The sequence below is a fragment of the Lontra canadensis genome, unplaced genomic scaffold (genome assembly GCF_010015895.1).
Source record: "Lontra canadensis isolate GAN:19392208 unplaced genomic scaffold, GSC_riverotter_1.0 scaffold46, whole genome shotgun sequence".
NCBI classification, from domain to species: domain Eukaryota; kingdom Metazoa; phylum Chordata; class Mammalia; order Carnivora; family Mustelidae; genus Lontra; species Lontra canadensis.
Genome location: NW_022631040.1, coordinates 14534357 through 14600162, shown reverse-complemented (window position 1 = coordinate 14600162; position 65806 = coordinate 14534357). Strand labels below are relative to the sequence as shown.

The 65806-nt window shown below is 40.6% G+C and overlaps 1 protein-coding gene across 1 annotated transcript; it reads right to left on the bottom strand.

Moving 5' to 3' along the window:
- Positions 1-5949: 5949 nt before the first annotated feature.
- Positions 5950-51477, bottom strand: TMCO1 (transmembrane and coiled-coil domains 1). Its single transcript, XM_032872984.1, has 7 exons — positions 51253-51477; positions 50789-50866; positions 44948-45007; positions 35218-35264; positions 33232-33299; positions 23967-24111; positions 5950-6532 (listed from the first exon to the last, which is right to left on the bottom strand). Exons 1-7 carry the CDS (start codon positions 51320-51322, stop codon positions 6434-6436), a joined length of 567 nt encoding a protein of 188 aa, XP_032728875.1. The 5' UTR covers positions 51323-51477; the 3' UTR covers positions 5950-6433.
- Positions 51478-65806: the final 14329 nt, after the last annotated feature.

Sequence of the window (65806 nt, the reverse complement as noted above, 5' to 3'; positions counted from 1 at the left end):
CTTTAATATTAAAAAAAAATGGACTCATTATGTACCAGAGCGTGTCCCTCCTCCTCTATTCCCTTCAGTGTACCTGAGAAGTTCAAATGTGGCTTCAGCTTTAGGCAGTTAGATCTAGAGGCTCAAATAATGTTGTCAAAGTGCCCCCCCGCCCCGACCACACACACCCCTCTGCTCTACTACTTCATGTTTATGGGATTCATTCTCTGGTTCTCTACCTTCATCAGAAAGAATGCTGAATGGTTCAAACCTATGTACTTACAGCTTGTGATCCAAAAGGATGAGAGGACTTCTCTTTCCTTTGATCCACACATTTATTATTATTATTATTTATTATTATTATTATTTTAGGATTTTATTTATGTGTCACAGAGAGAGAGCACAAGTAGGGGAGGCAGCAGCCAAAGGGAGAAGTAGGGTCCCCAGTGAGCAGGAAGCCTGACACAGGACTCGATCCCAGGACCCTAGGATCATGACCTGAGCTGAAGGCAGACACTTAACCGACTGAGCCACCCCGGCGTCCTCTCTTTGATCTACATATCAAACATTAGAGTAGTTCCCAATTACTTTCGTTTGGCCCATACGTCCAGTCTGGAACCCAGTCACTGGGGCCAGGAGGGTAGAGTGCTCTAACTGGTTAGCCTTGGTTCTGTGCCCATCTTCAAGGGACAGTAGGGACAGTGTGACTGACACGACGTACCACATGGAGTAGGGAGGCACAGCTCCCTAGAGGAAACCATGATCAGAAGAAGGAACACTAGACAGTTCCTCATATACTCCAGTCACACTGTTACACTCAGTGATTCACGGGGATTTCTTAAAACAGTTTTTGTGACTGTATGTCCACTTGTCTGACAATTTGACATCCACTTCCCTCACCAGACCGGAACTCGTTGTAACTCTATTTTTGGTGACCACAGTATCCCGGGCACACAGTAGTGCTTAGTAAGTATGTGACGAATGGTTGGCTTCCTAGCCGGTCTGAAGGCTTGCCTTCTCTAATCTGTGTCAACCCTGCCACCAGAGTGATCTTAAAATGTGCATCTGATTACGCCGGTTCTCTGCTTGTGAAGACTGGCTTCTTGGGCATGTCAAACTGTATCCCTTACCTGATCATGGAGAGGCCACACGGCTTGTCATTTCTCCCTAATGATCCAGTCATCCTCAACGACCTCCTGTTTCCTGCCTGCTTCCTTTTTTGAACATTATTCCACGTTATTCTGTCTCCGATGCTTTTCTTGCAGCTTCTTCTCTGCCAACTTCAGAATTCCACACTTGGACCCCCAGGAAGCCATTCTTGGATCTGTTAGACATCCTCCTCTCTGCTCCTAGAGCACAGGGTTCCTCTCTACTTAGCAAACTCTGTTGATTTACTCAAATACTGCCCCATCTACACTTTATGCTCCTTGAAGGCAAGGGTTTTTGCTGACTTTTGCTGACCAGTACCCAAAATCCTGGCCAGAGACAATCAATGGTTCCTTTCTCTCTGTGCAGCTACTTCCTTCCATCGCGATATGCATTACAATCATGAGTGCTGCTCATCCTTCTAGAGGATTCTCCGTGTTGTTAATCCCTGCACATGACAGGGTGCTGCTGAGCTGCTCTGACCTAAAAGGTCAATTACAGAGTAGAATCACATACACAAAAATATTTTATATACTTTAGACACGTAACTTAAAACATACAAATATATACCCTATCACTTTTTATGTAGGGCCAGGCCTTCTCCTTGAGTATGGGCCTATCGTTTGGAGTCCCACTAGTTTAGTTTGGGGTTTTTTGTGGGGTTTTGGTTTTGTTTTGATCATGCATGACTGGCTCATTTACTCCAAAGAATTATCTTTATTTTGTTTTCCATGCATACTTTTTAGCAGTAATACAAAAGAACCAAACATTTGCAACTCAGGGTTTTTAAAAATTTTAAGAATTCAAACAGAACTTGAAATGACAAAAATCCAACGTTTTATGGTGGATGCTTTCCAAAGATAAAATGTTTTAAAATCAAACGTATCGCCTCTGATGTCCAGTTTTGGTTTCCTTGATGTGGGATATGAACTGAAACCCTGAGAAAGGGTAGAAGGGCTGAATCTTCCTAAATTATTACTTTTTCAGTCTTTGTTATTTCACCCACAAATAAGTCAGAGCAATTATGTTTAGCAACTTGCTTTTATTGAGTCATTCCAAACCATTTTCATAGATGCAATTCTTTTTGCATTCCTGTTTTATGAATTTGCAGATCTCGTCAATTTGCGTGACTAAAATTAACAAAACAAATAACGTTCCACAGTTCCCAGGTGGGGGCTCAAGTGCATAAGCATGGCTAAGAGCATCTGACATGCTGTGTGCACCAGTCAGCATTCGCAGAACAGAGAGGATGCGGGGAAGACTTGCATAAGAGGAGGTTGGATAAGGGAGCTTTGACTAGAGTATAGTAACCCCATTTTCCAGATGAGGCAGTTGAGACTTAGAGTTAAGACACTTGCCCATTTTTAATAAGTGATTCATATATGAAAAACACAAACAGAGACACAGAGAGGGGAAAGAACCGGCCGTCTAACAGTCAAAGCAAACTTAGGAGAGGATGCTTGAGCAGCGTCTAGAAGGGAATAGGAGAACATTCTAGGCAGAGAAAACAAGGGTAATGATGTCCAAAAAGACTGTGAAAATATATTCTCAAGATAAATTCTGCTTGACTGGAGCCTAGGTTTATCGGGGTGAGAGCGGGGACCAGAGATCCAGACTGGAATGGACTAGAGATCCAGACTGGTGCCAAAACCCTTACTCAGACACTCCTGGGAGCCACTGGACCACTTTCCTTGGCGAAGCAACACAGCTGGACTTACAGTTGAGAAAGAATTCTCATGACAGGATGGGCGACGGGCCAGAGTAAGGAAGCCAGCCTGGGAGGCTGCTGCAGGGGAACTCAGGGGACAGTGACAAGGACCTGAGCCCAATGACATCCACACACAGTGTTCTCTCCCCATCGACAAGTGCAGGCAAGAATAAACAGGATACGATCAGCAAAACCCAAACTGAGGGAAACTCTACAGGGTAAACAGCTCAGTTTCTTCAATAAATAAATTGCAAGGGGAAAATGAGAGAGTGGGGAGCTAAAATGTGAGTGGGCTCCAAACCCGACAGCATGAGCATCACCTTGCATTCATCAGAAGTGCAAATTACTAAGCTCGACCCCAGACTTAGAATCAGAAACTCTGTTTTAATAAGGCTTGTAGGGATTCCGACATGCTCTAGTTTGAAAACTGCTACAGCGGACTGAAGACATTTACGATGCTTATCAGCCTATCGTAATAGTTATCTTATTTGGGTCTTCATTCAAAAAAGATTGCAACAAATTTTGACATCTTTAGACAATTATCCATTTTTTAGGTATATAAGTAAGGTTAGATTATACACACACGTATTTAAAAGCACTAATATTTATGCATAAAAGATGGGATGCCTAGGATTTGCTTCAAAATACTATAGGAAGCAGGCAGGGGCAGACATGAGATTGGTCATGAGTTAAAAATCGTTGAATAATGGGTATCTTAGTGTTCTTTGTACTTTTTAAGACTTTTTGAGATTTTTTTCCATTCTAAAAAGTTTAAAACCTCAAGGGTAAAAGTAAATTAGAAGATTGTAACTTAAGCAGAATTAATGCAAAAAAAGAAAGTATACTGGAAATAAAACCTACTATATAATAGTATGTGGCAAAATGATTTTGATTTGGATGTAGGGGAATTCTGTATGCTCGCCAACCCACTGGTGTCGCTTAAGTTCCTGACCCCCCAGAGGATGACTTAACGTGGGAGACGAGGGACCCCAGTCTGCTCAGGCATATGGGTACTTACAGCCATTTGCTTTCCAATTTCCAAACTGACTTGGATTTTGGAATGCTGTCTGTGAATAAATCCAGGCTTACCCGCATTTTTTGGGAAAGTTTTCTGCTTTAGCGTATTATGAGTGCAACCTGAGTAGGCTAATACATGGCATTGAAAATGCTTGATTTTGTTTCCCTTAAACTAGAAAAGGGACAATTATCCTCTGCATTGGCCCAGTAGCCATTTCATACATTTTGAGAGACGTTCAGAGGCTCTTCTGGCCTGAAAGGTCATCTCCAATGATTCCGTGATGGTCTGGATCTAGTCATCCAAATGACTAGTCTTGAAAATTTTTCAGGGCAAGTAATTAAAAAAAAAATAATTGTGAGGTTGCATAGCCCTTAATATATCCTTTGATTTACATTCTTAGGATCTGGTAGCTTTATTCTTTTGTAATACATCTATTTATGTTCTTTTAGAAATAGGGTGAGGAGATGTTACTCTCCTTCCTTTTTACTCTCCGTCTATGGAAATACACTTTATGAAAACCTGGTCCATAAGAAATTTAATTAGAAAGCCCTATAATCAAAACCTAAGGGTGTAAGTGGTAGGATGGACCAGTCTCACTTTACAAAGGCATTGGCAGAATTTTCAGTGTGGTTCCTTCTCTTTTTATGCTTTAGAGAGATTCCATCATTTTTGTCATCATTGTTATCATGACCATCATTTTGCCTGGAATGGTCAATGACATGGGGAAAACACCATTAGAAATCATCGCCGTCCGTTATCACACAACCTTTCTGACCAAACTGACCTAGAGACGAAGATTCCTGCTCCGTTTCGTCTGCTTTTGTTGAGCTTTTGCTGTGTCCACTGGTGTAATGGCTTGAAGGACACAAGAACAACTAACCCCCGCCCCCCACCTTCAGGGCTCCTGCACTCTCTAGCCGAAGGGATAAGAGCCTAGGGAAGGGAAATCACCGCCTGCCTATGGCAAGGCACTGGAGCCCAGGACACTAACTCTAGATGGCTTCGCTCCAAATCTTGACTCTGCCCCTCACTAGCTAAGTGATGGTGAACAAGTTACTTAACCTCTCTTACCTCAGTTTCTTCATCTGTCAGATGGGGTAAGAACCTTATGGGGTTTTCTTGAAATAACTCTTAGCTAGATAATCCATAAAACACTTAAATGTACCCATATATTTTATTAATTTCTATGTTGGCCATGTTTCTTATGTCCCACACCTTCCTCCTGGTAGTCTTTTCTGTCCTCCTGGAAGAAATACATACATACATATGTCTTTCTTTTTTCAGTATGAGCTCTATGCCCAACATGGGGCTTGAACTCATGGCCTCAAGATCGAGAGCTGCATGCTCTACTGACTGAACAAGTCAGGTGCCCCGGGAATACATCCTTTAATAATTCAATTATCTTTCATTTTGTAGCTCTGAAAATACTGCCTCCCAGTTTTACCCCCCATGTTATGGCTTAGCTGTACATAAAATTCTAGGCTGATAATTATCTTCCTCAGCTTTGAAGGTATTATCCCACGGTCTTCTGGATTTTATGCCATCAACAAGTTTGCTAGCAGCCTAACAGTTGTTACTTCACAAATAGCATGTCTTCTCTCACGGGGGAATACATGCATCTAAGCAGACTATGATAAATGAATGTGTTTGTGCTAGAGTCATCACTCCACATGAGATTTCCAATTTCAGGGATTAGGCAGGGAAGATGATAGAAGCATCCTCTCATCATTTACAAAGGAGCATGGCAGGAGCATGGCCACTGGGACCAAAAGGAAGCCCTGCGAGACGGTCTACCTCCAGCTACACCCTTGCCTCCGGGGGGACGAAGAATGCCTTGCCCAGAAACCCGTAGGTCACACGAGGGTAAAAAGGGACGCCAAGGACCCTCATTTTTATACTCCTATGAGTTACTTTTCTTTCCTCTTGTGCTTCCCACTTCCTATAATAGGACAACTCTATACTTTGAGCTTATAAGACAAGTTTGATAAAATAGTACATTTAAAACTTTTAGTTTAGCCCTTCCTGGCCAATGTTTATGTTCAGATTACTAAAAACATGTATCTAGGAATATGGTACAGAACAGATCTCACCTTGCAGATGAAATAGCTAAAATTTTGGCCTCTTTATTGATCTTGAGTACTATATTTGGCTTGGAAACGATGTACAACAAATAGTTCCAATTAAGATACCACAAACTAAGTTTTTCTTCCAGATCTCTAAATGCTCATGGAGGGCCAACTTCCATGGTACATAGCACACAGCACAGACTTGAGAGTAGGTTCCACAGAAAATATTCATGTAAGCCAAACAGAGAAAGATGCTATTTGTTTCTCATTACATAAATATTGCCTGAACTTATCTAACCAACAAACTTATTTTTCTAAAAGTTAATCTGTGACAGAAAGTACTATCGTGCTTGCTGGGTGCCATTCTCATTTGAATCATATCCAAAAAGTCTAGAAATAACTCAGAACTAGAAAGTGGCCCAAGTGCTAAGGCTGTCTATGGTTCTTGCTACAAAATAGTTGCCAGTCTAATCTGAATGTTTAAAAAGAATGACAGGAATTACAGGGTTCTTGATTTCAAGAGAACTTCCCAGAAGGAGGGGGTGGACCAAGAAATCCACCTGCCTGCTTGGTGGCAGCTCGTGAAGGGGCAAGGCCAAGAATCTTCTGGATGTTCTGTGAAGAAAACAGAATTAAAACTGGGTTTTAATATGAGATAGAGAGAAGAGTGTTTCACATAGATCCCATAGGAACAGAAGGCATATAAGTTAAAAGTACCACTATGACCTAAAAAAGGACAATTACTACTACCATGTTATTTTTTAATAGTTTTTTAAAAAAGACTTTTATTTATTTGTCGGATGGAGAGAGAAAGCGCACAAGCGTAGGGAGCAGCAGGCAGAGGGCGATGCGGGCTCCCTGCTGAGCAAAGAGCCTGATGTGGGACTCGATCCCAAGACCCTGCGATCATGACCTGAGCGGAAGGCAAACGCTTAACCAAATGAGCCACCCAGGCTTCCCACTATGGTGTCACTTTTTAAAAGACCTACAACATGATGGAGATCACAGGGCAGTAAGAGCCCTCTCACCTAATGGGACTTTGGTCCACAACCAAAGATGCTGATTTTTTCAAGTGGAGAATCATTAAAAGAGGTAATCTTTTATTTCAACACGAAGCATATAAAGTATATTCATTAGCTGTTTCTTACAGCAAGTCCTTTTCTTTCAGTACGGATCATCAGCTGGATTTGGTCATTACTGCACCACCTAAAGCTGAAACTGAAATGCTCACTTTCAGTTTTTTCTGAGTGCTAAGGGCTTAGGTTCCTGCACAGCAATCTGAGTCCAGAATCCTCCTAGATTTCTAGCACCTCCCCTCATCTTTTCACTTGTCTCATTATATCCAATTCAGCAGGCTTTTTTTAAAATCCACTTCATTAAAGTAGTTCTCATAAAAATCACTTTATATTTTTATTTTATTACTTACTGTAACATTAAATTAAATGACATAAATACAAAAACATGTAAAACCAGCATAAACAGTTTTAGGATAAACAGAGGCTCTTGAAAAGCAATGACTCACTCACCTGGTAGGAACAGACAGGTGTGGGCGTACCAGAGAGCAAACCACGAGTGGAGAGTGTGATGCGGGCACTGAACCCTATGCCTTTTTAAAGCAGGAAGTAAGAGGGTTTGTGAATGTGGAGAGCTTCAGTTAAGGGTCAGGTGTTAAGATTTTTTTTTTTTGAAGATTTTATTTATTTATTTGACAGAGAGAGAGAGGGTGAGAAAGAGATCACACGTTGGCAGAGAGGCAGGCAGACAGAGAGAGGAGAAGCAGGCTCCCTGCTGAGCAGAGAGCCTGATATGGGGCTCTATCCCAGGACCCCGGGATCATGACCCGAGCCAAAGGCAGAGGCCTAATTCACTGAGCCACCCAGGTGCCCCAGGTGTTAAGATTTTGTACAGCATTCATTAGAGGGAAAAACCTTAAAGATCATCTACTTCCTCTTGCTCGATTCTTTCATTTTGTTTTGAGGAATTCCAATGAGAACCTGGAAGAAGTGTGATGGTTTGTCCAAAATTACAAAGTTTAAATGAAGAGCAAAGTTAGAATTAAAACCCATGTGTCTGGCTTCAGGATCGGATGGATTCTCTTACACAGCAGGAGCTGAAGCTCTGGTCTTCAGAACACACTGCATCCCCACGGAGGGCAGGTGGGCGCGCGCACATTCATGCCGTAGTCACCGAGTACCGAGTACCCGTGGCACGTAGCGCGCCATGACAATACCCACATCCAGCCCTTTCTGAAGTGCATACAATCCCCCAATCCTTCATCCTCAGAAATGAGGAGTGCTACTGACTTGAGTGTTTCCATTTCTGACACAGCACACCGTCATAATACGACAGAATATGGAAATACGCAGACACAACTTTAAGAACTCATTCAAATTATATTTATCACAAAATACTTCATTCATTCGTTTACGCATCAGTCCACACACTCACTATACTGCAGCTTGTGCTTTACTTTTTTTTAATAATTGACATATAATGTATTATTTGTTTCAGGGGCACAAGTCTGTGATTCAACAGTCTTATATAATACCCAGTGCTCATTATAACACATACTCCCCAATGTGTATCACCCAGCTACCCCATCCCCCCAAACCCCTTGTGGTTTACTTTAAAAAGAAATCTGGGAAGAAGCTAAGGAAAAAAAAATCATTAGATCAGGCTGCTTTTCCTTAGCAAAGCTGGAGAATGTACTACTTTTGCAATAAAAAATAGCTCCTTCATCCCTACTTCTAAAAAGGTGCACAAAACAATAAGAACAAATGATATAATGTCACTAATTTCCAATTTCTTTTATTTAATCAGTAAGTGTTTACTGACCACCTACAATATATGCAGCATTAAGCAAGGCATTACAGGAAATTACTTTAAAGATAAAATTGGAAAAAATAAGACATTACAGAATCAGCTGCTGATAAACACATCCGTCTAGTTAACAAACAATAATACAGTCTAGACAAAACATACTAGACATCCTTGATCAGTTATTCTGTAGAGACAGGGGCCAATTAAGTGAGTCCTTACCATTTTAGAGATAAAAACTAGGATGAAGCCTCTGGTGCCCTTTAAATTACATGTTTACTATAATTTAAAGACCACAACTCAAAGGAAAATAGGAAATACATTGGAGGGTAGTCTGCTGACAGTCTCATTTATGAAATAAAAACATCTAAATGACTACTGGACGCAAGTCCACTGCTGCAGATGGGAAGAGCTCGAACAACAAAAATGTTAAACGGACGCACTTCCGTGGCAAGGCTGTGGCTCCCGGCAATCCAGGCAGCTCCATATTTTGTTCTCCTGCAGCTCTTAGCACAGCCTCCCCTTGGGAACACTAAGTCTGTCAATGTTCATTACTCAAGTATCTATATTTTAATGTAAATGCTTTCTATTCACCGCATGCAATCTCATCCTTGTGAAATTCTAAACAATGTTTAAATTCCTATAGTTTCACATATGAACCCAGGTCTTTTGATGGTTTCTCTTAGATAAAATTTTCTCTGCTTCCCTGTCTGTGAAGTCTTTTTGGTGTAGGAGAGAACTGATGCTCTCAAGATACAAAAAAGATGGGTAAAAGAAAAGAGATCACCATTCTCTCCACAGTAATAATACCATCCAACATTCCATGCACCTTAAAGTTTCCAAATAGTTCTAAGGACTGGATGCCAGGCTTCAGTTATCCTTGCTTTGGAGATGAGAAAGTTGAGACAGAGAGGTTACAAGTCAGGATGTGAACGGACATACAACTCAAAGTATAGTTTTTCTCTATTAAACCACTCTTTAAGAGATGGTTATCTTAGTAATAAAAAATAATCTTGTAGCACGCCTGGCCTGTAAAGACTATATATAAGCACAAGAATATGTTATATTGTTAAGTAATTAACGCAGGGGCGCCTGAGTGGCTCAGTCGGTGAAACATCTGCCTTTAGCTCAGGTCATGATCCCAGGGTCCTGGGACTGAGCCCCCACGTTGGGCTCCCTGCTCGGTGGGGAGCCTGCTCCTCCCTCTGCCCCCCACCCCGTCGTGCTCTCTGTCTCTCAAATAAACAAGTCTTTAAAAAAGTAAATGCATATAAATCAAACCCACAGAACGTCCAGCACCCAGAGTGAACCCTAACGTAAACTGGGGACTCTGGATGACAATGAAGCGTCGTGGTAAGCTCGAGGACTAGAACACATGCAGCACCCCGGCGCTGGGGGACATCGTGGGTGAGGGTGAGACTACACACATGCCAGGGCAGTGACAAGATGGGACAGGTCCGTACCTTCGCTCAATTTTGCGGGGAACCTAAAACTGCTTTAAAAAATAGTCTACACAAAATGCATATAAAAACTGTAAAGATATATAAAAAATAGCAGTTCATATACCCTTTTCTCATTCCTTGCCTCCAACTTTTTGAAATATTGCTAAGTGGGATAATTTTTTTTTAATCTTTAAAAAATATTTTATTTCTTTATTTGAGAGAGAGCAAGCAAGTAAGCATGAGCAGGGCGGGTAGCAGGAGAAGAAGGAGACTCCCCACTCAGCACGGAGTCCAACTTGGAGCTCGATCCCACGACTGTGGGATCATAACCTGAGCAGATGCTTAACCAACTGAGCCACCCAAACACCCCTAAACAGGATAATTTAAAATGAAGGTTAGGGCGCCTGGGTGGCTCAGTGGGTTAAGCCGCTGCCTTCGGCTCAGGTCATGATCTCAGGGTCCTGGGATCGAGTCCCACAACCGGCTCTCTGCTCAGCAGGGAGCCTGCTTGCCTTCCTCTCTCTCTGCCTGCCTCTCTGCCTACTTGAGATCTCTCTCTGTCAAATAAATAAATAAAATCTTTTTTAAAAATTTAAAAAAATAAAATAAAATAAAAATAAAATGAAGGCGAGGGGAGCCTGGGTGGCTCATTCCATTAAGCGTCTGCCTTCATTCAGCTCAGGTCATAATCCCAGGGTCCTGGGATGGAGCCCCGCATTAGGATCCCTGTGAGCAGGGAGCCTGCTTCTCCCTCTCCTCCTGCTTGTGTGCGTGCACTCTCTCTCAAATAAATAAATAAAATTTTTAAAAAATAAAATAAAGGTGACTATTTCTATGGGTGCTTTCTCAAAGTGCTAGACATTGTTCTAAGTACTTCACATGCATGTTCTCATTTAATCCTCACAACAACTGAGGCAGGCTTGTTATCCTTACATGCAGATGAGGAAAAAGTAAACTGTCAGACGGCAATTCAATAAATTCTTACTGAGCATGACACTGTAGCAGATACTGTTGTAGATATTATCTCTGTTATGTCTTTCAACAACTTTATCTATTAAACTTGACCTGACTGCGTTCCCATAATCTCTTAATTCTCCTCCAATTTTTCAGGCCTTCTTAGCAAGACTTAGCTTAGAAATATGTATTTTACTAAAAGACAAAAAACTTTAATATATTATAAAGATGATATGGAAGAATACTTAACATACATGCAAAACAGAGTTAGATTTGGTAAGGCTACAGAAAAATATAAAACAATAATTTTGAATTTCTGTCCAGTCCTGTGTAATAGGGTAACAACTGAGGAGTTTATGTCAGAAGGGAAAAACAAAGGAAAAACATTTTCCCATAATCATGACTTCTATTGGCAGGAAACCCAGAAAAATACCACTACAGGATTTGCGTTCCTTCCTCTTTGCAAAGGATGAGAACCGGTGATCAAGAAAAGGAAGTTGTTGGTTGCTAACTGGATATTTTGGGAAGACCCAGGTCACTAGCCATAAACACATTCTGCTAAATGTTATTCCTTAGTCATTTAGCTAAAATAACTCAGCCATGGCAATCCTCAGTTTATTCTTTGTTAGTTTCTCTGACACAAGCAACCAGCCTTCACTTCCAATTGATTACAATTTCTCATCAAGTTCCCATAACATCATCTTTACTACATCCATAAAGCTGTATAGAAATCCGATCACCTTAGATGACCCCACCCAACAACCCCAGGGTTTTCACATTCTATCTAAATTAGCTGTTTTGGAGAATGACGTAGAGATGAAATATTTACTGGAACCAATGGCAGTACCCAGGGGTACCTGAAATACTGCTGGGTCGGCAATCAGAAGACTTGAGTCCCAGCACTGGCAAACCAGGCAAAGCAGCAATAAGGCAGTCTTCTCCCCTTACTGTATCTCCATTGCCCAACCCCCTGGGAAGAAGGGGGATGAATAGATCAATCACTTTCAACCCTTTAGGCCACAGAATCCTTTCTTTAAACAAAAATCTCATGAAAAAACCCACTACAGAAAACAGATAAAATACCATTAGGGACCTGAAGTCTCCTGCTGGACCCTTCAAGCTTCCCACCAAGCACTTTCAAGGGAGCCAAAGTCCCTGTGGCTCTAGCAGTCTAGAATGTGACTATCTTGTAACAAATTATACTGCAGATTTCAACATATATCTTGCAAAGTGGAAATCAAAATTCTGAAAGGAAGAGGAGAACATCAAATTTGCACTAGAGTAATACCACTTCCTTTGTAATGCTGTTGAACATTTTCCGTCCTAGGATGTCTAAAGGCCTTGCTTATAATAAAGGTCTTTTTTTGAGGGGGTAGGGGGATGTCAGGTGACCAAGGAACACCCCAAATCCCCGTCTCTCACCTAACTGTCTGTCCAATGAACATCCCGAGAGCCCGGTTAGCCCTTTACCTGAGGATCCATCAAGGAGAATGTTCTGAGCTTTAGTTCAGTGCAGGAAGACAAGATGTATGTTTGTATGTTATACATGTATGTACGTATGTATGTATAATGAACGGTAGGATGTGGCTGGTACAGAGGAGGTATCTAAGACTCAGAACAAAACTTAAGTCTCCTTGGTTTGAAGAACCAAAGAGCAGGATTTGGGTGACTACAGCAGCTTAAAACTGAGTAAGAAAATCCTAGAAAAACAGTTAACAGAGGAGAAGTTCAAAACTACATTTAAACTCTGCCCAAATCTCTTAAACTATGCAAGTGTAAGCCAGCCTTCAAGCACCCCAACTGAGACTAAAATAACTGAGGTTCGGGTACTGCCTACTGCAAAGGAGACAGAGTCTAAATTTTTGAGTGCCAAGGTAACTGCCTGCTTAACTAAAAAACTCAACACTCTTCCAAAGTATAACAGAATCCAGAGTATCTACCACCTGTCGAAACAAAGTCCAAGATACAATCCACAATAATTAGATACACCAACAAGAAACCTGACCCGTACTTAAGAAAGCCAGCAACAGAGTCCAATCTTCAGATTATCCAAATGTTGGAATCAGTAGATAAGGCTTGTTTGTATTTTAAAGCAGCTAAACAGAGGCATCTGGGTGGCTCAAACATCTGGTTAAGCGTCTGACTCTTGGTTTCGTTCAGGTCATGATCTCAGGGTCACGTGGGCAAGCCCCACATCAGGCTCTGCACTCAGCGAAGAATCTGCTTGAGATTCTCTCTCTCCCTCTGCCCCTCCCCACCCCTGCTTGAGTGCTGTCTCTCTCTAATAAATACATAAAATCTTTTTTTTAAAAAGCAGCTAAATATGCTTTACGCTTAAGGGCATAAAGTATGTTCACAATAAATTAAGAAATAGGAAATCTCAGCAAGGCAAAAAGATAGCAAAAAAAGAGTCAAACGGAAATTCTGAAACTAAAAAATAATATATCACAATTTAAAAATCATTGTGTACGCTTAAGGTTAACTCAGATGAGGGATGACAGAGAAGTCACTAAACTAAACACAGATTAACCAGAAATTATCCTATCTAAAGAGCAGAGAGGAAAAGATTTTTAATAATTGAACAGAGCTGCAGGGTCCTCTTAGACAATACTGAAAAGACAAACATGTAAGAAACTGGAATCAGAAAAGCAGAGAGAAGGAACGGGCGGGCAGGAAAAAAAAACCTCTAGCAGCATAAAAAAAAAAAAAGAAAAATTATTACCCTAGGCACATCCAGCCAAACTGCTGAAAACCAAACTTAAAGGAAAAAAAAAAAATCTAAAAGCAGCCAGAAAAAAGTGACACATCATCTACAGGGATATAGAGATATAAAGGGCTTCTCATCAGAAACAATGGAGGCCAGAAGGTAGTGGAAAGGCATTTTAGAATGCTGAAAGGATTAAAACAAATAAATGAGAAAAACCCAGTTAACCCAGAATTCCTTATCCAGTGAAAATATCCTTTAGGAATAAAGATAAAAATATTTTAGATAAATGAAGATCAAGAGTACTTGGCACCAGCAGACTTACACTACGAGAGAGAGAGAGAGAGAGAGAGAGAGAGAGAGAGTGAGGCATCACCCGTCGCTGCACCGGGAGGGGCTGACACTAAGCAGCGGCACGCTCGGCTCCTGTTACACTCCACCAAGCATTTTGCACTCTGGAGTCTTCTATCCACACCACTCCCAATGCCAAGAATGCTCCAATAAAGAGCGCCTGTGGGGGGCTCAGTCGGTCTGTCTTCAGCTCAGGTCAGGATCTCAGGGTCCTGGGATCCAGCCCTACATCGGGCTCCCTGCTTGGCGGGGAGCCTGCTTCTCCTCTCCCTCTGCCTGTCCCTCTGTCTGCCACTCTGCCTACTTGTGCTCTATCAAATAAATACATAAAATCTTAAAAAAGAAAAAAAAAAGATGCTCTGATAAGATTGGAAAAGCCCTACTCATCCTGTAACTAAAATGGCCCCTTTGTAAAGAACCTTAGCTTCATCCCTTAGCCATTTTGCTTCCAAAACATGCTTTTTTCCCCCCTCTGATGCCATTTTGTACACACACACACACACACACACACACACCCCAAAAGGCATCAATCATACTCTCCTATTACATACGGGTCTGTCTTTCCACACAGATTGTGAGTTTTACAAAGGCAGAAACCATTGCGTTTTACCCCCTATCCTCAGCATCAAAGAAGAACTTGTGGCCCTGTATAAAGACTGAATCAATCTTCAGCAATGACAGGCAATATTCAAAATAAAGCCTTGAACTCATGCACTGAAACAGTTCACAAAGAGATCAGGTTAAGGTAATGCCCAATCATCTGTTCTTCTCACTTACTAGGTAAGCTCTCATTTTTCTGAACCGCCCGCATTCTCTGACTGACGTGAGGCTGAGTACTAAAAATGAAAACACTCTGCTTGTAGACGAGCTGTACTGACATTAATGAACTGAGATCTGAGTCTTGAATGAAGTGGCATATGTAATGATGAGGAACAGGAGACGGCAGGCACTTGGGTCTTCTTACTTTGATGGCTTTAAGATATACTGACGTGACATGATGAGACCTGCTTTTATACAAACACATAGGGCGTATCAAAATTCTTTGCCCTAAGAAACCCAAGAGTGAAAAAAATAAAATCTACTTATTTTTATCACTCTCCTGGGCGCATATACCTGTTGAAAGAGACAATGATGAATTCTCACTGATACTTTCGCAGATATAGTCCTACATACATAAAGTTGCATGTTAAGATACGGGTGACAAAAGAAAGAAAATAAAACTCTTTCTTCCATTCTTCCTCAGAACCACTAATCCTGCTTTCAAAGACAGAGAATTCCATTCATAAGTTTTACAGTTGTATAAATTCATTAGACAAGGCCAGTTTCCCCTTAGCTGTTTACCAGGTAAGTCTGCTTGGGTTTCTCCTGAGATTAGAGTACTTTTTATAGAGGAGACTGCCATTTATACAATCTATTGCTAGCTCATAAGAAGAAGAAAATTTAAAAAGCAGGTACTTTAATTTGGGGAATTAAGGAAATTTCCTTCTATTCTTGAATTCACTAGCCGGGACTGACTTAACACCCCAGCTGGAAGCTGGCAGACCTACCATTTCCGCTGCTGCAAATTCACACAAAAGAAACAGTTGCGGTGTGAAGGTCAAGGCAGCTAATCATTTAATCACTAAGCATTAAGGAATTTTAAAAAAGGAAAAAGATAAAATGAGAAAAGGTAATTAGATTTATTTTCAGTTAGCGGCATATCACCCTGATTCAAGCTATAAAAAGCAACTTTGGGGCTCCTGGGTGGCTCAGTGGGTTAAAGCCTCTGCCTTCAGCTCAGGTCATGATCTCAGAGTCCAATCGAGCCCCGCATCGGGCTCTCTGCTCAGCAGGGAGCCTTCTTCCACCTCTCTCTCTCTCTGCCTGCCTCTCTGCCTACTTGTGAGTTTTGGCTGTCAAATAAATAAATAAAATCTTAAAAAAAAAAAAAAGGCAACTTTATCCTATCTTGGGCTGGGGAATAAATATTAAATTTGTAAAGTACCCCAAAGGAGGGGGCACTAATTGATCCATTAAAAAAATGTGACCCTAAGAACTAACATCCTGTATCATTGTCTTCTGATTATCGTAACATGGTAAGGTAATCCACCAACCTCTTTTTACCTTTATGAAAACTGAGACTCACAGAGACTCCAAGAGGTTGACATTCCCAAGGACACTCGGCCAATAAAGTGGCAACAAGATTCAAACACTGATGTTTTACCTCCAAACACTGTATTTCCTCAACCTTCCAATCCGTTCTTCCTCTCTCCCCATCACTTTGAAGTTTCTGAAGTGTCTTAAAATCTATTTCATCATCAGCTTAGCATTACTTTTGCTTTCCCTTGAAACCTCTTAAGGCAATAGTGAATTATTTAATAAAATCCTAGCATGGGGAAAAATATGTACTAGATGAAAACCAGATTCATATATACCTATGTGAACTAGTAACACGTCATAAAATCGTTAGTTTAGATCCAAAGTTCAATCTTTGTTTCCTCTGCTTCTACTCTGAATGACTAATAGAAGTAATTTTAAATGTATTTGTATAACCTCATATTTGATAACAATTTTGAAGGTGAAGCTATAGGTAGAAAAATTAACCTTTTAATCTCAAAAGAAACAAAAGTTTCATGAGGGTAAGGCCCATAATTATGTCAATTTTGTTTAAAACTGTATACTAAGCACCCAGCACAGAGCCTGACACGATATATCTGTGCTCAATTTTGTTGAGTGAATAAATGAACAAAAATCTATCAAGGAATTATTACTAATGTGATAATGATCTCTTAAGGATAGGGTAAGATGACTGAAGCAGAGAGATGCCCTTAAATCAACCTTATATTATGCCCCCATCATAATAAAGGGAGCATTATTGTCACGAAGGGAATAGAGCTGGTTGGTTTAATTACACTATCACTCACATTTAGTAAAGGAAGTGGATTCTGGTTAACCCTGTAGAGATGTTATTAACTGACATATGTAAATATAGTCATAATCTTTCACAAAAAACTTTAAAAACATAAATTCAGGAAACCCAGTGGTCAAAGTAATCACTTCAGCAATTAAATTGTTAGCACTTTCAAGGCACTTATAACAAATGTTTCTCACTCTCCTAGACACTATACTCTCATTTACTACTATCAGAAGGCTTCCTTGTTAAAACAAGCAAGGCCATCCCCAAAGCTGGAGGTAACCTGCATAAAATACTCATGGTTTTTACATGTTTAGCATAAAAATTAACCTTGAGCGAATGAAATTATGGTTTTACTCACTGAGCGAATGAAATTGTGGTTTTACTGACTGAAAGGAAAACATTAAAAATTACCCTTTAATACACGGTCTCAAGCTGGTGGAGAATTGAAGGCTTAGGATGAACAATGCTGGGTAAAACGATGCAGTAGCTGTGAATGTCAGCTGGCAAAACCTCAAAAAATTGAACATAAAATCATAGCATGACCCAGTAATTCCACTTCTGGGTCCGTACCCAGAAGTGTAAGCAGGAACTCAGACAGACGTTGATACACCGTGTTCACAGCAGCCCCGCTCACGACGGGCAAAAGGTGGAAGCAACCCAGCACCCACCGACAGATACGTGGAAAAACAAGACGGGATATCTACTCAATGAGATATTTGGCCTCAGAAAAGGGAGGAAATTCTGACACGTGCTACAATGTGGATGAACCTTGAAAACGTGCTAGTCACAAAAGGACACATATTATATGATTCTACTCCTGTGAAATCAGATCCACAAGTCTGAGTGGTCCAGTGCGCAGAGACAGAAAGCGGAATGGCGGCTGCCAGCAACTGAGGGGTGGGAGTCATGGAGAGTCGCTATAGGATTTTCAGTGTAGGAAGATGAAAACCTTTAAAGGTGGACAGCGGGGATGGCTGTACAGCAATGTAAATCTACTTCGTGTCATAGAACTGGCCTATTGAAAATGGCTAAATAGTGAATTTTATGTCTATTTTAACACAACAAATGAGAAAGATTAACAGCACTGCAATGACCGAATACAGGAAACGTGAAAGTAGAGTCTGGACATCAGAGAGGACTAGGTGGGGAATTCTGCAGAATTCGGCTGCCACAGGCAGTCACACTGGCAAGTCTAACCCCCAGAGACCCCCCAGGCATGTCATCTAGACATCTGGCCTACTCCTCCACATTCTTTTGCTCTAAGGGTTCAGGGCACACTGCCTAGCCCACCCTAGGACACCAGCACATTTCGAATGATCTCTTACTACGGAAGCTATGAAGAAAGGAGGAGTGCCTCCACTCAAACACTTGTCACCGGGACTAAAAGACCTTCCCACTTCAGAGGTGAATTTAGGTAGGGACTCCAGACACAAACTACCGGGCTGCTGGCAGGGATGTGCCGTATCACGTGCACACCGGATTCGAGGCCAGTCATTCACCTCACTGCATTCTTCTGACCCTCTGGCTTCTGTGTCTTCGAAAAAAAGCAGGCAAACTGTGATCTCAAATGAATCCATGTTTTTATGTTTTCCTTCCTAAAAATCACGTAAAGTTGACAAAGCGGAAGAGGCCACAGAAGGAATACGGCATGGCAGTATGAACTCCAAATGGACTGGCTCACCATTTAAAGGCAAAGAATGAAACTGAAAAGTACGAACAGAAAACATGGATGAATTTCCTTGAAACTTTCGCGTACAGAAGAACTTTCTAACCGTAATTTAAATCCCAGGGGCACGTGGGTGGCTCAATTGTTAAGTGTCTCCCTTCAGCTCAGGTCATGATCCCAGGCTCCTGGGATCGAGCCCCACACTGGGCTCCCTGCTCGGCGGGAAGCCTGCTTCTCCCTCTCCCGCTCGCCCTTGTGTTCCCTCTCTTGCTGTGTTTCTCTCTGTCAAATAAATAAATAAAAATCTTAAATAAATAAATAAATTCCAGAAGCCATAAAAGACAAATCTGACTGAAAAAAAAAATCCAGTAAATAAAATTTTGTGTGGCAAAAACCACCATTAAGTACAAATGAAACACAAATGACAAACTGGAAAATTATATGCAACTTACAGCACCCAGAGAAAGCTAATCTCCCACCTAAGAGCTTGAAATTCAAAAAAGACCAACAACCCAATAGAGAAATAGGCAACAGGCATACACAGTCTCTTGCCACCAAAGAAAGAAAAGAGTTTATGAACAGCTCTGAGACAAACAGGGATGCTCAATCCAAAATGCAAATTAAAGCCACCATGAGGTAGCGATTCTTATCAGATGGGTAAAAACGCAAAAGAAATTTCTGTGGCAAGGTTGGCAGAAACATGCATTTTCATATCTTGCTCTTGGGAATAAAAAACGGTATAGCCCCAGTTTGCCAAGTTTATAAATTTATATTTTGGTGTAGCATCTACTATCCGTTTGACATATACTTGTCAGGTACATACTACGTACTATACATAGGTACATAGGTACTTTAAAGTATACGTAGACAATTAAGAAATCATTACCTTGAAAGAGCTGGAGAGGAAAGGAGAAAATATAGATAAAAATAACAAGTAGACAAAACCAGATAAAAACTCCAATAATATAATGAGGAATATGACCTATCATTACGGAAACTTGAGTCATTCTCTATTGGTTTCCCCATCACTCACTCTACTTTACATCCCCAAACAAGCAAACAAAAACCGCCAATTCATTACGTTCCTTTAAAACTACTTTATGCCAGGGGCTGCCTGGGTGGCTCAGTAGGTTAAAGCCTCTGCCTTCGGCTCAGGTCATGATCCCAGGGTCCTGGGATCAAGCCCCGCATCGGGCTCTCTGCTCAGCAGGGAGCCTGCTTCCTCTCCTCTCTCTCTGCCTGCCTCTCTGCCTACTTGTGATCTCTGTCTGTCAAATAAATAAATAAAATCTTTTAAAAAAAAAAAACTACTTTATGCCAAGTATATATGTGAAACCAAGTGGCCTACTTTTTTGCCTAAGAATGGCTTCATTGGGGAAATCATAGTACGGCTATAATTTGAATTTCTGAAAGCCTCCTATTTTATAGCTGCTCATTTCATAGGCACCTTCACAATTACCACGTAACCTAAGACCCTAAAAAGTAAACAAAACAAAACAAAAAAGCCCATGGAAATAGCCAATTAACAAGCATTTTAATTCAAAGAGAGAAGCATAATTTTCATAGTAACATTTCAGGTGCTAAGGTATGTCAGACTGGATAGAAGTTCACAATCCTCTAGTACGTATGCTAACAATTAGTGACAAACAGGTACAGAAAGAACATGCAACTGGTAAAATAAAAATGATAAAAGTAGGTCACTTTGGTGATTTTTCTAAGACTTTTAATATGTTAAAATACCTTGTTTAAAATTGGGGTAACAGGGGCACCTGGGTGGCTCAGTGGGTTAAAGCCTCTGCCTTTGGCTCAGGTCATGATCCCAGGGTCCTGGGATTTAGCCCCACATCGGGCTCTCTGCTCAGCAGGGAGCCTGCTTCCCTCTCTCTCTGCCTGCCTCTCTGTCTACTTGTGATCTCTGTCAAATAAGTAAATAAAATCTTAAAAAAATAAAATAAAATTGGGGTAACAAAATTAACCGCCCAAGATGAGTACTGACACTCAGGACGCGGCAACAAGTTAGGATCACCACTGATCTTGGGGAAGAGAACTGCACACCAAAAGAAATCTTTAAAATACAACACTTTTATATTAGCTACGCACTCCTATAGCTCTTCCATATTTTTCTCTTATTAGTATCAGTGCATGGAATGGGACAAGGAGAAGTAAAAATTATGAGTATGCATCCTTCCTGACTCAAAACACATTGACTCTGTGTGTGTCGGGGGTGGGGGGTTGCTGCTCCTTTCCTCCCTTTCTCTATACTCAATAAGCAATTATTTTATTAAGCTGTGCCAATCTAGAATCTACTGTTCCTATTTTAACTTTATAGCACAAATTGTACACTATGGTTCTCAGGGGTTAGCATATCATGCTAGTCCACTGCCTGTTTTTATAAATAAAGGTTTACTGGAATACAGTCATACTCATTTACACATTGTCTATGGCTGCTTTCATAGTATAATGACAGAGCTGAGTAGTTACAACAGTCTTTGCCTGAACCTTCAGGGATTAGCAAACTATGGCTGGCCCCTGGCCTAGTTTTGTAAATAAAGTTTTGCCTGGAACACAGCCACGCTCGTTCATTTACATGCCGTCTATGACTGTTCTCATACTACAATGGCAGAGTTGAATGGTTACAACAGAGTGTATGACCTGAAAAGGAAATACACAAATATTTACTATCCAGACCTTAACAAAAAATTTGCTGACCACCATGGTAAATGAGCATAGCATTCCTGATAAAATTAACTACTAAACAAACACTTCACCAGACTCTCTGAAATAAGAGAAAGGAATTTAAAGACCAACTTGAGTTGAACTTCCTCAACGATCATTCTTTTTTTTTTTTTAAAGATTTTATTTATTTATTTGACAGACAGAGATCACAAGTAGGCAGAGAGGCAGGCAGAGAGAGAGAGAGGAGGAAGCAGGCTCCCTGCTGAGCAGAGAGCCCAATGCGGGGCTCGATCCCAGGACCCTGGGATCATGACCTGAGCCGAAGGCAGAGGCTTTAACCCACTGAGCCACCCAGGCGCCCCTTCAACGATCATTCTTAACATTTATTTCATTTTAAAAACTCTACAGTTTCAGACAGGGATTTCTAGGTAGCAATGCAAATGCAAATAGTGCATCTGAATGACGACTGTGAGCCATCACATGGAGTAGTCGTATCTAAATATGACTTAAAGTAGAACTGGTCGTAGTTGCTGAGAGTAGAATGTATACATCATTGGGTTTTAATAGTATAGGACATAAGCTGCAGTTGAAAGTTTCAGATTTAAATAATCAAATTTAAGAACAATATTCTGGAAATCAACAGACTTCTGCTAAACCAACAAAAGAGATTTATGTTGTCATTGTCTTGGTTTTCACGTTGAGTTAGACTAAATGAAATGCTTCACTACAGACGCATTCTGGAACGGTGTAGTACACACCTCAGCTACACAAGAATACGACTTCCAGTGGACAGACCCACTGAGCTGCTCCACGAACATTGCCAACAGCTCTTCGAACCATCCGACTCTCCGTTCCTCTATTCCCTGACTCCTACTACTGAGACCAGCCTCCATCTGGTCACCAAAGCCACACCTGGGACTCTTGTTAGTTCCTCCATTCTCTCTAAGTTCTGGGGCTTTACCTCCATGTATGTCTCAACTTTACCCCCCTCTTTCATCGCTGCAATAGTTCAAAACATAATGGTTTTTTTGCTTGACAATTCAGAGAGTCTTCTGGTATTTCCCCACCCTGTCAGGCTCCTCTCACATCTATCCTTCAAAAAGTAGTTAATTGTCAGAAAATAATGCCAGAAAGTCTTGAGACCTGGATGTATTTAATCTACAAAAGGAGGAGGTGGGAGGCAGGCAGACAGAAGGAAGAGCAATCGCAGAAAGTCAGCCTGGGTGAGTGAGACATGGAAACCGTCAGGCAAGTAAGAATGGCTGGAGTGCTGGATGAGGGATGAGGAGGGGAAAACACTAAGCAGTAAGATCATGAAGATCTTTGCTACTTCCATTTCTTACTTATTCTCACATGCCAGGCCAACCAAAAAAATCTGCCGCCATTGGCAGTACTCAGAAGAAGAAGAAACAGAAGTCTCATATGCCAACTCCCCGGTGGCAATGCCTGCTGAATGGCAGTGTGTTCAAAAACAGAAATACAGAAAGTTCTTAAGCCAGAGACTTTAATTAACCCCTCTCATTTTTTAAAGTCCTATTTCAAAAACTACTTCATTCTCTGAACCTTTCTGCCTGAATCTTCCCCCACTAATCAAATGGAAGGTGTCTTTCCGGGCTCTTCCAACCATCTAGACTTCTGTCTTGGCTCTCACTGTTTTTCGTTATAAATGTCTGATAATCATGGTGGCCAAATGCAAATTCTGTGACATAACCTTGAGTATCTCAACTGTGAATAACCTAAAATCATCAAATTATTACATTTATTTGTGTTCCTGAGGTGACAAAAGGCACTGGAGTCTAATGCAGAAGAAATGATACTGGGGTGCCTGGGGTGGCTCAGTTGGCCACGTGTCTGCCTTTGGCTCAGGTCATGATCTCAGGGTCCTGGGATCGGGCCCCACGTCAGACTCTCTGCTCAGCACAGAGTCTGGTTCTCTCTCTAACTCTCCTCTGTGCTCTCCCTCCCTCCTTCTCTCTCAAATAAAATCTTAAAAAAAAAAAAAAAAAAAAAGATAAGAAGGAAGAGGAAAAAAAGAAATGATACTGAGAAGCCCAAACCCACTCTTCACTTTGTATTTTTAGATGATTGTGACGAAGAAGGAACCTAAGAGCTCTAAAGATGGGATATGAAAACCGTGTTTGGTTTTATGGCTACTCCCCATCCCAAAGGATCGGTAATCTAGACCTACACACACTTGAGACAGCTTTAGAGGGGCACCTGGGTGGCTCAGTGGGTTAAGTGTCTGCCTTCGGCTTAGATTTGTGATCCCAGGGTCCTGGGACTGGCCCCGCGTAGGGCTCTCTGCTCAGCGGCAAGAGTGCTTCTCCTTCTCTCTCAGCCTGCTGTTCTGCCTACTTGGGCTCTCTCTCTGTCAAATAAATGAATACAATCTTTAAAATAAGTAAATAAAATAAATAAAATAAAACAGCTTTAGAGGATCCATTGGGATTCTAAAACATTTCTAGTGTTAAACAAGTAAAGGCTAATATAGATGTGAGAGCAAGGAGGAATGTATGTATTTAGGACTGGATATGATCACTCACCTGTCGAATTGACATGGTACAGAGAATATACAGAAAGATGAAGGAACAGTCTGTGGTGTCATCCCCCAGGAGGTTTCGATGAGACAGTCCTTGGATATAGGAAAGGGGGGTGAAAGGGAGCTTTGCCACCACCCTACCATCAAATCTAAAAAGGAAAAAACAAAGAATTGTTATTTTTGGAAGACTGACAAGCTTCTTAGTTCCAGGGAAGAATCTGAGACAGAAATAGAACTCTAAGTCCCTTGATCTCTAAAAAACAAAGAATGATATTTTAAAAAGAGACCTAAAGAACAAGGATGTAAGGAAGGGCTTAGATTTTTCCATCAATCTTTTTCTAAACTAATGAGTCTTAATTTTTTCAGTATCAGAAGCCCTGAACACAATGAAAAATTGAGATCCCTACATTGTTTAAAGGCTATAGCTATCACTATTTACTGCTTTAGAAATTAAAACTGAGGAATGTTAAAAAAGTTACTAAATCATTTAAAAGGTAGCAATAAATTCATTATATATTAACACAAATATTTTTATGAAAAAATAACTATCTTTTCTAAAACAAAGTAAAAAGGCTTTTTTTTTTTTTCTTTTGGCAAATATCTTTAATGTTTTGTTTAATAGAATACTGCTGGGTTCTCAGAGCTGCTTTAGTATTCAGGCTGTTGCAATGATATACATCATGAAGCCCTGAACCCTGTGGAAAATTCCACTGTACACTAAAAAGAGAGTAAGAATAAAGAAAGAAAATAACATCTTAGAATTATTCTGGCAGTAATGTTCATCTCAAGGACTTCCCAAGAGTCTCAAAGAGCTCTAGGAATCCCCAGACCATACTTTGAGAATCACTGTTATGAACCATGACACCAGTAAGATTTTAAAAACCCTCTTTTCCAAGACTCCCAATACACAACTTAAACAGGCTAAACATTTCTGAATAGAAATTCATGGAGTATATAGTGGAGAACGAAAAAAGTCGATTCTTAAAATTCATACACGATAATCTCAGATAACTTTTAACATACTATTAGTGTTTAAAAGTATTCTTTTTTACTTTTTCTAAAATAGAAAAGAGAACTGTTTCTAAAAGAGAAAAGCTTGGGGTGCCTGGGTGGCTCAGTGGATTAAAGCCTCTGCCTTCAGCTCAGGTCATGATCCCAGGGTCCTGGGATGGAGGCCCACATCGGGCTCTCTGCTCAGCGGGGAGCCTGCTTCCTCCTCTCTCTCTGCCTACCTCTGCCTACTTGTGATCTCTGTCAAATAAATAAATAAAATCTTAAGAAAAAAAATAAAAGAGAAAAGCTTAGAAAAAAGCTATAAGAAAATGCATACCAGCACTTATATTGAGGTGTTGGGGATATTACTTCTTTTATACTTTTCTATTAGTAAGTAGTATAATCAGTCAATAATGAAAATTATAAAAATTAATGTGATTAAGGATAGTGATACTTAATAATATTACAGAAATGTATGACTGCATCAGCTAAATTGTCTAAATAGAATCTTTAATTCCTGTTAAAACAGCTAGAAAATTCCCTCGGAAAAAATACCTGGGCACCTGTCTGGCTCAGTGGAGTGTGCGACTTGATCTCAGGGTTGTGAGTTTGAGGTCCACTTTGGGTATGGAGCCTACTTAAATAAAAATTTAAGAATATATATTTTTAAAAAAGAAGAAAAAAACCCACTTGGGATTTAGAATGTTTCTACAGAGAGAGAGGGGAAAAAAGAAGTAGCAATACCATCTTTGTCTTTGGGGGAAAAAAATCCCTAAATATCCAGATCAACTACTGTGATTCTTTTTTTTTTTTTCTTTTGAAGATTTTATTTATTTATTTGAGAGAGAGAGAGCACAAGAAGGGGAGGATCAGAGGGAGAAGCAGACTCCCTGCTGAGCAGAGAGCCTGCTGTGGGATTCAACCCAAGGACTCCAGGATCATGACCAGAGCAGAAGTCAGTCACTTAACTAAGCCACCCAGGCATCCCAACTACTGTGGTTCTAAAGAACTTCTTAGACAACTGTGCTGCAAAGAATATAGAAGAGATGAATGGGAGTATCTTCTCCTGAAAAAATTATTACTTTTGTTTTGGTCTTGTGAAGTTAGTAGAAGAGAATGACAGTGATTACTTCAAGCAGATCTTTAAATACTTTCGTCATATGTAAGTAAAATCAATTTGTGATTGAGCCTTTTCCTGTGTAAATATATACTAGAAAGGCAGTTGGAAGTAGTAAGTGGACAGTCATACATATAGAAGATGTCAAGAGAAGATTCATACATAGACCCAGTAGAATGTTATTTAGCCATAAAAAGGATGGAAATCCTGCCATTTGCAACAACAGGAATGAACCTTGAGAGTATTATGCTAAGTGAAAGAAGTCAGAGAGACCGACGAATAGTATGATACCACTTCCGTGTAGAATAAAAAAAAACTGAAATCATGGAAACAAGGTTAGATTCACAGTTGGCAGGGGTTGGGGATGAGAGAAATAGGAAGATGCTGGTCAAAGGATACAGACCTCCAGTTACAAGATGCTTAAGTTCTGGGCATCAAATGTACAGCCTGGTGATTATAATCAACAATATTGTATTATAGACTTAAATTTGCTAAGACAGTACATCTTAAATGTTCTCACCACCATACCACAACAAAATAATAACTGTGAGATAAACCGTACTGTAGTAATCATTTCACAATGTATATGTCTATCAAATCATTACATGTACATCATGTGTGTATACAAACATACACAATGTTATATGTTATATGTCAATTATATTGTAATAAAGCTGGAAAACAAGGAAAAGTTATCCGTGAATGTGAAAGTACCTACCGTGTATGAGACCTTAAGCCAGCCATAGACAAAAGGAAAAAAAAACTTCCAAGAACTCTTACTTTTAATGAATTAATTTTTCCAGGATACTTAAAGCTTGTCATAGGAACAGCTAACTGAAATGGTGTCTAGCCTAATAAAGAAGAGTTGGGGAACGAAGGGGAAAGGAGCAAAAAGAGAGACAGCTTATAGATATTATTATACCTAGACAGATTATTTCTTTCAGTGCACTTACTCTCTGGTTCCAGAGGGCAGAACTACTGCTCATGAGTAGAAGTACAAGAAGGCACATGTTAGCCCAGTAAGAGAAATTACTTTCAAACCCTAAAAACTACTCAATAAAAGTATATTATCTCAGAAACCCTCAGGCTCCTCATTGTTGGCAATAATTAAACAGAGGATGGAAAATTATCTGCTAGAGGTATTACTGAAGAGAGATTGTATTGGGACAGAAGTTATGTGTTAAATGACTTCAGATCTCTTCTAATTCTAAGATGGTAATGTTTCATTTCAGCTTTATGGAAATGATCCAGAATAAAAACCCAAAAAGAAATAAACAGCTAAAAGCAGTGCTTCCTACTGCTTCTTTGGAAATCTGGAAATTCAAGATCTTTGCATCTAACCTCAGGCTTTTTTCTTAAAAGCTTCCAGCTGTCAACAAATTAAAAGGTATATTAGAGATAGTGTATTCCATTCTACGGTAAACAGATGATCCAGGTGAAACTCTGAGAGATTACATTAAAAATTGAATAATATAATCAATATATGTACTAGACTTCTCATTGCATATGCCAGCTTATAAAAAACAGAGATGGGGCACCTCGGTGGCTCAGTGGGTTAAAGCCTCTGCCTTCAGCTCAGGTTATGATCTCAGGGTCCTGGGATCGAGCCCCGCATCGGGCTCTCTGCTCAGCGGGGAGCCTGCTTTCCTTCCTCTCTCTCTGTCTGCCTCTCTGCCTACTTGTGATCTCTGTCAAATAAATTAATGAAAATCTTTTAAAAAATTTTTTTGAAAAACAGAGATACAGCCTGTAACTTTTAGGTGCTCACAGTCTTTTGGTGTGCACACAACAATAATACTTTTATAACAATGAAAACTTCTAGTGTGCACACAATAATAATATATATTTTTAAATGCACAGGGCACAAAGACCAGAACAAAAACATGAATTACAGCCGAGCAGTTGTGCTCCTTGGTATCTATCCAAAGAAGTGAAAAACTTACGTGCACACAAGAACCTGCACCCGGGTGTTCACAGCGGCTTCACTAATAATCGCCAGAACTTGGAAGTAAATCAGGTATCAGTGGATAAACTGGTGCATCCAGACAATGAAATATTATTCAGTGCTACAACGAAATGGGCTACTGGCCATGAAGACACGGAGGGACTTTAAGTGAAAGAGGCCAATCTGAAAAGGCTATACGCTTGCATGAGTCAAACTCTATGACCGTCTGAAAAAGGCAAAACTCTGAAGCCAGTAAAAAGATCAGTGGCTGCAGAGCTGGGGCGGGAGAGAACGGGATAGACGGGCGGAGCTGAGGAGTTTTAAGGCACTTCACCTACTCTGTATGATACCATAATGGTGCTACATGTCATTATACATGTGTCCAAACTCACTGAATGTACACCAAGAGGGACCCCTAATGCAAGCAGGGGACTCCGGGTGGTTGGGTGCCAGCCCAGGCTCACCAGCGCGAACGAGTGGGGAAGTTGCTAGCGGGGAAGGTCATGCATGGGGCGGAGGGTAGATAGGAAATGTCTGTCCTTTCCCCTCAATTTTTCTGTAAACCTAAAACTGCTCTAAAAAGATAAAGTCTTATAAAAAAAAATCAAACAGCACTTGAATAAACAGTAAAACACTTACATGAACCTCCACACCAGTATTGCAAAACAAAACAAGTAAAAAGCTACTGTTGCCAGTGTCCTGAATAAGAGCTGACGAAAAGAAAATATACTGAAGAACAAAGAGGAAAGAACAGTCTTCCTTCTTGCCAATGGAAGCCTTCTATAAGAAGCTTGAATATAATGAAGTTTTTTGTAACATTTTCCTCCTGAAGATACTATATTTGACTTTTTTGAGCTTCATGGCTTTGAGAAAAGGCATGTGATATTTTATCTTGTACTGATGAACTCCATAAATAGGCATTTCAGTATTAGTCTACGGCCTAAAAGTGTAATCAACAAATAGTTGCTGAATAATCATTACACAGTATATGCTTTTCAGATATGGGCCTTGACTCAAGAGCTTTAAGCGTGGAAAAATAAAATGGAAATACATAGAACATTGTGGACCACATGAGAGACTGATGTTCACTGCTGGATGGTCCACACGTAACGATGTTATGAAAATTCTGCAGAGAAAGCCCATGGGGCCTCTGCTGACGATGAAGTGCTTTGTCCCCCACATGTTCTTATATATGGCTTTGAAAACCTCAGTCCTCTAGAAATTTCACAATTATCAAAGCAGCAATACAACTATTATATTCATTTGGTCCCCATTTTTATTAGACTATCTTTACTATTTCATTATTAAGTATTTTACTCTCTTCTGGTGGGTTTTTTTTTTTAATTTTATTTATTTATTTGACAGAGAGAATGAGACCACAAGCTGGGAGACAGACAGACAGGGAGAAGCAGGCTCAGTGGGGAGCTAGGTGTGGGACTGGATCCTAGGATCTTGGGATCATCACCTGAGCTGAACGCAGCTGCTCAACTGACCGAGCCACTCAGGTGTCCCTCTTCTGGTTGTTCTAATTCAACTTAGAACTAGAGAGGAGGGGCACCTGGGTGGCTCAGTCAGTTAAACGGCTGCCTTCGGCTTGGGTCATGATCACGGGGTCCGGGGATCGAGTCCCATATTGGGCTCCCTGCTCAGCGGAGAGTCTGCTTCTCCCTCTCCCTCTGTCTGCTGCTCTGCCTACTTGTGCTATCTTTCTGTCAAATAAATAAATAAAAATTAAAAAAAAAAAAAAAAAAAAGAACTAGAGAGGAGAAGAAGGTGGCAGGGAAGAAAGGACGGAGGGGAAATTTTGGAAAGAATGAGACCAAGTTATTTGTCTGATCATGTGATTATCTATCTAGAAAATTACAGAACCAAACTAAAACATACCAGACCCTATTAGAGTTCAGCAAGATGGCCAGTTACAGAATAAAGTAACAAGAATTGGTGATTTACTTTTATACCAGTAATAACGAGTTAGAAGATATAAAATGCATGCACGACTTACTTGGAAAGAAACTACAAAAGCACATAAAACGGACTTTGCAGAAACACGATGTTTCTAGATAGAAATATTTAAAATTATAAAGGTGTCTAATACTTCAAAACTAACATATAAATTAAATAACATCTGAGTCAAAACTCAAATGGGATTATCTTAAAGGGAAGCTGATACACGAGTGACTCTAAAATTCACATGAAAGAATGTGTATCTCAGGAACAGTGAACAGTGCAGTCAGAACACAATAGTCTGTAAACAGTAAAAAGAAATAAAGTTGGCACAGGCTGGGGTCAAAGCATGGTGACGCCAGGTTGAAGTCCAGACTCAGGTCAGGAGTCTGAGTGGTACGATGCTCCGAAAGGACTTTAGAGTCAGAGACACGAGTTATACTCCGGCTCAACGTTTACTAGCTTCGCGACCTTGGGCAAGTTAAATAACTTGGAGTCTCATATTCTCATCAGTAAAACAAAGACTGTAATACTCATCTCGGAAGGCTGTTAAGATTACAAGGGCAACACACATAAAGGCCAACAGTGGCCAACACACAGCTACTAGCTACTATTCCATCAGGAGCAGATGCGGTTATTAGACAATGGGTATGTGTTTTGGGGATGGTCACCTTAATGCTGCAGTGACAGGAGGCCCCTGAGGATGGAGAGCAGCTGGGAAGCTACTGGCATGCCCGAGGTCAAGGGGTAATAGCAGAGAGGAAAGGCAATGGGCTGAACTATGCTAAGAGCTGATGTAGCACGGATGAAGAGGAGAGGGAGGAGGGAAGGAGAGAGGGATGGATGGGCAGACGGATGGATGACTCGAAAGACACGGAGAGGCAGAGTAACAGGAACTGTTCACTGACGGAACCGAGGACTGACAACGTTAGAGATAACTCGGTGCCCAGCACTGAATCTGGGACAGGGTGGAAACGCAAGAAATGTGGGCTGAAAGGAAGAGAAGGAGGGAAGCAATAAAGCTTTCAGTTCCAGCTGACCAGAAATGGGAGCCACTGAAAGACACACAAGTATCACGAAGAGCGATGCTTTGGCAGAGAACATGACAGGTTCCAAGCAAGTCTCAAAAATAACATAGAGAAACAAGCCTCTCTGAGGCCCAGGGACAGGCTGGTCTGAAGCCCAAGGGAGCGGCAAATACAGCTGAGGTGGGGAGTTCTTGTTATAAAACTTCTCTCTCTCTAAAATTTCTCTCTATAATGGATCTTCAACAAGTTATAATGACCCCCACATAAAAAACAACAGTAACTTTTTAACTGGTAAATCAATATTTCTTATAGAGATGTCTATTCTACTTGAAGGGAACAAGCATCGTGAGGGCTCAGGCTGCACAATTTTCTTTTATCTCCCACAGTGTGAGGCACAAAAAAACGGCGTGCAGCTTTTTGACCCGAATAAATATTAAAAATAGTTGAAACCTATAAATATTCACGTAGTACACTCACAGAAACTTGACAACTGGAGGGAGAAAAATCAAAGGCAGGCAAATGAAAATGATTACTGACTCAAAGAAGAAAGAAACATAAGAAATATAATACTTTGTAGTTACGTGATTCTATGATTATAATCAAATATATTAGCTTCATTTAGTAACTGAACCAACTATGGATTCAAATCAAAACTATATACCAAGTTCTAGTTTTAACCACAGAAAAGAATGAAAGAACTGGAAAATTCTTCTGAAAAGGTAATCTAACAAATTCCTCCTACTGTAAATAACGAACATAAGCCAAACTGATTTATTTCCATGTTTCACAACTTAGTTTACAAGTTAAGACTTCTCCCGACTTAAGCCTTACGCCAACACTCTCATCATTAAAGAGATATAGTCTTTGAAAATTAGATTTACAGTACTACCCTGTCAAGAGGATGCACACAATGGTGAATTATTTTTTCCAAACACTGTTGATAGGTTAATACTGAGATAAACACTCTGAGTATTTATTGCTGATGTTAGCCTGTCTTATTACAAGACTCTGAGCTATCCCAGGCTATCAAAATAAACTATGACCTAAGAGTCAGCAGAAGACGTTTTCATCTGGGCCGAAGCCTTTATTTGTTGGTGTAAGACCCTTGATTTTGGTAACTGGATTGAAGTTATCTAAGAAAATGTCCACGTTCTCAGGAAATATACACTTTAGTAGTTATGGGGGCTCCTGACTGGCTGTCGGTTAAGCATTTGCCTTCAGTTCACATCATGATCCCAGAGCCCTGGGATTGAACCCTGTGTTGGGCTCCCTGCTCAGCACAGAGTTTGTTTCCTCTCTCCCTCTGCCACTTTCCTTCTCCCTCTGCCAATCTCTCTGCTTATGCTCTCTGTCAAATTAATGAATAAAGGGGCGCCTGGGTGGCTCAGTGGGTTAAAGCCTCTGCCTTCAGCTCAGGTCATGATCCCAGGGTCCTGGGATCGGAGCCCCACATCGGGCTCTCTGCTCAGCAGGGAGTCTGCTTCCTCCTCTCTCTCTCTCTGCCTGCCTCTCTGTCTACTTGTGATCTCTATCTGTCAAATAAATAAATAAAATCTTTAAAAAAAATTAATGAATAAAATCTTTTTAAAAAAATTTAGTAGGGGGGCGCCTGGGTGGCTCAGTGGGTTAAGCCTCTGCCTTCGGCTCAGGTCATGATCTCAGGGTCCTGGGATCGAGCCCCTGCTTCCCTTCCCCTCTCTCTGCCTATCTCTCTGCCTACTTGCCTACTTGTAATCTCTGTCTGTCAAATAAATAAATAAATAAATAAATAAGTAGTTATGGATAAAGGGGCATGAACCCCATAACATAATCTTGAATAATACATACATAATGTATGTGTGAATGACTACACAGATGATATGGAAGAGACAGAAAAAGAAAGAAAATGAAGCAAAATATTAACAATTGTGACTATGGATAATGAATATATTATTTTTGTAACCTTTCTATAAATTTGAAGTATCAAAATAAAATATTACCAAAAAAGCTGGAGCGGCTGGGTGGTTCGTTCACTTAAGCATCTGCCTTCGGCTTAGGTCAAGATCCCAGGGTCCTGGGATCGAGTCTCCCTGCTGAGCAGGGAACCTGTTTCTCCCTCTCCTTCTCTCCCCTGCTTGTGTTTGCTCTCTCTCTTTAGTGCCCCCCAAATAAAGAAAATCTTTAAAAAAAAAAAGTTAATTGCTCATAAATACACACACATATAGAACAGTTAGGTAAAACCATATTATTAAAGGATACTCACATGGAATTGAACATTCCCATTAGGGCAGTAAAACAAAAGCCAATTGCAAACATGGATTTCATTCGGACCTGTAAAGAGACCAGCACATTGTCATTTCACACTACTAAGGTACACCCCAAAATTCTGGTTTCAAATCACACTGCACTCCATAGCAATAAGCTGCTTATTGGCTAACCCACCCTCCACCTCCAAGCCCTTCTCCTTGTCCCCTTCTGATGAATAGTATTGGGTGGCCATGTGACCCAGTTCTGGTACCAGTACCGAACGAACAGGACTTTAAAGGGACAAAGTTGGCCAGTATCCCTTTAAGCCTTTGGCCCATTCTTCTTGCCTGGAATGAAGAACATAATGCCTGAAGATAAAGGATAAAGTACCATCAAATAACCAAACAACCATAATCTAAGAATGGCCAACCTAAGTCCTTAATAACATTACTGAGCTGCTACACCAACCCAGGACTACCAAACCCTGGCCTTCTTGAACAAGTAAAAAAAAAAAAAATCTTTATCTGTTTAAGTCATTGTTATAGTTATGTATTCTGTTATTTGCAGCTAACTTCTTACTTAATTACAAATGTGGTAAAAGTATAAATAAATAAAAGATCATATCGATGTAAGAGTAACAATCATTATCTCTGGGTGACAGGTATTTTTTTTAAAGATATTTTTTATTATTAATTTTTTTTAAAGATTTTATTTACTTATTTGACACTCAGAGATCACAAGTAGGCAGAGAAGCAGGCAGAGAAAGAGAGAGGAGGAAGCAGGCTCCCCGCCGAGCAGAGAGCGTGATGCGGGCCTCGATCCCAAGACCCTGGGATCATGACCTGAGCCGAAGGCAGAAGCTTTAACCCACTGAGCCACTCAGGCGCCCTATTATTAATTTTTTATACGATTTTATTTTTAAGTAATTTCTACACCCTATGTGGGGCTCGAACTCATGACCCTAAGATCAAGAGTCTCATGCTCTTCTGACTGAGCTAACTTGAGCTCCTGGATGACAGGTTTATCAGCAATTTTTCCTCTCTTCTTTCTATAGTTTCCAAATTTGGTCTTATAAACACTTAATAAGTAGGTCAACAGAAAAGCTATTTTCAAAAAGATGCACTTCTAAATTACAGCCTTACTCAATTAGAATTGCAAGAAACAGAAGCTAATATAGCAAAGGTCTCTTAGAAAGCAAAGACAACTGTTGCACAGTTTAGATGTCCTGTGATAAACGTACAGAAATTAAATAGAAAAGTTAGTCAAGCCATATAATTAGCCTATCCATGCCTTAGAAAAACTCTTGAACAAACTCTACTCTTTATAAATGATGAATAATGGGTAATAAAATCATTTCTCTTTACACTTTACGCTATGCCTGACACGCAGAACAAAAGGCCTCTTGAAGAACAAAGGCAACAATAAAGGCCATCTATTTTTTTTTTTAAAGATTTTATTTATTTATTTGACAGAGCGAGATCACAAGCAGGCAGAGAGGCAGGCAGAGAGAGAGGAGGAAGCAGGCTCCCTGCTAAGCAGAGAGCCCAACTCGGGACTCGATCCCAGGACCCTGAGCTCATGACTCGAGCCGAAGGCAGAGGCTTAACCCACTGAGCCACCCAGGCACCCCAATAAAGGCCATCTATGATGCTCCAGCTCAGAGACTGGCGTGACATAGGTCACCTGAAAACCAAAGATTCGGCAATGACACGAGAGTAAAAGAAAACAGACCACTCCATTCGAAACATAAGGGCTAAGCTAAGCAAAAACTGTGTGAAAGGGACAAATTATGATCCCCGAGACAGCCCAAAACGGCTTCTCTCATTACTGAAATGAAGTTTAAGCCCAAGAGCATATTTTCAATTCCACCTGGCCCAGGAACACCCATGACATTAGTGGGTGAATTTCTGAAAAGGTAAGTACAGTGTATTTAATGCAAATCAGAGTCTTATTCTATAAAACTTGTTGTGGTTCACCACAATATTACACTTCAGACTCTTACCATGGACAGGTCTCTGTTGTTATTTTTCAGTTTCTCTTCCTGCCTCTCTGAAAAGAATTAACAAACTGATTAATATACACAATGCTGAGCGCAAGGCAGATGTTAAACTGTCACTGACTGGTGATTATAAAAGCAGTTCTGTCTCAGGATCACTTAGTAATAACATCAGCTAAATACTTGTGGTATTGTATACTTTATATTAGCAGAAAATTCAAATGCAGCAGAGCACCAAAATATTTTTATTTAAATAAATAAAAATCTTTAAAGAGTAATCAAAAATTACCTCAGGTATTAAGTGTCTTAACTATACATTAAGATACACTTTTATACTATACTGATGGAAAGTGTAAATATAATGACTGTAATTAGGCTTCAAATATGAGTTATTTATCTCTCATGTTTTTCCCCCTCTTTCAGTTACTTCAAGAGAGCAGAGTCTAAAAGTAAAAGCCAATCAAGACAAATTTAAAATTCAGGTTCTTTCATATTACAGACTAATTACTCTAAAAATAAGCATAGTTTTTTAGTTAAGTGAATTAGAAAGCTAGAAAATTTCACATATATTTTAAAGAAAGTTGTTATATACACACAACCCAAAATGCTTAACAAAGTCTCAACTGTACATCAATGCCATTATTTGTGAATTCAATCAACGCAGGGATTTCATTGTTTCCAGAAAGAAACTGAGGTCCCGCAAAGGGGAAGTGACTTGTTAGAGAACCCGTGAGCATTCTGTGGCGAAGCCAGGACTAGACTCCAAGTTTCCCAACTCCCAAGCCAGGAATCTCTATGCACCCTCTGCTACTGCTCTCTTTGGTCTTGTATTACCATCACCAGGATTAATTACTTCAACAAACACTGATTATCTACCACATTCTGAGCACTGGGGATACACAAATGAACAAAAAACACAAAAATCCCCACCCTCACAGGAAGATTACAAAATAAAAATATAATATCCTCTAAAACAAAAATATATACCATTAGAATAAACTGGTGTGAGGGCAGGTAAATTTGGGCAGGTACAGGAAAGGAGGAACAAAGAGGCCTACAGGAGGGCTGGCTTACAGAGTGGACTGCAGTTTCCAAACAGCACAGAGCGGGAGGAAGACATGATCCCTTACCCTGAATGGCTCCCGTCCAGTTTGTTCTCCAGGGAAGGGAAGGATATGGGCAGGAGAGAGTGGGATGCTGGAGATATATGGAACAAAATGAAGAAAAATGAATGCAGCTAATGTCTATCTTGGTCGGGGGGAGCTCCTTTGCTACCTGGCCAGTCCTCTTACAATGTAACAAGATGTTTTTAAATTGGGGGTTGAGGGCTGGGGTATAAGATGATGAGAAGGTAAACAGGCATAAAACAACTAGAGAGGGAAGGGACTACCACTACAAAATAAAAAGGTATAGGAGATCACCTATGCTAGAGGCCTTGGCATATCCCTGACTCCCTCCTGTCTCAACCAAACACCACATCCCATTAATTATACCTCGTAAGTATTTTTTGAAGATGTATTTATTTGAGAAAGAGAGAGAGAGAAAGGAGTGTGCACGCTCCGGGGAGTTGGGCGGCGGGGGGGGAGGCAATTTCAAGCAGACTCCCTGCTGAGCAGGGAGCCTGATACAGGGCCTGATCCTAGATCAAAGATCATGACCTGAGCCAAAACCAAGAGTTGAACACTTAACTAACTGAGCCCCCCAGGCACCCCACATACCTCATAAATACTTATGAAACCCTCCCCCTCCTCATTACCATGTCCTTGGGATTTCTAACCACTTTACCTATATTGCTTCAAGTCTCCAAGCATCTCACTGCCTCCAAACTTGCTCCCTCAAATTCATCTTCCACGAAGCTACCCGTCAGATCTACCTAAGATGTAAAACTGACCAAAATTATGATACTCCCCAGCTTAAAATTCTGGCATGGCCTTTCCCCCTACAAGCTCATGTTCCAGTGTCACCGGCAAGTCTGAGGTCCATCCCTGCAGCCTCATTTCCAATCCCTCACATGAACTGTACTGCAGAGGTTCCTGCAACACCAAACAAACGTAAGCTGCTCTCGATGTGAAACTTTTCTCTAGATCCAGTGCCTTTGTCTATGAAGTCCTTTCTACTTGGGTGACCAACTGTCCCAGTTTTCCCAGGATTGTTCCAGTTTTAGCTCTAAAAACCACACATCCCAAGAAACTCCTCAGTCTCAACTGGGATTTCTACCTAGAATGTTTTATTCTGTCCCTAGCCAAGCCCTTCCTGGTTAGCTAGTACTCAACTTTTAAGTCTCGGCTCTCTGTCACCTCCTTTTTAAAATCTTGACTCCTTAGTCAATAATGTTCTATAGAATTTTCTTTTCCTTTTTTAGATTTTATTGATTTGAGAGAAGCACAAGCAGGGGAAGCAGCAGAGGGAGAGGGAGAAGCAGGCTCCCCACTGAGCAAGAAGCCTGATGTGGGGCTCAATTCCAGGACCCTGGGATCACAACCGGAGCCAAAGGCAGATGCTTAACTGACTGAGCCACCCAGGCGCCCCTATAGAGTTTTCTATAATTATGAAGATATTCTCTATCTGTGCTGGCAATAAAGTAGTCACTAATGACATGTGGCTCCTGAGCAAATAAAATATGGTCATTGTGACTGAGGAACTAAAATTTTTACTTCATTTAACTTTAATTAATTTAAAAAGCCAAATGTAGCTAATGACTGCTTTACTGAACACTAGATTAGCAGTCCCTTCTTTATGCTTCCAGAATATTCCATGCATATCTTTATCATTATACTGAGTTTGTACATTCTCTTGTAATGATCTGTTTATTTACCCATCAGCCCAACCAGATGGCAGGTTCCTAGAGAACAAGGATTCCTGTGCCTTCTTCATCTCTATAACCTCAGTAACTAGCATGTACTTAGTTGCTCAGTATTGTGGTATGTGCTCAATATTATTTCATGAATGATTCAGCAACATAATAAAACCTGATATGAAGATACAGCATACCAAAAATCCTTTTCTAGGGAAAGGAGTCCTTTTTGGGGGGTCGGGGTGAAGGGGTAGCCCTTTATGATGAAGCTGATAGCCCAAACAGATAGAAAAAGCACAAAGAGCCTAAAAGCTGAGAGCAAACTGAGGTGACATAGTTTTTCTGAAGCTAAGTCCACAGAGAAACAATAACCGTTAAGGTTATTGTAACCAGGGTAGACAATGTGTAGACAATGTGTAGACAATGGCTGCTTAATAATACAGCCACACAGGATTACACTGCACAATAACACTATTAAGGTTCTTGAAAAGTCTTCAATTCAAATTGTTACTAAATACCTACCATATACAAAGTAGTTTTAGTCCATTTCAAATAATTAAAAAAGAGGTTTATATTCCCTTGGTTTTGGAGGAGGTGACAGATACAAATATCTTCCATGTTTGCTTTCACACCTACCCATCTCTGATAAATCCGGGGCACGGCACTATCAGCTGCACAGAATTGAGTCAGATGGGGTAGCAGAAGCCGCTAAGACTAGTTCTCAGCACAGGGATTTCACTCATGGACAATTAACAGCTGATTATGTCTGAGGCTACCTGAAAGGTCTATGTTATATACTCTAGTGACTCCACTTTTCACTAGGGACCATTTCCGACAGAAGAGAACAAAAAGATAGTATGTAAAAAGGTAAAGTTGGGACGCCTGGGTGGCTCAGTTGGTTGGACGACTGCCTTCGGCTCAGGTCATGATCCCGGAGTCCCGAGATCGAGTCCCACATCGGGCTCCCAGCTCCATGGGGAGTCCGCTTCTCCCTCTGACCTTCTCCTCGCTCATGCTCTCTCTCACTGCCTCTCTCTCAAATAAATAAATAAAATCTTAAGGAAAAAAAAAAAGTTTGGCAAAATTAAAAAAAAAAAAAAAGGTAAAGTTGATTTTTAAAAAGATGCCTCTGTAGAGAAAAGGGACAAAAAGAAGAAACAGAATAAAGAAACATCAAACTAAACAAATATATATATATGTATATATATATATTTTTTTTTTTAAGATTTTTATTTTTTTATTTTGAGAGAGAGAGAGAGAGACAGAGTGAGAGAGAGCATGAGAGGGGAGGTCAGAGGGAGAAGCAGACTCTCCATGGAGCTGGGAGCCCAATGTGGGACTTGATCCCAGGATTCTGGGACCATGACCTGAGCTGAAGGCAGCTGCTTAACCAACTGAGCCACCCAGGTGCCCCCAAAACAAATATATTTAACAGGGAAACATCATACATGCAAAATTTCATCTTAAATGAACCTGATCCGTTTGTGGGTAGAAAATGCTAAGATGCCTCAAGAAGCATAAACATAAAAACAAAGAATTTAAATTCAAATGTCCAGGACAAAAAAGAAAAACAATTATTCCTAAGAATAAAATTTTTATGTTCCATTTTGGGTTAGATAAATTTATGAAGACTAGCCTGTCAACACAGTCATGTAATACATGGTTTATATGAAGGGCACCTGGGTGGCTCAATTGTTAAGCTTCTGCCTTTGGCTCAGGTCATGATCCCAGGGTCCTAGGATCGAGCCCCATATTGGGCTCTCTGCTCAGCGGGAAGCCTGCTTCTCCCTCTCCAACTCCCCCTACTTGTATTCCCTCTCTGTTCTCTCTCTCTCTCTGTCAAATAAATAAATAAAATCTTTGGGAAAAAAAAAAAAGGAGGCTGTATTTCTTGTAGTAGTTATGGGAATCAACTAGTAGCAATGATAGCATCTATTCTGACCACAGAATGAACAGACAGTAAGCCAATCTATTATACATTTTTATTTGACAACATTAGGCTGTGTGCAACAAGATAACATAATTTAAGAAAGGAACACTTCCTCATTTACCTTAGTCAATAACCAGTGTCTTTTCTGTCAAAGAATGGAAATCAATACAGGAGGCAACCGGTTGGTCAAATCCAACCAACAGTTTGGGAGATGGTGAACATTTTTAAATAACAGAGAGAAGGTCAAAATAGCAGGTGCCACTCTATAGATGAAAAGAATTAGATATCCCATGGGAGTTCTACATTCTGAGTTGTCTTGAATGAAAACCAATTAATAATATAACCTTGAAATTTCTCATAGATTTGGTAATGGAGAGGAAGCAAAATTTAAACTAAATGCCTGAGGCAGTCTTCTTTTATGGAAAATCCAAACAGGATAAAGGCCTAGAGTGAATATATAAATTCAGGGCCCAAAATAAATTAAATTTCAAAAATTTCCTCCCGTATCTCCAGGTCACGAAGAAAAGAGATATCCACCCCAACTCAGTCAAACTTCTGAATGCCTGCCCTCTCTTCCCCAGCCATCTGAGGGTATCAGCCTCCTACCAGAGTCCTTGTTGAGGGTCAGCCTTTCAAAGATTCCCATAACCCCCACCCTGCACTACCGACCTAGCAGGCAGCCAATCCCTGTGCCTTCTCATGACCCACGGTGTAAAGAGACGAGCTGAGCCAACCAGATTCCTTCTCTCAGAAATTTAAAACAGAAAATCTTGGAATAGTAAATCAATTAACTGTGGGAGCAGAAACAGAAAAATTATAATATAGCACTGGCTCTCAAACTTCAGTTTGTCTAAGAAAATCTGGGAAGCCTGTTAAAAACAGCAGCCTCCTGGGTCCCACATCCAGAGATCCTGACTCAGTAGTCTGGGAGGAAGACGCAGAGCCCTTTACTCATAACAGTACTGACGCAGGGGGTCTACAGAGTACATTGTGAATAAGACTGATATAGGCAGAACCCTAGGACACAAGCCAAAGTTAGGTGTAGGCACAGCCTAAATGCCAGAAAAACACTACAGAGCAAGTGGGAGAAGCTGAACAACAGAAAGAGATTGAAGGACATATCAATAGTGCAGCTCGGGGGCGCCTGGGGAGCTCAGCTGGTCAAGCAAAGCTCAGGTCATGATCTCAGGGTTGTGAGACTGAACCCCACATCAGACTCCATGCTAGACGTGAAGACTGCTTATGAGTCTCTCCCTCTCCCTCTGCCCCTCCAGCACCTCTCCCCCTCTCTAAAAAATAACAATAGTGCAGCCTTAAAAACACTGGAGCCCACTGTCTCACTTCATCTCAGGGCTTGCTCTGCCTACCAGATGGGCTTTAACACAGTTCCTGCCTTCCTGTAACCGATTACTTCAGTGTTTTCTGAGTTTGGGATCCCATACGTTCGGAAAATAAATCCCCCAATACTTGAGGTATTGGGGGATTTATTATCTATGTAGCCAAAAGAACTAAATAAAATATCAAAAGTAAATTTGTTTCCCTTCTGTGGGAAATGTAGGGGAAGAGGGAAATGTAAAACAGCCAAAACATCTACACCTGAAATTAAGAATGGGGAACCTAGGGGAGCCTGTGTGGCTCAGTCAGTTACACACTGCTTCGGGCGCCCTGCTCAGTGGGGAACCTGCTTATCCCTCTCCCTCTGCCCTCCCTCCCCATGCCGTCTCTCATATTCTCTCTCTTTCAGATAAAAATAGATAAAATATTAAAAAAAAAAAAAAAAGAATGGGAACCTAAGGGGGCCCTGGTGGTTCAGTCAGTTAAGCATCTTACTTGATGTCAGCTCAGATCACGAGCTCAGGGTCCTGAGATCAAGCCCCACAATGACAAGGTCTGTGCTCAGCAGGGAGCCTGCCCGAGATTCTCTCTCTCCCTCTGCCCCTCCCCTGAGTGTGCACACTCTCTCTCTCTCAAATAATAAATGTAACTTTAAAAAAACTGGTGAACCTAAGATCTTTAGTTCAAATGTAAGACATTTCAGCTTTTTCTTCTTTTTTTTTTTAAAGATTTTATTTATTTATTTGACAGAGAGAGATCACAAGTAGGCAGAGAGGCAGGCTTAATCTCAGAGTAAAATTTACAAATCTAGAGCATGGCTAGATTGTCTTTTAAACAACTTCGCATGAACATTACACCTTGTTAACTCCTGATAAGACGTTGATAACCAACACTTCACAGGTGTTATTTCTCTTCTGATACTTTTTGGTGAGCAAAAAGTTCAAAGGTTGCATTCCATGCTAAAGTTAATTTACATTTTAGACAGTTTGTGTGTCGACTTAAGGGCAGAGAGCAATCTGCCTTCCATTTTTATATCTTTCCTATCCTTTACAGCAAAGCTACTTGATAGAATGGTTCTATGTTCAATGTCTTCACTTCCTCACCCTGCATTCTCTCCTCATCTAGACAACTGGCTTCTGTCCCCCATCACGCCACTGAAATCATTCTTGCTACATCACTAACAATAACTTTCATTTCCATTTGCCTCTTAGACATTTAACATCTTAGATCCTCTCTGTCCCCTGAAGCTCTCCCCTCAGCTACGATGGCAAACCCTCTCTGACTTCTCTGGCAATACTTCTGCAGGGTTCCACTTCTGCTCCCTCTGTTTCCTCAAGACTCTCTCCATCCTCAGCCCTTTCCTTTTCTTACTTTATACGGTTTCCTCTGTGTGTGAACTCAATTACTACTTAAAAGTATATGATTCTAAAATCTGTTTATAGCCTTTATCCCTCTGCTAGCTCCGAAACCACATATCCAACTGTGTACCAAATATTTCCACCTACTGTCACACAGGCATTTCAAATTCAACACGTTCAAACCTGAAATTATCCTCTCTTTTCTTCCCCATCCCAATTTGCTATTCCTCCAATATTTCCAAATCAGACATATGGCCTTCTTTGTAGACTCACCCTTCTCTCCACATGCCACATCAAAGAGTCATCAAGTCCTGTTACTCCTACTTCTCTAGATCCGTTGAATCCATACCTTCTATTCCATTACCGCTGCCTCTACTTAAGCTCAGATTCTTGCCATTTTTGCATCTGAGATTTTTAAAAAGCCTCATGACCTCCTGCCTCCAGAATGATCCCTTCTCCCATTTATCTCCAAACTACTGCCAGAGTTGTCTTCCTTAAAATCCAATGTCAATCTCTGTTTAAATCCTTTAATGGATACGGAAAGATGGAAAGTCTTCTGGATACAAGTTAAACTCATTACCTTAGTTTAATTTATAAAGATCTTTAGGAACAACAGACTCAACTTATTTCTCTAGCCTCATCTGTCTATACTTTATACATCCCTTCTTTCATCTGTTACACTAAACTATTTATAGCTTCAGGAATATACCTTGCTATTTGATCCCTCTAGAGTTTGGAGATGGCTATCCTTCTGCCTAGGATATACAGGGCTTAAAACTGGATGTTAAAGTTACAAATGACCAGGGCCAAACCCCTTCTCTACCACTAACTTCATTCCATCTACCACTAAATGACTGACCGAGGGATAATTACTTAACTCAAGCTTCATGCTTCTCATCTATAAAATGAAGTAACACTCTTCACTACTACATACAATTGACAGTTAGGAGAATCTTAAAACATATAAAGTGTTTACCTCAGTATGTTGCATATGATAAGAGCTCAATAAATTCTGACCACTACTTTATTTGTATTTTTATTTAAGTTATTCACATTACAGCTTCAAGATTCAATGAAAACATTATCTCTCTCTTTTTTTAAAGATTTTATTTATTTATTTGACAGATAGAGATCACAGTATGCAGAGAGGCAGGCAGAGACAGAGAGGAGGAAGCAGGCTCCCTGCTGAGCAGAGAGCCCAATGTGGGGCTCGATCCCAGGACCCTGAGTTCATGACCTAAGCCGAAGGCAGAGGTTTAACCCACTGAGCCACCCAGGTGCCCCGAAAATGTTATCTCTTCAAGAAAACCTAATCCCCTAGTTTTGTTTAGATATCCTTTCTCTTTACTTTTTTAAAACTCAGAATATATCTCTACAAACAACCTTCCATACTGCACTGGTCTGTCTTCCCCTCTCTAGCCAGACTTCCTAAGAGAATTGTTTCTACCTTGTTTCTCTACAACCCACCAGAGCCACTGACACAGAGAAAACATATAGTAGCATCCTGCCACAGAACTAAATGAGCAGGCCATTTAGAAAACATGGGAAACACTAAATTCAAAAGTTGTGTTCAGAACAGGATAGTGGCATAGTCCAGTCTGGTAGAATTCTTTCCTAGGATATAATGGCAGTGACCTACGCAGAGACATAGTTTCTGAATAAACACACAGTTAAACATTTTTTTCCTAATTTAGAGTCAGGAAGCATCACAAAGTACAAATATAAATCATATCTAATCATTTATAAATTGTCTTTTTGGAACAGAATTACATTCTGTAATTAAGCTCTAAATTACACTGAAAAACCAAAAACATGTCATTACTTTTCAGACCAGATAAAAATTACTCAGCAGTAAATTTCCTACCCCCTGGAGGATTTCCATCACCAGTCAATTCTCAGTAAGGAAGCCATGGCAACAACACAAGTAACTCAGACTTAACTGGAAATAATCAACACAGATATGAGAAAAAAAACAACAACAACAACAACAACCTTATACAAATTATGCCAAGAACCCTAGGCCAAATTCAAAAGCCACAAATGTCAGCATTATTCTACTAAAACTAAAATTTCAAAAGCTAAGAGGAAACAGTAGCAACTGCTTGATTTTACCCTCAAAATGGACAAGAGAAAATCAAGTTCGATAATGTATGCAAGTGCGCTCTGTAAACCACAAAATTATACAAACACATGAGTCACCACTGTTAATAACTTTATTATATTTTCATCACCTAAGAATTTCTTTTTCCAATTTTAAATTTTCCAAATTTCCTAAACTTATTTTTTCTACATTTTGTGTATACCAATAATTCATCTTACCTATTTTCTTTTTTTGTTGTCGACCAGCTGACTCTGTTATTGTTTCCTTCTTCTTTTCCACTGTAAACAACAGAGTAACACAGTAAAAATTAATTATGTATTATACTAAAGAAATACAGGCTGCTTTATCACAGTTGAACCAACAAAAGCAGCTCACAAGAAAGTTGCACACTGCCTTTGATTATGGTTATGAGCAAGTTAACTGATCTGCTCCCACACCTGCTGACAGGAGAAGGCAGACACAACAATCTAAGACCAAGACAACAATACTGGAAGCATCATCAACCAAACACTCATAAAGGATTGCATAAGGACACAATAATAATAACTAAGGGAACATAATAAAAACGAAAATGGCTTTTAGACCAACAGCTGAGGGTGATTGCCATAGGCTGAGTCTAAGTACGATTTTCAAATTCTGTTCTCTCAGATAATTATGGTTAATTATAGTACCAGTCTCATATTCACTATAAAAGGTAGGAATTCATTTATTCAGTTATTGGTTCCTAAGTAATCAGCACTGTTCTAGATAGATGAAAACATAAACATGATTCTTGCCCTCTAAAGAGTATCTTGTGAGGGCAAATAATTGAATAACAATTTTATTTTAAAGATTTTTATTTATTTATTTGAGAGAGAGACAGTGAGAGAGAGCATGAGTGAGGAGAAGGTCAGAGAGAGAAGCAGACTCCCCGCGGAGCCGGGAGCCCGATGCGGGACTCGATCCCGGAACTCCAGGATCATGACCTGAGCCGAAGGCAGTCGTCCAACCAACTGAGCCACCCAGGCGTCCCTTGAATAACAATTTTAATACTGAAAACTGACAAGACAGACATATGCATTAGGGAAGGGAGATCAACAGAGTCAAAAAGCTAAAACCGGGGCACCTGACTGGCTCAGTCAGCACAGCATGCGACTCTTGATCTCGGGATTGTGAGTTTGAGCCCCACGGAGGGCACAGAGATTACTTAAACAGACAGAAAAAGCTAAGACCAACTTCTTTGTATGCATGTCAATTAATATGATGATAGAGTAAAAATAACCTTTTAAAGAGAAATAATCAATATATTTATATTTTACATTTACTATCTTTGACCTATATACCTATCATAGTCCACCTATGAATGGACCAAGAATAGGAATGTCAAAAATTACCTTTACTTAGTTTATTTACTTTCTTTGTTCCATATAGTATCTTAGCATACTTCCTTTACCAGCAAACAGTACAGTACATGTGTTATTTCTAAAAGTTGCATTAAAGAGAATTGGCAGGTAAGACTTTTTCTCTTGGTACATTAATTACGCTACCTGCATTCTAAAATTGGTATTACTACTTTAACAAAGAGATGTAAAATTCGATTTGACTCCAATATTGCAAGTGAAACAGTAAAGTGCTGACTAAAATAAGTGTGTGTGTGAGTTTGTGGTTTCAATATATGTACTCGTGTCTAAGTACATGTATTCTTTTATGTAAATGAAAAGATAAAGCATGACATATACCTATGGGAAAGAAAGAGATTTAGAGTGAAACTACTAGTATGAGATCATAAAAGGAAATTAAGTCAAATTCTACAAGATGTTACCAAAATAACATTTTATTTTTTTTTAAGATTTTATTTATTTGACAGAGAGAGAGAGAGCACACGTAGACAGAGAGACAGGCAGAGAGAGAAAGAGAAGCAGGCTCCCCGCTGAGCAGAGAGCCTGATGTGGGGCTTGATCCCAGGACCCCAAGACCATGAACCGAGCCGAAGGCAGAGGCTTAACCCACTGAGCTACCCAGGCACCCCCAAAATAACATTTTAAAAAACGAAATGGACAGAGATGCTTGGGTGGCTCAGCCAGTTAAGCATCTGCCTTTGGCTCAGGTCATATCCCAGGGTCCTGGGATCGAGTCACCGCATAGGGCCTTGTTGCTCAGCAGGGAGCCTGCTTCTCCCTCTGTTTGCCACTCTCCCTGCTTGTGCTCTCTCCCTCTCTGACAAATAAATAAATAAAATAAAATAAATAAAAATAAAAAACAAAATGGACAGAAAACACTGAATGTTTTACTCTTTATCAGATATACTATTAGCCAAAGAAACAAAAAATATTTCTTTCCCTCCCCAGAAGGACCCCAACATAACTACTTAGCACTTACCCATAAATGCATAAAAAGCAAAAAGGCTAGAGAACAGAAACGTAAGATGGTACTGTGAACATTAACCTGGTCTTCTAGGGGACTGGGCTGAGGCTAGATCACTCTGCTCTAAAGAGCTATCTATGGATAAAGCAGGGCCCAGAGTAGAAGATCTGACCCTTCTGAAAGACTAAATAAGCTTTTGAGAGCCAAAGAATGAGCAGGAGTTTGCCAGACCAAAAGAGAAAGTAGTTATTCTAGTCAGAGGGAAGAGCAGATAATGCGTGGACCCACGGCAGGAATAAGGAAGCCTCGCCCAGAGGATGGGAAAAGGGCCCGAGCGGCTAGAGAATAGAGAGCAAGGGATAACGGGATACAGGATGTAGTTGCAGGGGAAGAGAAGACACACCCAACCACACTGGACCTTGCAAGCCCCGCCTTTCTCCTAAAAGCAGTGGGGAAAGACACAGTATTTTGAGAAGGGCAAGTAACATGATAAGATCTGTGTCTTGAAAAATTACTTGGGATGCACTGTAGAGAAGAAATCTGAGTGGCTGCAGGGAGACCAATGAGGAGGCTACTGCAGTAGATCACCGGGAACATGACAGTTTAGACTAAGTGGTGGCAGCAGAACTGGAGGGATGTGGAGAGATCGCAAACTTCCCCAGAGGAGAACAGTAACAGGGCTTCATGGTGGACTGCACACACAGGGTGAGAGAAGAAAGTATTCAAATCAGCAAATATTTATTAAACTTTTACTGTGTGCCAGTCACTGTTCTAGGTGCAAAGGCTGTATCAGAACAACAAAAACGCTCTCCTAGCGGGGGGAGATAAACAATAAACAGTAACACAATACACAAATAGATCCTGTAATATATTAGAAAGTGACAAAAGCCATGGGGTGGAAGGGGGGGAATAGAGCAGGGTCCAGGAGACCAGGAGCAGCAGCGGTGGAGATGAGCAGGCTGCAGTTTTAAAAAGGGTGGCCAAGTTAAGATTCACAGAAGTGAACTTTGACCAAAGATTTGAAGAAGGTATGAGGGTTAACTAAGCAGATATCATAGAGAACATTCCAGACAGAGGGAACAGAGAGTAGAAGACTCGGAGCACTGGAGTGTGGCTGAGGCACAGCAAGGAACTGCAGGGTCAGTGTGGCTGAAGCCGAGTGTGTAAGAGGAGAAGAGTGTCAGAGCAGTAACGGGGGAGGCTCCACAGGCCGCTGAAAGGACTTCGGCTGTTCTTGAGTAAAACTGGGACACCATCACAGGGTTATGAGCAGGAATGGGATATGATCTAACAGGCTCTAAAAAGGATTATTCTGGATGCCTGGGTGGCTCAGTTATTGGAGTATCTGACTCTGGATATCAGCTCAGATCTTGATCTCAGGGTCCTGAGTTCAAGTTCTGCACTGGGTTCCACACTGGGTGTGGAACCTACTTTAAAAAAAAAAAAAAGAATTATTCTGGCTGTTATCTTGGGAGCAGACTATAGGGAAACAGGAACACTTATTAGAGGTTGCTGCAGTAATTCATGCAAAGGATGGAGGTAACTATCAAAGGAAATGATGGATAATGGTCAGACTCTGGATATGTCTGAAGGTAGCCCAAAAGTATTAGATGCGGGGTGTGACAGAAGACTTAAAGATAACGGCACAGGGATTATGACCTGAGCAAGTAGAGAGATAGACTTGCCATTGACCAAGATCCTGAAAAGTACAAATGAAGCAGTCTTTTTTTTTTTTTTTAAGATTTTATTTATTTAGTTGACAGAATGAGAGACTACAAGCAGGAAGAGAGAGAGGAGGAAGCAGGCTCCCTGCTGAGCAAAGAGCCCAACACGGGGCTCAATCCCAGGAACCTGAGACCAGGACCTGAGCCGAAGGCAGAGACTTAACCCACTGAGCCACCCAGGCACCCCCAAATAAAGCAGTCTTAAGTGAGGATAAAGTATTCAATTTGGACATGCTGGGTTTGAAATGTATATTCAACATTACAGTATAACTGACAAATTGATACGTGAATCTTTATTTGAGCATAGTTGACACACAATATTAATTTCAGGAGTACAACATAGTGATTCAACTCCTCTACACATTATGCTATGCTCACCACAAGTGTAGCTACCATACATATATCCTGGTAATACAATGTTATTACCAGGATATATGGATCTTGCATTAAGGAGAGAGTGCTAGGGATATAAATTTGGGAGCCACTGCCAAATAGAGTACATGGCTGAATTCACTAAGAGAGTGAGCGTAGGGGGATAAAAACAAATTTGGGGTGCCCAACAAGAGGTTGAGAAGAGGAACCAACAAGGAAACAGCAAAAGGATGATGGGCAAGGGGCGTCTGGGTTGCTCAGTCAGTTAAGAGTCTGACTCTTGATTTCAGCTCAGGTCAGAGCGGAGGGATCAAGACCCACCTCAGGCCTTACGCTGGGCATGGAGCCTGCTTAAGATTCTTTCTCGAGCTCCCTCTGCCTTTCCCCAACACTTTCTCTAAAAAAAAAAAAAAAAAAACCTGCAAGGTAAGAGTAAAACCAAGAGAGTGTGGCATCCTGAAAGCCAAGTGAGAAAGTGCATCAGGGTTTCCGGCTTGCACTGTGAGAAGCATGGAGGTACTATTCGTCAGGTAGAGAAATACCGGAGGAGGATCATGTTTGTGAAGGTGAAGATAACGAGCTTGGATTTTAATATGTTGAGGTGATTTATCCACACATGGGGCTTCCACGGCCCCTCACAACTGAATGGGATCTCTTCTTTGGAACCACCACAGCACATAACTAGTACTTCTCGTGTCCCTTGCTCCACTGCCATTTGTATCATGCATTTTGCATAAAAATATCCAACGCTGCATATAACTCTACGTAACGTAGATTCAAATCGGATTCATCTCTATTCCTACAAAGTTTTTGCATCAGTTGGTGCTCTTATTTATACTACTAATCACAAATGGTCGCTATGTGGATCAAGTGAGATACTGTAAGCAAGAAAACTTTGAACCCTTACAAAGACATAAAGACATGTCACAAAATACAGAAAGTCAGAGGAATTTTAATATACAAAAGTTATATTTAATCTTTATAAGGCAGAAAAGAACACTGAAAGCCACACCGAGCCTAGGAAGAACCATTCACATTATACCCCCAGCAGCCCCCTCAGCTGTGTCCTGTGGAGTTCCTGCTTCACTCAAAACCACAAACTGGACCTGTTCTTAACCTTTTATTCAAACTCTCCTTCAGCCACCTCACACAGAAATTTGCTTCATCCCTGAAGACACCGGTCACCTGGATACTAACCATAATGACCTGTTGTTCTCCAAACACATCTTCTCACTACGATTTCCATATTTTTGCACATATCCTATTTTCTTCACCTGGAATTCCTACCCCCAGCTCATTCTCTACCCAAATTCTAACTATCCAAGAAGGACCACCAGGCCATCTGCATCACAAACACTTCCACGGCCCCTCACAACTGAATGGGATCTCTTCTTTAGAACCACCACAGCACATAACTAGTACTACTCGTGTCCCTTGCTCCACTGCCATTTGTATTATGCATTTTGCATAAAATTATCCAACACTGCATATAACTCTACATATCCGATTCAAATTCCCATAAAGTTTTTCCATCAGTTGGTGCTAAAACATTTACTGTATACATGCATTCAATGAACCTGATGTGTTGAAACTGTATCTGAAGGATGTTGCCATACTCACGTTTTTTACTCTGTTTTTCCACCTCCGCTTTCAGTCTCTTGTACTTGTCCGTCCTGTAAACCAGGACCCAGGTTATACCTGAAACATCAAAAGCAGCATGCTAATAGAAAAATGTCTGTAAAGGTCACAGCAAACTTACTGGTGGTGATGGCTGGGTAAGGAGGGATTTCAACTTTTTGCTTTATATTCACCAGCAGTTACCTTTTTCCCAAATGTTAAGACAACGGACTCTTCAACCAAAATAACGGAGACCTGATAGGAAGGTGTCTCCACAAATACGCAAGCGAAATCGACCCCAAACCGAATTCCACGGTGCCCCCCACCCGCTCCTGCTCCCGAGCGCCCCCCGGCTCAACCCCAAGCAAGCAAGGCTCGCGACCACTCCCTCGGTGGCGCGAGGGTCCCCAGGCCCAGGATCCTTCTCGTGGGGGCTGATCAAACGTCAGAGAAGCAGCCGCTCTCACCCTCGGCGAGGAGAGCCGTGCACACGGAAATGAAAACGATGAGCAGTGTGTCCGCGAACATGGTGCTCATCTCGCACTTTCAACTCTCTGCACTCCCACCCGCCAGGGGGGAAGCGCTCGAGAGCCTGCAAAAATTAAACGACAACGACTTTCCCTGGATTTCTGGGCCACCGAGCAACACTCTCTGACAGACTAGAGTCACACTTCCGCTTCCGGGGTACAGCGCCGGAGGGGCTACTTCCGGAGAGAAGCGTGGCCCAGCGAATCTGGCGAGAACCCAGCGGGCCTGGGGGCTGGGGCTCAGACCGAATCTCGCGAGAGCTGGGACAGGCGCTTCCGCGACGGAAGTGGGATGATGGGACTTCGCCTGGTGGCGCTTGCTGTGGAGGCTGCTGGGCGCTCACATCTCGGCGGGAATCCACTTGGGTGCACTCGGCTGCGCTTCTGCTTCAGCCCTACCTCTGAAACCGTTTAGGTAGTTTACTGAACGCCCCCGTCAGAGGCAAGGCCACGGATTTGGACCTGGGGACGCCGTAATCAGTCGTGGCTGCGGGCTCCAAGGAACTTCCGCCCTAGCGAAGGAGAGAAACTTGTACATATGGTGTGGTTAGGGTTTTAATAGCGGTATGGCCAGAGCGCTGCGGTGACCCAGTTGACGCGGTGGTCGGAGAAATCTGTTGAAGAAGTCGAAGCAGTGCTTAGAGTAGTAGGAGTGCTTGGCGGGGGCGGCGCGCAGAGACACGTGGGTGCTGGAGAATACGCGGTGTGTAGCGGGGCCGTGAGTGATGTGTCTGGAGGACGGGTCATGAACTCAAATGCCTCCAGTGGTTGCGTGTAAGTGATCCTACGCAGGCTGGACAGAAGGAAACGGTGGGAGGTACTAGCGTGTAAGGGAGCGGTGATTTTATTCGAAAATAGCAGGTGGTACGCGTATCCAGGCAGTTTCCCTGGGAGAAGGAGCACCCAGTTTTCGTGATCTTCCCATTTTCCAGGAAAATCCAAAAATCCTGTTTTTACGTGAAAGAATTGATAAATGCTGGTAACTCATTCAAGTTTTTAAATGCCGCATAGGTTAAAGGAAATGTCTTAGAAGCTTGGTTTCAGCCTGTGTAGAGGTTTTCAGCTTTTTAGGCTGATTGTGTTTGTGTCGGTGTATTTGTGTTTATGAAAATTTGGAAGCTGGCCAAGTGTCTTCCCTTGACTTGTACTTTCTATCATTGGTTCTTTTCTCTTAAACTCCAGTGTACTTAGAGTTCTTTTATAACGCTTCTCTGTGTGTGTGTGTGTTTTACAAGGCCTTTTAGTTCTATGTGCATTTTTTGTCTCTAAGACTTAGCAGCAGAGAGCCCGTCTCTCTTTTCTTTTCTTTTTTTTTTTTTTTTTTTTTAAAGATTTTATTTATTTATTTGTCAGAGAGCGCAGGCACGCAGAGTGGCAGGCAGAGGCAGAGAGAGAAGCAGGCTCCCCGCTGAGCAAGAAGCCCGATACAGGACTTGATCCCAGGATCCTGGGATCATGACCTGAGTCTAATGTAGTGGCTTAGCGCCCCAGTCTGTCTCTTTTTAATAGTGAATTTCTTCTGGGGCACCTGGGCGGCTCAGTGGGTTAAGCCTCTGCCTTTGGCTTAGGTCATGATCTCAGGGTCCTGGGATCGAGCCCTATATCCGGCTCTCAGCTCTGCAGGGAGCCTGCTTCCTCCTCCCTCTCTGCCTGCCTCTCTGCCTACTTGTGATCTCTCTCTCTGTCAAATAAATAAATAAAATCTTTAAAAAAAATAGTGAATTTCTTCTGTGTCAGCCACAGTGATAGATACTGTAATGTCAAAGAGGGTGACTAAAATACTATTTCTGACTTTCAAGGTTCTCCTTGAATGTTATACATTACATAATAAGGTATAATCAGGGTATTCCTAATGTTATGGGAGCATTAGATGAGGGCAAAATTGGTTCTTGGAGGAGTTGGGGAAGGCTTCACATTTGAGCTAGATCATAATATGACTAAAAAGTTACGATAGGGTAGGTTTTTATCACTCATGGTAAATATTGAAGCACAAAAAGAGCATGTCTGTCTTTTTTTTTTTTTTAATTGAAGTACAGTTGACAACACAATGTTACATTAGTTTCAGGTGCACAAGGTATGATTCCACAACTCTGTTAAACTATACTCACCACAAATGTAGCTACCATCTGTCAAGAAGAGCATGACCTTTGAAATCAGACCTGGTTTTCAATTCTAGCTTTGCCACTTAATTGATTTCTGTCCTTAAGCATCTTATTTAGTCCTTAAGCCTGAGTTTCCTTATTTGCAAAAATGGTAATAATAAAACAGCTGCATAAAACTTACAGAGATTAAATGAGAAAGGGTATCGTATACAGTATTTAAAGCCGTGCCTGATACAGTTGATCAAATCCAACATGCTGTTGATTGAAAGATGAAACAGTATTTTATATACTACTCGGAAAGAAAAACAACTAGTTAAACCATGACACACCATTGATTGTAAGATGCATCCTATTGAGAAGTGTTTAAATTTGGGGGGAAAAGTATCACAATCAACAAAATACAGTAATAAGAGGTACTTTAATTATTCCTATGTTGAAAGTATACTACAAAACTATGGGCTGCTGGGATAACATTTCCTTCTCTCGGGCAACAATATTGTGACCCTCTTCCCCTCACTGAAGAACAGTACTAGAGGCAATTTAAGATAACATGTTTTCTACATTTACTGTATTCCTTTATCATATTTCCAAGTTCTCTAAGCTTTCAGTTGTATTAATTTTTGGATTTCAAAAGTTTTCCGCACAAGGACCACTATTTCTGACCTTACTGTCCGTTACAAGACTTTTGTCCTGGGACTTCCCTTTTACCCTTCTCTGGGGTAGGATTCACTATTTGATGTACCCGGGTCTGCCCCCTCCCGCTTTAGTTTATACTTTATGTTGTGGTACACCCTCAAGTCACTTGTGGAAGGTGAATGGGAGCTAACCCTTCAGTGTGCTTATTAGAAGTGTTAGTAGTAATACTATTTGTAAACAGATATATAGTATTAGGCTGGGCATCGTAAAAGATAATGAGGGAAATTAAGTCCCTGCTTATAACAGGTATAAATGGGTATGGGCAACTTCTCAGCCTCACTTTAAATTTGTAGAGATGAAAGTGCCTGCCTTCCAGAGCTGCTTTGAGGTTTATATAGAATGAGAGCAAAGTTCTGAGGTCAGACTACCTATCTTCAAATCTTTGTTTCACCACTCCACTAAATGTGTAATTTAAGCAAATCCTTTGACTGCACTCTGCCTTGTTTTTTTTTTAATTACGTAATGGCATAATAATAATAGTGCCTAAGGGGATGCCTGGGTGGCTCAGTTGGTTAAGCAGCTGCCTTCGGCTCAGGTCATGATCCCAGCGTCCTGGGATCGAGTCCCACATCGGGCTCCTTGCTCGGCGGGGAACCTGCTTCTCCCTCTGCCTCTGCCTCTGCCTGCCATTCTGTCTGCCTGTGCTCGTTCTCTCTCCCTCTCTCTCTCTGACAAATAAATAAAAAATCTTTAAAAAAAAAATAATAATAATAGTGCCCAAGTCCAAAGGGTCTTTTTTTTTTTTTTTTTAATTTATTTTAGAGAGTGGGAGTGCGAGGAGGGGCAGTGGGAGAGGAGAGAAAATCCCAAGCAGCCTCCTGGATGCGGAGCTGATCCCACAACCCCTAGATCACAACCCAAGCCAGAATCATGAGTCAGACACCCAACCTACTGAGCCACCCAAAGGATTTTTTTTTTTTTAAAGATTATGTGAGGAAAGTGTTTAGAATAGTACCAAGTCTCACATTAAGTGTTAACTGTTATTATTATAATTAACTGTTATTATTATTAGTTGTATTAAACCACCCAGCTCATAATCTTTGAACAAGTTTTTTCATTCTCTCCATTTTCCCTGGATTCTTGTTGTCTTCAAAAGCTTCAGTTACCATTTGTCTACTGGTGATCCATAAAATAGTAACTGTAGCCTGTTTCTTCCCTGATTTTCATACCTGATATCTAACTGCCAAGTGGGCATTTACATTTGGAAATTCCAAACTAAACCTCTGCAGTTTTTTGTTTTTTGTGTTTTTTTTTTTTTTAATTTGACAGAGATCACAAGTAGAGAGGCAGGCAGAGAGAGAGGGGGAAGCAGGCTCCCTGCTGAGCAGAGAGCCCGACGTGGGGCTCGATCCCAGGACCCTGAGATCATGACCTGAGCCAAAGGCAGAGGCTTAACCCACTGAGCCACCCAGGGGCCCCCAAACCTTTGCAGTTCTTTTACTCAAACCTCAATCTTCCCTTCTTATTCTCCTAATGAGTAGCACCATCATGTACATAGTCTTTCAACCCGGAAAACAGGAACTATCCTCATTAACTCCCTCTTCTTTATCCTACACATCTAATCACTGACTGTGATCAATTCTCTCTGCTTCATTTCTCTTTTTTCCCCACATCTTTCAACTCCTACTATACTTCAGCTCAGGTTACCATTGTCTTCCTTTGCATCACAGCCTTCTAACTGGTTGGTCTCCAGTTACACACCCAGCTGTCCCCTCCAAACCATTCTTTTATGTGGCCAATAGTGCTCTTTCTTGAATACAAAGATTTTCCCCACTACACTGGCAGGACTAGATAAAGACCTTCAGAAACTAGCACTGAAAAGATTATGAGGATACTTCCCAAAATATACTTTAAAATAAAAGAAATGCTAAAGTGAAATGTGAGTTTATTACCTTTGGGAGTAATTATTTTTTCAAATAATTTTCACTCCATAAGTGTGTATCCTAGCTATGTGTCTAATCTGCCTTTTGGTTAATCCAGCACTGTGTTTGAGGATAGAGACAGGGTCTCATTTACTTCTGCATCCCCAGCTTTTGGAACATGGCCTGGCACAGAGAAGCTTCCCAATATAGAGTGAATAAATGATACTATTGGGAGAGAGAACAGTAGGTTGGACAAATATCTTGGAAGATATTTCCAAGATGGAAATAATTTCTTTCATCAGTATTTTGTAATTTACTGGGGATAAATTGCAAATGGGGATTTTAGCTGGACCTTGAAGAAAAAGTGAAATTAGGATGTGGAAGAAGTAGTGATCAAAAGCATTGAATTGGGAATGAGAAAGAGGGAGGACATCATAGCTTGTGTTTAGTTGAAACAACCAATATGTGTGAAGAGGCTGTGTGTTTAGTAGAAATAGAATTTATTAGGTAAAGTGACTGGATTATATCTGTAAGAGGTACATGGTTGAACTTCAGGAGATCCATAAATCTGAAACTGTAGACAGAACTTTGTATGTGCATTTTTTCCCCTGAATTAAAGATTCATAGTTTTTACCAAATTCTCAAAAGAGTTTACAAACCAATAAATGTTAAGTTGTATTATTTTTGAGAGACTGTATTATTTTTGAGAGACTTATATTTGAGAGACTGAAAAATCTTAAGGTTAATGCTATAACCAGTTAGTGTTAAAAAATTTTTGCTACAGTACTCCTTAGGAGCAGAAGGGAGGGAATGAGAGCCTGAGATGTGGAGATAGAGCCTGAAGATGGGGACTTTTAACCGTATATGTGAATTTTGTGTTAAGGGATTGGTATCAATGTTTCTAATGACCAGGGAACTCTTAATTCAGGGCTGCTCCTTTCAGTTGGCAAAGAGTTGGGGCATCAAATTGGTAAGGAAAAATTAAAATTAATCTCTGTTTGCAGATGACATGATCTTATATGTAGAAAACACTAAAGATTCCACATAAAAAAGCAACTGTTGGAAGTAGTAAGCAGGGGCTCCTGGGTGGCTCAGTCGGTTGCGCATTCAACTCTTGGTTTAGGCTCAGGTTTTGATCCCAGGGTCATGAGATCAAGCCCTGCTTTGGGCTCTGCGCTAAGTGCAGAGTCTACTTGGGATTTTCTTTCCCTCTGCTCCTGCCACTACTCATGCATGCGTGCTTTCTTTAAAAGAAATCTTTAAAAAAATAAAAAAATAAAAAGAATTAGTAAACAAATTGAGCAGAGTGGTAGAATACAAAATCCACACACAAAAATCAGTTGTTTTTCCTTAACAGTGAATAATCCAAAAAGGAAATTAAGAAAACGATTCCATTTGCAATAGCGTCAAAAACAAAATACCTACAAATAATTTGAACCAGGAAGGCAAAAGATTTGTAGACTGAAAATTACAAAATACTGATGAAAGAGATTAGAGAAGATGCAAATAAATGAAAGGCATTTTGTGTCCATGGATTAAAACACTATTTCTAAGATGTCATTACTACTCTAAACAGCCTACAGCTTCAGTGCAAGCCCTGTCAAAATTCCAGTATTTTTTGCAGAAATGGAAAATCCATCCTAAAATTCCTATGGAACCTCCAAGTATCCGGAGTAGCCAAAGCAATCTCGAAGAGAAAGAATGAAGTTGGAAGTCGCGCACGTCCTCTTTTCAAAACTTAATTTCAAGCCTCTGTAATCAAAAAAGTATGGTACTGGCATAAAGACAGACATATAAACCAGTGAAATAGAATAGAGAACCCCCCAAATAAAGCCTTGCTTATATGATCAAATGTTTTTCAACAAGGGTGCCAAGACCATTCGGTGACTAAAGGGCAGTTTTTTAAATAAATGATGTTCAGAAAACTGGACATCCACATACAAAAGAATGAAGTGAGAGCTTTATGCCATATACAGAATGGATCAGAGAACTTAAGCATAGGAGATAAAACTATAAAACTCAGAAGAAATCACAGGGGAAAAATTTTATGATGTTGGATTTGGCAATTTATTGGATATGACACCAAAAGTGTGGGCAACAGCAAAAAAATAATAAATTGGACTTTATTGAAATCTAAAACTTGTGCATGAAAGGATACAATGAACAGAGTGAAAAGTCAATTTGAGGGACACCCGAATGGCTCAGTGGGTTAGTCCACTACCTTCGGCTCAGGTCATGATCCTGAGGTTCTGGGATCAAGTCCCGCATCGGGCTCCTTGCTTGGCGGGGACCCTGCTTCTCTCTCTGCCTCTGCCTGCTTCTGCGCTCGCTCGCTCTCTCTCTCTCTCTCTGATAAATAAATAAAATCTTAAAAAAAAAAGGCAATTTGAGATTGAGGAAAATGTTTGAAAATCATACACTGATAGTAGATTAAAATCCAAAATATATGAAAAACTACCAACTCAACAACAGCAAAATAAGCCAAAAATGAACAAAGGACTTAAATAGACATTTCTTCAAGGAAGATCTACAAATGGCCAATAAGCACGCGAAGGGATGCTCAACATTACTAATTAGGGAAATTCAAATCAAAACTACGAGATGCCACATCAAACCCAGTAGAAAGGCAGTTATTCAAAACAAAACGAAATAATCTGTTGGCAAAGATGTAGAGGAATTAGAACACTTTCGCATTGCTAGGGGGCACATAAAATGGTGCAACCACTGTGGGAAAAAGTATGGTATTTACCCAAAATATTAAACAGAATTACCAAATGATAAGGGCACCTGGGTGGCTCGGTTGAGTGTCTAACTCTTGATTTTGGCTGAGGTCATGATCACATGAGTGATGGAGCTAGGGACTGGGAAGAGGGAAGAATGGACTTTTGTTTAATAGGTATGGAGTTTCAGTGTGGGAAGATGAAAAGTTTTGGAGATGGATGGTGGAGGGTGATCATTGCACAAGAACGTGAATGTACTTAATACCACTGAACTGCGCCTCTAGACCTAGTTAAAATGGTGAACTTGATGTTATATGTATGTTACCATAATTTTATTTTTTTAAAAGATTTGTTTATTTTATTTGAGAGAGAGACCAAAGCAGACTACGCAGAGCGTGGAGCCCAGCACAGGGCCCGATCTCACCACCCTGAGATCATGACCTGAACTGAAACCAAGAAACTGCCGCTTAGGCAACTTTGCTACCCAGGCACCCCATATGAGCACTCTTTAATATCAAGATCTGAAAACAACTCAAATGCCTATCTACAAATAGAGGAATAGATGATATAACAAATAAATTAGGAATAAAAGTGTATTCAAACAGCACTACAAATGAATGTATTGCAGTTATATGCCACAACGTGCATTAATCCTAGCAATATAATATTGAGTGGAAGGTTTAAGTCCTTAAGAATTACAGGATGTGGTAGACTTTGTATAAAGGTCATGAGTGATGCAATGGAGGATCAAAGAGGTGGATGTATATGTAAGTTCATATCTTAGTTCTCAAGTTGGTGGAGATTTCATGGATTTTTTAAAAAGATTTTATTTATTTATTTGGAAAGGGAGCATGAGGAGGGAGGGTCAGAGGGAAATGCGGACTCCCCACCAAGCAGGGAGCCCGATGTGGGGCTCGATCCCCGGACTCCAGGATCATGACCTGAGCCAAAGGCAGTTGCTTAACCAACTGAGCCAACCAACCAACTGAGCTTTCATTTTAAAATGAAAGACCAAATCAATGCTTGAGGGCCTTGAACACAATGATGAGAATGTGTCATGAACCAAGAATAATGATGAATCTAATTCTCTGCATATGAGCTATAAAAAAAAAAATTCCTCCTATATTCAACTCCCTATCTGTTATAAGTAAGAAGAAGAAAGTAGGGAAGGTGGGGAGTAATCTTTTAAACTACTTACAATGGGGTCACCAGAGTGGCCCAGTCACTTGAGCATCCAACTCTTGATTTTGGCTCAGGTCAAGATCTCAGAGTCATGAGACTGAGCCACCACCTCGGGCCTTAAGATTCTTTCTCTCTCTCTGCCCCCCACCCCAATTCTCTTACTTAACGCACTCTCTCAAAAAAATTTTTTTTAATAAATAATTTATTTTCAAGTAAAAATGGTACTCTAGGAAAATGTCATGTTTCTTTTGGAGCCTCAAGTACCCTGTGATTGCCACTTTTGCCTGGGGCATTTAAGCATCTCAATTTTAGAAGATCAGTGACAGTGGAAAGTCACCCAAATATCTTGAGCTTGGATGGGAATTTTGCAAAATAAGGAGTGTTTCTGTGAAAAAAAAATTTAGTCTGGCAACTTTACATAGGTTATATACATTCCTAAGAGAGATTGCTGTCAGAGAAACCAACTGTCAGGCCATCATCATGATGCAGTTTTCAAGTAAAGGGAGACTTGAACTAAATAAGTAGTATCAGCAGAAATTGCAAAGGAGCTAAACGAAGAACTTTTTGTACAGTGAAATAGGAATTCTTAGAACTAAATAAGATGAAGCAGGGGCACCTGAGTGGCTCAGCCAGTTAACCTTTGGCTTAGGTCATGGTCTCGAGGTCCTGGGATGAAGCCCTCTATCGGACTCCCTGCTTGGCAGAAAGTGTACTTCTCCCCTCACCCTCTCCCTCTGTGCGAGCTCGCTCTCTGTCTCTCTCAAATAAATAAAGTCTTTAAAAAAAAAAAAAAGGTGAAGTAAATAAGAATACTTCAGTAATTCTGAGGTTTCTGCCACAAGTATTTCTAAGTTTTATGTGACCCAAAGCTTACAAAATTCTAGGTACTCCCTTTAAGAAAAACAAAAGCGGGGAGTGCCTGGGTGGCTCAGTGGTTAAGTGGCTGCCTCCGGCTCAGGTCATGATCCCACAGTCCTGGGATCGAGCCCCATGTCGGTCTCCCTGCTCCTCCATGCTCCTTTAGAAACCTGCTTCTCCCTCTTCCACTTCTCCTGCTTGTGTTCCCTCTATCGCTGTGTCTCTCTCTTTGTCAAATAAATAAAATCTTTTTTTTTTTAAATATGGCAAAATCAAAATAGGATCAAAATTAGATACAAAAGTGAATACTTATTTGAAAGGGGCTAGTTCAAGTGAGGATCCCAGAAACTTAATTTCATTAACTTCTTGGCAAATACGTCTCTGGGCTTTAACCTGTATGGGGACAAATCTGACACAGTGGCTGGAAGGGCAGTCTTTTAAGAGAGGAAAATATAAAAACGTCAGTCTTGGTAATAAACTTCTGTAATATTAGCTAGAAGGGATCTTTGAAAAAAAAAAATGCCAAAACAAAGCCACCTTCCTTTTCCCATGTGCAAATCTGGCTCATCTTAATAGAAGCCTAAAATCTGATGTGATTTTCCCTATTACAAATGCACATTGTCATGCTTACTCAGCATGCCTCTATCTTTGGCCAGTAATTCACTTTTACTCACTATTTAGACTCTTACCCTTCACCTTAGTGGTTCACTTTGCTGCCCAAAAGACGTTGATTTCATTAATGGAGAAACATAAATAGTATAAGTGATACTGTTGACTGCCCACAGCTTCATTTCCCTGACTTCGGTCCTTTTTAGGAGCCCAGTCTTCAATTGACTTATGTACCTGGCAAAGGGCCTGTTTAGTGGGTACTTTCTTTTTTTCTCTCTCTTTTTTTTTAGAGAATGTATTTATTTGTCAGAGGAAGGGAGAGAGCACGGGAGGAGGGGGTTTTAGACAGGAAGAAGCAGGCTCCCTGCTGTGCAAGGAGCCCAATGTGGGATTCAATCCCTGTGTCTGAGCCAAAGGCAGCTGTTTAACTGACTGAGCCACCCAGGTACCCCTGTCTTAAGATATTTTTAAATGTTTCTTTCATTTTTTACTTTGACCATTGGTTGCTCAGTAGTATGTTGTTTAATCTCCGCATATTTGTGAATTTTCCAGTTTTCTTCTTGTAATTGATTTCTAGTTTCATACACTGTTTCAGAAAAGATGCTAGACATGATACTAATTTTCTTAAATTTATTAAGGCTCATTTCGTGACCTAACATATGATCTCTTCTAGAGAATCTTCCATGTGCACTTAAGAAAAGTATGCATTCTGCTGCTGTTGGATATAATGTTTTCTAAATGTCTAAGCCTACCTGGTATAACATGTCGTTTAAGTGCAATGCTTTCTTAATGGATTTTCTGTCTCAATAATCTACCCATTGTTGAAAGGGTTATTGAGGTCCCCTACTGTTACTATATTGCTGTTTCTTCCTACAGGTCTGTTAATATCTTTTGTATATATTTAGATGCTTCTATACTGGGTACATAAATATTTACAAATGTTGTACCCTCTTTTGGGTATATTATATAATGACCTCTTTTTGTTTGTTTGTTTCTTTTTACAGCCTTTGCCTTAAAGTCTATTTTACCTGATTTTAAGTATAGCTACTCCAATTTTCTTTTGATTTCCATTCGCATGGAATACCTTTTTCCATCCTTTCAGTCCACATGTATTTATTTGAGAGAGAGCATGAGTGGGGTGAGGAGCAGAGGGAGAAGGAGAAGCAGACTCCCTGCTGAGTAGGGAGCTTGAATCCCAGGACTCCAGGATCATGACCTGAGCCAAAGGCAATGCTTAACCGATTGAGCCTCTCAGGTGCCCCAGTCTACATGTATTCTTAAAGCTCAACCGAGTCTCTTATAGATAGCATATAGTTGGAGTTTTTTGAAAATCGATTTAGATACTTTATGTCTTTTCATTGGGGAATTTAGCCCATTTACATTTAAAGTAATTATGGATAGGTATGAACTTACTATTGTCATATTGTTCATTATTTTCTGGCTATTTCATGAGTCCTTTATTCCTTTCTTCTCTTGTTCTCTTTGTGATTTGATGATTTTCTATAGCGGTATGTTTAGAGTCTTTTGTCATTAACTTTTGTGTATCTGCTTACAGATTTTTGATTACTGTGAGGTTTACATAAAACAAAGATATTTTGCTTTTATATCGTTTTCCATTCAAATAATTTTCTTATGAAATGTCTGTTATACCACTCCCCCTGTTGGTTTTTTCTTTCCCAGTTATTAACTGCTGTACTTCCACAACACCCTTATTTTTGTCAGTAGCTTATAATTAGAGAGGTTCTCCCCTATTATTTTCCATGACTTTATGAAAGTCCTACACCTTTTACAAGAGATTTGCAATTTCACTTTCCAGACACTTTGGACTGAATTTGCAAATAAACTGATGGAGTCTGCTCAGATATGTTAAATGAGGAGGGATATTTGATGATTCATTTTATAAATGACTGGTTCATTGGTAAATATATGATAGGGAAACTTTTGCATCCTAGTACAGTCTCTTAACTGTGAGGACCTAGGTAATGAAACCCTGACTATTAAGGATCCCTTGCAGGCGTTTAGTAGGGTTCCAGTGAGGCTCATCAGAGATAATGGATGTGAAATGCTTAGCATCTGTTCCTGGCACAAGCAGAATTGATTACTTAATTCTTTGTGTTGCCAAGGTATACTATAATATCACATCACACAGTATTCTGATTACCTAATTGTTTATATAAGTGTATTTCTTGAGAGTCTTTGACTGCTAGAAGGTAGAAATGATTTTTTTTAAAAGATTTTATTTATTTATTTGACAGAGATGGATCACAAATAAGCAGAGAGGCAGGCAGAGAGCGAGGAGGAAGCAGGCTCCCTGCTGAGCAGAGAGCCCGATGTGGGACTCAATCCCAGGACCTTGAGATCATGACCTGAGCCAAAGGCAGAGGCTTAACCCACTGAGCCACCCAGGCGCCCAGAAATGATTTCTAATTCATCTTTTGCTCTTGATACTCAGTAAGTGCCTTGTACATGGCGAACATTCAAAACATGTTGAATGAGTAGGTAAAGGAATGAATGAATGGATAACTTCCTTGTCTTTTTTTTATTTTTACTATTTTTTCCATTATTTTATTTTATTTCTTTTCAGTGTTCCAAAATTCATTGTTTATGCACCACACCCACTGCTCCATGCAATACGTGCCCTCCTTAATATCCACCACCAGGCTCACCCAACCCCCCACTCCCCTTCCTTGTCTTTTTCTTCTTATGATAACATATCTCAGATTATCTATTAGCCTTCCACAAAAGAAATTTATTTTAGGCCATGAAGCTATTTTATTTTGTGCCTTTAATTAAAAAAATTTTTAACAAGGCAAATACTCTTGTACTGATACGGAATGTTCTCCAAGATACAATGATAAAAACAAAATGTAGAACAATTTGTAGCATATGCTATTTTTTTTAAAAGAAGATTTTATTTATTTATTTGACAGAGGGAGGGGGAGTGCACAAGCAGGGGAAGCAGCAGGCAGAGGGAGAAGGAGGAGCAGGCCCCCTGTGCAGCAGGGTGCCCTACGTGGGGGCCAGTCTCTGGACCCTGAAATCATGACATGAGCCAAAGGCAGATGCTTAACCGACTGAGCAACCCAGGCGCCCCTAAGGATAGACTATTGTTTTTTTTCCTTTTTAAAGATTTTATTTATTTATTTGACAGACAGAGCTCACAAGTAGGCAGAGAGGCAGGCAGAGAGAGGGGGGGATGCAGGCTCCCTGCTGAGCAGAGAGCCCGATGTGGGGCTCCATCCCAGGACCCTGGGATCATGACCTGAGCCGAAGGCAGAGGCTTAACCCACTGAGCCACCCAGGCACCCCATGCATAGACTATCATAAGCATATGTGAGAAACCCCTAAGAGTGACTGTTTTGGGGTAGCAACACTGGGAATACACATAGTAAAGATTTACTTTTTGGGGTGCCTATGTGGCTCAGCTGTTAAGCAGCTGCCTTCAGTTCAGGTCATGATCCCACGGTTCTGGGACCAAGCCCCGCATCAGGCTCCCTGCTCGGTGGGAAGTCTGCTTCTCCCTCTCCCACTCCCTCTGCTTGTGTTCCCTCTCTCGCTGTGTCTCTCTCTGTCAAATAAATAAATCTTAAAAAAAATTTTACTTTTTTACTGTATGCTCTTTCAAATTGCTTATTTTGTTTTTAATCTTGTGTCTATACTACCTATTTTATATAGGTATAGATATATAGATATAAATTTTATTTTACAAAGTTTGTACCATTTCTGAAACCTAAAAGGGTAAACAGAAAGGCTGAAATGATGTTGGGATATTACTAATTCAAGTTAGAAAAGTATGTAAAAATGCATATATACAAGAATGTAAGAGTTTAAAAATATTTTTTCAGGGTGCCTGGGTGGCTCAGTCAGTTGGGTGTCTGCCTTCAGTTCAGGTCATGATCTCAGGGTTCTGGGATTGAGCCCTGCATCAGGCTCCCTGCTGAGTAGGGAGTTTACTTCTCTCTCTCCCTCTGCCTCTCTCCCCTGCTCATGCGCACACACACTCTCTTTCTGTCTTAAATAAATAAATCTTTAAAAAATAATAAAGTAAAATAAAAATATTTTTCTTTGTCCTCATCTACCTGAAGGCTTACATATTGCATACTTTAAGTTGGCCCAAACATCACAGATATATAAAAATTGGATGGGATTTAACACTTAACTATTTTTCTAAGTGATTTCCACACACTTTGTCATATAATTTGGTTTTTCTGAGAGAACCTTTCACCTCTGGCCATACTAAGTTTTGTTTCTGTGCCTTTTTGTTCATCGTGGGGGTTTTTTGTGTATGTTTTTGAAGGTTTTTTTTTTTAAGATTTTATTTATTTGACAGAGATCACAAGTAGGCAGAGAGGCAGGCAGAGAGAGAGGAGGAAGCAGGCTCCCCGCTGAGCAGAGAGCCTGATGCGGGGACGCGGGGCTCAATCCCAGGACCCTGAGATCATGACCTGAGCCAGAGGCAGAGACT

Bases quoted from the DNA above. Each gene is read 5' to 3' on its own strand.
- TMCO1 (XM_032872984.1), bottom strand. From the start codon at position 51,322: ATGAGCACCATGTTCGCGGACACACTGCTCATCGTTTTCATTTCCGTG. The intron at 45,008-50,788 runs GTGAGTATGGCA...TGTTGTTTACAG, and splicing joins GGAAAAACAGAGTAAAAAAC to TGGAAAAGAAGAAGGAAACA. The intron at 33,300-35,217 runs GTAAGAGTCTGA...GTCTCTTTACAG, and splicing joins ACAACAGAGACCTGTCCATG to GTCCGAATGAAATCCATGTT.